At 31.9% G+C, this 72,089-nt stretch overlaps 2 protein-coding genes across 2 annotated transcripts; one reads left to right on the plus strand and one right to left on the minus strand.

Annotated features, from left to right (window-relative positions):
- Positions 1 to 653: 653 nt before the first annotated feature.
- LOC139877799 (putative germin-like protein 2-1) lies at positions 654 to 1,469 on the minus strand. Its single transcript, XM_071865218.1, has 2 exons — positions 1,314 to 1,469; positions 654 to 1,204 (listed from the first exon to the last, which is right to left on the minus strand). The coding sequence occupies exons 1-2, from the start codon at positions 1,426 to 1,428 to the stop codon at positions 669 to 671; spliced, it is 651 nt and encodes a 216-aa protein (XP_071721319.1). The 5' UTR covers positions 1,429 to 1,469; the 3' UTR covers positions 654 to 668.
- Positions 1,470 to 6,587: 5,118 nt separating this feature from the next.
- Positions 6,588 to 8,140, plus strand: LOC139874648 (uncharacterized). Its single transcript, XM_071862052.1, has 3 exons — positions 6,588 to 6,677; positions 6,798 to 7,241; positions 7,556 to 8,140. Exons 1-3 carry the CDS (start codon positions 6,588 to 6,590, stop codon positions 8,138 to 8,140), a joined length of 1,119 nt encoding a protein of 372 aa, XP_071718153.1.
- The last annotated feature ends 63,949 nt before the right edge of the window (positions 8,141 to 72,089 follow it).

Here is a 72,089-nt window from a genome sequence, read left to right on the forward strand (position 1 = left end):
AATCTTGATGACTTTACATATATGTGGGGCTTATTTTCTGAATTATTATGTTTTTTTGTGTGTGCCTGATATCTACCAATCGGTCTTGATTACGTCTTTGTCGGTCTTGATTGTATAGTAGTTTGTTTTTGTAGGTTAATTAACGAGGCTTGTTTTATAGATATTTTGCGTGTAGATGTTGACTTTTAGGTGCGAGCTTCCCTGTACTCCCGACCCCTCCCCCCACCCCCGTCTTTTTTTAACTTCTGTTTAGGACGTTTTCCTTTGAAAAACGATCTCATTTTATTCGTCATTTTCGAAAAAAAGTCTACCAATCATATTAAAGTTTGATGTCACAAGTTGTAACATTTGAATTAAATCTTTAGATGTTGCAACTACGGGATCCAATGTGGCTAGCTTAAAGTTTTACCCTGTTATACTCTATTCATTCATAAAGTAATATTGGTTGGTAGTTTACACTCAGACACTCGATATTAATCATAAAGCAATGAAAATGAAAAACATAAGCAAAAATAGCATACAACTTTTATTCACTTAAAAGTTTTACAAGATATAACAGACTACAGACTACAGACTTATTAGTAATAAATTAACAAAATTATAAGTTACTTATAACTTAACACGTGAAAGAACTCAACTTTAGATAATTAGATGATCACATAACTTTTTTAGAACTTTGACTGAATTCGATGAATGGTCTTGATGTCCACCCTTAAATAATTTGCAAGAATATCTGCCGGGATACGAGGGTTTGATCCAAACACATCATTTGCAAGGCTAACGACTCCCGGATTTTCACTACTCAATGCTGCAATCGCATACGCATACCCATGTCCGACGTTTTTCAAGTAATGAACGAGTCCTTCTGGGATCACGAAAACATCACCCTTATGAAGTACTGTCGTGAACAGACGTTCTAAAGGGTTTGCAGTCACAAAACCGGCTTCAAGACTGCCTTCTATGACAATCATCATTTGAGTGGCTCGTGGGACCGTGTGTGGAGGAATAATACTTCCGGGAGCAAAGTCAACACGGGCCATTGCGATACCCAAAGTATGGAGTCCCGGCATTTGGTGTACAGTCACCCCCGTCACATAATATCCAAGCACATTTGACGCGTTTAACCTATTGTTTAGACCTCTGTAAACAAAATCTTCTACCGTTACAACTTTCGGATCTTTGCAAACGAAACCGTTCACTCGTACTACAAAAAAAAAAAAAAAGAAAAAAAAAAAAAGGAAAATAATAGTATAAGTTTATTTTATCATTTTTAAATCATGTTTAACATTTCACAAGATGGGAGTAATATTTACCTTTGCTATTTAGATCAGCCACACAATAGTCTTGTAGGGGACTAGGATCATAAGCGAATGCAAGTGAACATGTTGCTAGTAACAGACCGAATAAAAAAAGAAATCGAGACGTCATTAGCGAGATCAACTAGAAAAATTAGTTTGATCTTCAATGAATTCAACTTTGATAGCTCTATAAATTTGTGTGATGAAGTATGTAGCTTGGCACTACTTTTTATAAGGAAATAATAATTGGAACATAAAGCTAATACTCATCATGGTCCATTGCTAGTCATGAACATAAAGTGACGATAGTACATGTGCTATGTTTGTATATTGTCATCTAGTTCTACCAACAAAAGTATTGATTAACACCAACAAACAACTTTCTGACTTAAATAGAGTAAAGCTGTTGATTGCACATATAATTTACTAATAACTTTGTTGTTGCTTGGAAAAGAAAATGGGAAATATAATATGTTTACACTCAACATTAATTCAACATTATTAATAGACGGGTAGCAACCATCACTAAGGCCACGCCCACTCGTATCGGTTGTGTCGTTGATCCGCCATTCGAGCCGCTGTTGAAGGGCGCCGACAGGGGCGGATCCAGGATTTTAGTTTACTGGTGTCACAAAATAATAGCAAAACATATCAAATTAAAATTTTTAATTTGAATACGTAAAGATCAAGTTACTTTTAACACAAATATCTCTTATGATATTTTTTTTACTAAAACCCATCCATAATTGTTTCATCTATAACACTAACAAGTGCTTCATTTTTATGTTAACGTAAACATAAACGTTAAGAAATTGATTATTCATTCGACTACATACTAAGAAAGAAAAAAATTAAGCGATCACTAATCAAACACAAACAAAAACGTATATATCAGCACAAAAGAAATTAAATATCTTTAGAAATAGTTACTTACGAAAATCTATACCCTAAAAGTTTTAAACATCTAAATATTACTGGCACTTCAACGGAGTAATATGTACAGAAAGTTCTTGACTTATCTGTAGTAGGGGTTTATGTTGGTATAGTAATAAAATTGAGGGATTTAAGTTGGTATAGTAATCAAACAGAGGTCTCTAAATGTTTATTTGTATAACAATGAAGGATAACAAAACAAACATTTTAGAAAGATCAAACAAAAGTCTAGAAAACCGGGCCTTCTTCCTCACAAGTCACAACACAGGGACCCCATACCTCAAGCTTAAATGTCTATACAAGTTAATTTCCAAGTTCTTTACAATGACTGATGCCCTCTATGCTTATTGCACTGAAGAGTTGAGTGGTGGCACAGGCCACCCCTACTCAACATGTGGCTCCGCCCCTGGGCGCCGGTATTAGCAACCCGTCAGTTAACCGCCGTTGAGTGACCGTGATCGAAATAGTCGTTGTATGACATTTTGCTTCACGGATTCTTTAACTCAAACCGCTCTTCTTCTTTTTTTGTGTTTTATTCAAACAACTATTTTTTTTCTTCATCTACCCTCTTATTTATATACACACAACATCTATCTCTTTTTCATCAACATTTAACTCTCATTTATCATCAACTTCATCTCAACTTCATCATCTCCATCAACTTCATCACCATGTCATCCAACAAAAAAATCAAAAACAAAAACAACAACATACTACCGTCGATGAAGATATGTGGAAAGAGTCAAAAGAGTTCTTGTTCGTCGGATGCGGCATCTCGTTGTTCTTCGGAGGATGCTAGAGCATCTATATATGGAAGTGCAACTGCTACACGTGAGACCATGAGGGCGATAAACGAGTAGGCTGAAAAATGACAAGAAAGTTGGAGGAGCAAGTCGACACTCATGTGATGTTGGAAAGTTTGAAGCTTCTATCGCAACCGTGTCTTCCGACATTCCACCCGAGCAATACGACTTGTTGATGCGAGCAAGGAGTAATATACCGAAGAAGTATGCGAGCAAGTTTACCGAAGAAGATTAATGTTTATTGTTTTTAACTTTGATGTAATCGTTTTTATATTTTCATGTCTTGTATTGCCGTCTTTTTTAATTCAATAAAATGTTCACTTTGTGATGACCCGAAAATTTCTGACCAAATTTAAACTTAATCTTTATATGTTTCCGACACGATAAGCAAAGTCTGTAATATTGAGTCTCAAAAATTTTAAACTGTTTACATGGATTCATTTATACCTTTGATTATTCCTAACGATTCACGAACAATTGTTTGTAAATAAATATATATATGTATATATATATATATATATATATATATATATATATATATATATATATATATATATATATATATATATATATATATATAAATGTAAGTGTATATAATAAATTGAAATTACAAAATATAATTTAAACATTAAAATTAAATATGTAAAATAGGATACAAAATAATTAAGTGTAAATTTAAAATGAATCTATATATATAAATATATATGAATTCTATGTCTAATTATTATTATAAGTATATGGTAATACTTATAAAATTTATAAACAATAAAAAGGTTATCATATATTATATGATTATTAAATATTACATAATTAATAATATATTATTAACAAGTTAAAATATAATTGATATAGTAATATTATTACTACTTTCATTATTATTATTAATACTAATAATAATATTAATAATTAATCTCAGTATTAGTTATATTATTATAGATAGTATATAGATAGAAAATTTGATCCATAAAATTCGAATTCGTTTATAAAATAAAATAAAATTCTTAACAATTACAAATTTTCGAGTCAAAGTTTATAAAATAAAAGTCAATCGATTGCTCTTCATTACAATTCGAATTCGTTTTTGTGTTTCAAGTTAAATTGAAGGTCCAGAAAGTTTCCAGGAACAATTTAAAACCTTTTTCATTCAGGAATCGTGAGCTATAATGTCCAAAAATTTGATTTTGATTATATGTTCTTCGCGTGAAAAAAAGCTGTGCAGTTTATATTTTTTTATTTTTTTTTCTTTCTCCTGTTCTGGTAATCAAACACTCAAAGATAAACGGTTCTGTTTCAAATATAAGTTATAAAATAATCTGGTAACTCAAATTTATGAGTATCGAATTGTTCCTGGTCGAATGGATTTAAGGAAGAATGAGAGAAATACATAAAACGGGTTATATTAATTAAAAGGGGGTTATAAAACAGAAAATGGGCAATAGCCCAACGGTTAAGGGAGTGTGTAACGAGCAGAAGGTCTTGGGTTTGAGTCCTGGCAGTGGTGTTCTTTTTTTTTTAGCTTTTCTTCAAAGGTTGTAACCCTTTATTATTATTATTATTATTATTATTATTATTATTATTATTATTATTATTATTATTATTATTATTATTATTATTATTATTATTATTATTATTATTATTATTATTATTATTATTATTATTATTATCATCATCATCATTTTCATTATTGTTATTATTATTATTATTGTTGTTGTTATTAATATTATTATTGTTATTATTAGTCATTGTTAATACTACTAGTATTATAATTATTATAAGTATTATAATTAGTATTGTTAACATAGTTATAAGTATTATAACCATTATTATTATTATTTTTATTATTATTATTATTATTATTATTATTATTATTATTATTATTATTATTATTATTATTATTATTATTATTATTATTATTATTATTATTATTATTATTATTATTATTATTATTATCAGGATCACGAATTGATGTTATAGCAGCTTTAGTTATTAGTTTAGAAATTAAACATGAAGACTATGATTATGATTAACATAAGTATTGTTATTAATATTGCTTATTATCAAGTATTATGTATTATTATAAAAGTTATTATTTTCAGTATCATTACTAATAAACTTTTCATTTTATTAAAAATTACTGTTATTTTCTTTATTATAAGATTTATTATTAAAACTAACATTAATATTATTATTGAGCATTAATATTACTATAGTAGGAGAAATCATAAGCATCGATCTAATTGAGCAATTTCCAACCCTATGCTCAGCTGAAGGCTTAACCAACTTCAACATTAAATACCTAGGTGGTCTTGAGCTGTGTCTCATCTTTGATAATGAGGAAACGGTCAAAAATATCCTTAACACATCTGACCATGTTCTACACAATTGGCTACAGAACATCAGAAAATTAGAAAATAAATGCATCCAAACCTCAAGACTCTCCTGGATTAGCATTAAGGGTGTACCAATCTCATGTTAGACAGAAGAGAACTTCAAATCTATTGCAGGTTGGTATGGAAAAGTATTCGACTGTTACAATTGCAATCTCAATGGGAATCAAAATTTGGTTGTCGGAAAAGTACTTGTCAAACTCTGGGACACCAATTATTGAATGAAACAGTCGAAGCTAAGGTTGGGGAGAAGCTTTGTTATGTGCAGATAATAGAAGACATAAAGGGGATTGTGGAAATTGAAATGGAATAATTAGAAAACATAGAATCTGGTGATGATACTTTAGATAATAAAAGTTTTACTAAAAATCAATCGGAAATTGATCCATCGAACTCTGAAGCTTCCGATTCTTTAGATGAAATATTCCCAGATCCATCGAAAAAGATGACCGGAAAACCACAGCCACCGGACACGACATAAAAGCCTGGCCACATTAATGATTGCCTCGAAAATAGCCAAACTCCAAACGGTAACGGTATCGATCCTAACGTTAATGATAATATGGCCTCGGTCAATGCAAAAGACGCCACACCTGATAATAACATTAATTTTGACAACGAATTTGTTTCCTCCAATGCAAACCCCCTTAATGAGGAAGATGAAACGATTGATATTAATTCAGGGAACCCTAATTTTGACCCTATCCCGTCACACCTCACTGCCTCAAACCCTTCTACCCCCTCTAGCCCGATACCCGAAACTTTTGTCCAAAATAATAGCACCCAGTCAAGCCCAACTACAAGCCCACTAGCAAAAAACAACCCAACCCATAATATTAATCCATCAAATAATAACAAAATCGACCCAACTTCTATGGATCCCTTAGGATTAGCCAACCAATGTTTTAATTCCATCCTACACAGCCCATCACCACAGCAAACTAACACTCAGCCTTTTCTATTTCAATCCACCTCTACCAAGAAACATAAGAAAATAAAAGTCCTTAATAAAACCCGTAATAGTTCGCCTATGCATTCCTCCACAGAACCTCCCCAACCTGTAAATAAAAAAAGGAAAAAATCTCACAGCAGCTCTACGTCTCTAAATTCGAAAAAGATACTTTGGTCAAATTTAAGAAGGTGGAACACATCTTCTAGGATCCTTAATGTCAAAGCAAAAGCCATGGCTCTCCCAAAAGCCTATCCAAAAGCATCTACTGTCCATCCTTCTGTTTCGACAAGCAGTAAATCAAAAGGTACCTAATCACTCTCTGATATGTTGTTAAACTGTGATGAGATTGGATCAATTCTGGGCCTCACCAGAAAAGTGGACTCCAATTAAACAGGTTCTCCTTTTTTCGTGTTTTTTTGATTAGTTTCCAATGAAGATACAAGCTCTTAACATTAGAGGATTAGATGTAGATGATAAAATCAAAACAAATTGGTTTAAAAAATTGTGCAATCGAGAAAAACCAAATATAATTGCTTTACAGGAAACAAAATGCAGAAAATTCCAGGAAAATTGGATTGAAAAAATATGGGGAAATAATGATTATAAATTTGCTGTAAAGGACTCTAAGGGATACTCGGGTGGAATTATAACGGTTTGGGATACAAATTTGTTTACCCCTAACCTTTTTATTGAACGTGATTCCTTCATTGCGGTGAAAGGAGAGTGGAAAAATGCAGGTAAGGATCTGATTTTAATCAATGTATATGGCCCTCAAACTGATGAAGATAAAAAGAAAATGTGGTTGGAATTAAGTGAAATTATGGACCGAGATGATGCTATGTGGATTATGTGTGGCGATTTCAATGAGGTGAGTTTTAGCTCGGAAAGAAAAAATACGGATTTCATCGAGAGTAGAACAAACATGTTCAATGATTTCATAAAGAAGAATGATCTAATCGATGTCCCTCTCGGAGGGAGACTCTACACCCGGATTAGCGACAACGATCTAAAATTTAACAAGATAGATAGATTTCTCATCTCAGAGAATTGTTTACAACTTTGGCCAAACATCAATGCGTTAATCCTTGACAAAAAACACTCGGATCACTGCCCGATCATCCTAAAAAACGGGAACACCGATTTTGGACCTAAACCGATAAAGTGTTCGATGAATGGCTAAAGCATAAAGAAGCATATGATGTGGTTAAGAAAGCTTGGGATTCAAAGGTAAGTAGCTATAAACCGGATTGTATCTTCCGAGACAAGCTCAAATCCGTTAAACAAGAACTCGGAAAATGTTTCTCTACTTCTCAATGCAAGCTAAAAAGTGAAATTGAAGAACTTGAAAAAGCCTTGAATGATTGGGAAATTAGGGCAGAAACAACAAATCCGGATGAATTGTCTAGACAAAAATGGCTAGAGGATCATGAAGCGTTAATGCAAAAAGAAAAAACTCAAAGTGAAATGATGAAGCAAAAATCGCGTTTTAAGTGGTCTTTAGAAGGTGATGAAAATAGTAGTTTCTTTCACTCCGTCATCCGCCGAAGACAACACAAAAACAACATTCACGGTGTAAACATAACGGGTATTTGGTCTACATCACCTTCTGACATTAAAAGGAAGCACGAGATCATTTTGCATCACAGTTTAGAAAGTCTGATTCGATTAAATATAAACTTTCGGGTTGGAATGGGCCGAGACTTGAAGCTACTGCTGTTGAACAACTTGAAACTAGATTCAGTGAAGAAGAAACTTTGGAAGCCTTAAAAAGTTGCGGAAAAAATAAAGCGTCAGGACTGGATGGTTTCAACATTCTTTTCTATACCAAATTCTGGGACATCATTAAAGTGGATCTTTTAAATGCTCTAAACTGGTTTTAGGAAACAGGTAACATCTCCAATGGCTGTAATGCATCCTTCATCACACTCATCCCTAAGGTAAATGACCCTTTAAATTTTGCGCATTATCGTGTAACAACCCAACCCAATATACAATCGAATGCGCATAAGAAATTGTTTTTTTTTATTATTACAGGGGAGTGAGCCACGCGCACACCTCAGGATGCGCGGCGCGCACAGGCCCACATTCAGTTCTGTCCGATTTCGTCAATTTTCAATTAAAGATCTCCCACTTCCCGACATATTTAGAAGAAACGCTTTTCACAATATGTTATAATGGTTAAAACTCACACGATTCAATAATAAAATGAGTTTTACAAAACGGGGCCCACATCGGCCATTTTACGAGTTTCATACAAAAGTTCGAGTTTCGACCGCACTAGTTTAAATTCCAAACGACACTAAGAGCATGGTGTTTGGGGTTAAACTACCCATATCTCGGTCAAACTCCAAAAGCTATCACGTCCCAAAAGCGTCCCCTAACAATAAGGCGGGATCTCTAATCCAAACGAATGCTCTTACCCTTGTCCACGCCGGAACCTATAAAATGGTAAACAACGAGAGAGTAAGCAATGCTTAGTGAATGCAATAATTATGCATGCATATATATAACCCATCTATTTTCAATCACAAATACCAAATACCTCGTACGAACATGTAACTCACATAGCAAGTCAATCATACCCGAAATACCAACAAGTCGTACATTGACACAAAATCTCATTAGCATATACTCAACACACAATATATATATATATATATATATATATATATATATATATATATATATATATATATATATATATATATATATATATATATATATATATATTGCTAAACGATCACAACACAATATGGTTAACCATAACGCTATGGTGCTACCGGCACGTGGTTCACACCATACGCATTTGAGTCTCACTCTTTTATAGTGCTACTGGCACATGGTACACACTTTGACGCTACCGGCACGTGGTTCACGCCTCATTTTATAGTGCTACCGGCATGTGGTTCACACTTGATGCTACCGGCACGTGGTTCACATCCTATATCCGTCACATACATGTTATGGCACTACCGGCACATGGTTCATACCATAACATTCACAAATAAACACGCCATATACATGAACGTATAGTTATTCCACTCACCTTAATGATTTGATGACGGTCTTACACTTCCACAAGCTTCAATGCAAAGTACCTAATATAATAAGTACTCAATCAAACACACAAACTAGTTGGGCTAAATACCAACTCTTCACCTATGTGCATTTAGTGACTTAAATGCATTAAATGCCCCATTTTCACTAACAACGCCTCTTTAAGGTCAAGACCATCATAAACCACTAAAAGCTAGTGATTAAGGTCCAACAATGATTACTAAAACATAATTAGGGTAATTCATACCCACATTTTCTAACTAGGTCAATTATTAACACTTTGACCATTTTTAAACCAACACACCCATTTTGAGTCATCCTCAAATCCAAACAACACCCATTTGCTAAATAACTAGGTGTGCTTGAAATTAACTACCCAATTAGGACTTATTAACATCCATTAATACTTTGAAATCCTAGGTTAGTTACCATTTAGTCTTTATAACTCAATTTTACCCAAGAACACCCAAAATTACCAAATATGGGTTTTGTGTTCATCATTTACTCAAACCCTAACCCTTACACAAAATCAAAGTAAGGAAATCAAAGTTAGAACATACCACTAGAACCAAAACGTAGCTAGAGAGGATATGAACAACTTTAATACTTGAACTTTAACCCGAAACAAGCTCCTTCCTCTTGGATTTAAGCTTTCTCACTCAAAAATTCAAACTCTCTCTCTATAATTAAAGTGGAAAGGATAAGGTGGATGAAATGGAGTAAATGAGGCTCCACAATCTGACCAAACTGCCTGTAACTCGTCCACAAGTGCAATTACCAAAATGCCCATCAAAATATCTGAATAAAAGGAAGAAATCCGGCTACAGTAGGGAGTGCGTGGCGTGCTCCCTTTGGTGTGCGCGACGCGCACTAAGCCCAGATCGCTCTCTGACTTCTGTTTAACTGCACAATCATTCCCACACTTTATGTACTATATATACTCTGCTGTACAATGAAGATTGGGGTCTTACAACTCTCCCCCACTTGAATCGGAGCGCATCCTCGTGATCCAAGCCGCATGACAAGAGGGAAGATAAACCAACACGAATTCTTCGGGCTCCCAAGTAAACTCGGAACCCTTACTACGACGCCATTGAACTTTAAAAGTCCTAACCTCTTTATGTCTCAACCTTTTGACCTTCTCATCGAGTATGGCAATCGGCTCCTCTATATATTCTAACCTATTGTTTAGCTCAATCTCGTCTAACGGTATCCATGATGAATCATCCGCAAGACACTTGCGGAGATGGGAAACATGAAATGTATTATGGATCCCCGCAAGCTCTTCGGGTAATTCCAAACGATACGCGACTTCACCAACACGAGCTAAAACCTTAAATGGTCCAATAAACCGAGGAGCTAACTTTCCCCGCTTTCGAAACCGAATAATACCCTTCCATGGCGAAACCTTAAGCATCACCATGTCACCTTCTTGAAATTCGATCATTCGCCTACGTTTGTCGGCATACGACTTTTGTCTATCTTGAGACTTTTTCAAATGAGCCCGAATCATATCAATCTTGCTATTCGTCTCTAAAACCAAATCGGTACTCCCGATTTCCTTTTGACCAATTTCACCCCAACAAATCGGAGTTCGACATCTACGCCCATAAAGCATCTCATATGGCAGCATCCCGATACTAGTATGATAACTATTATTGTACGAGAATTCCACCAAAGGCAAGTGCTCATCCCAACTACCACCGAAATCAATAATACACGCCCGCAACATATCCTCCAATGTTTGATTCGTACGTTCGGTTTGACCGTCCATTTGAGGATGATACGCCGTGCTCAATTTCAATTGTGTACCCATATCTTCATGAAACTTTTCCCAAAACCGAGATGTAAAACGAGTATCTCGATCCTAAATAATAGATATAGGAACCCCATGTCGAGCGACTACCTCTTTGATAAATAATTTAGCCAAAGTCTTCGATGATATCGCTTCTCGAATGGGAAGAAACAAAACACTTTTCGTCAACCGATCAACTATCACCCAAATCGAATCAAATTGGGTTCTCGCCGTCTTTGGTAATTTTGTAATGAAATCCATGGTAATGTGCTCCCATTTCCATTTCGGGATTTCTAACGGTTGCAACTTACCATACGGCTTTTGGTGTTCTGCCTTAACTTGCAAACACGTGACGCATTGCTCAACATACTTTACAACATCACGTTTCATGCCCGGCCACCAATAATCTTTCCTTAAATCAAGATACATTTTCGTCGCGCCCGGATGAATGGAATACTTTGACTTATGTGCTTCATCAAGTAGCACTTGTCGATAATCCCCCATCTTAGGCACCCACACCCTTCCTTGAAAAGACAACAAACTACGCGAACCCATAGTCATTGCCCCACAATTCGTTCCGCATGCTTGTTGTGAACGTAAGCTTCAATTTGAATCACACCAAGTTTTTCCAGAAAATCGTTAGTAATAATCATACGTAACAATCCCAATCGTAACGCCGGGTGATGACTCTTTCGACTTAATGCATCCGCGACCACATTCGCCTTGCCCGGATGATAAAGTATTTCACAATCATAATCTTTTACCACATCCATCCATCTACGTTGGCGATAATTCAAATCTCTTTGATCGAAAAGATGTTTCAAACTCTTGTGATCCGAATAAATCGTACACTTGACACCATATAAGTAATGGCGCCAAATTTTCAACGCATGAACAACCACCGCCAACTCAAGATCATGAGTCGGATATCTCGTTTCGTGTTCCTTTAATTGTCGAGAGGCATAAGCGATGAATTTACCCCTTTGCATTAGAACACAACTGAGCCCATTTAAAGAAGCATCACAATAGACCGTCATGTCTTCCATCCCTTCCAGCAAAACTAGCACCGGAGCTAGACACAACTTCTCTTTTAACAATTGAAAAGCAATTTCTTGCTCGTTCTCCCAATTAAATCTCGCATTCTTTCTCGTCAACTTCGTCAATGGAGAAGCGATCTTAGAAAAGTCTTGGATAAACCGACGATAATAACCGGCCAATCCGAGAAAACTTCGGATTTCCGTAGGAGTAGTCGGTCGTCCCCAACTCTTTACCGTCTCAATCTTCCCCGGGTCTACTTGAATACCATTTTCGTTCACAATATGGCCAAGGAATTGAACTTCCCTTAGCCAAAATTCACATTTGGAGAATTTAGCATACAACTTCTCCTTTCGCAACGTCTTTAACACACTCCGCAAATGATGTTCATGTTCATTCAAACTCTTCGAATAGACAAGTATGTCGTCGATGAACACAATTACCGACTTGTCCAACATAGGTTGGCACACTCGGTTCATAAGATCCATGAATGCCGCTGGTGCATTCGTAAGACCAAAAGGCATAACTACGAATTCAAAATGCCCATAACGTATTCGAAAGGCCGTTTTCTCGATGTCTTCCTCACGGACCTGCATTTGGTGATAGCCGGACCGTAGGTCGATTTTAGAGAAATACGTTGCACGTTGGAGTTGGTCGAACAAATCGTCAATCCTAGGCAATGGATAACGATTCTTGATCGTCACTTTGTTCAAATCCCGATAATCGATGCACATCCGCATACTACCATCCTTCTTCTTTACGAATAAAACCGGAGCGCCCCATGGCGAAGCACTCGGTCGAATGAAACCCTTCTCAAGCAACTCTTGGGTTTGATTTAACAACTCTTGCATTTCTGTTGGCGCTAAATGATAAGGAGTTTTAGCAATGGGGGTAGCCCCCGGAACCAACTCAATGCGAAATTCAACTTGTCTTTCCGCCGGAACACCCGGTAACTCGTCCGGAAAAACGTCTTCGAATTCACTAACCACCGGAATTTCACGAATAGGTGGTGGCTCATCACGAGTATCAACAACATGGGCAAGAAAAGCCATGCCACCACTAACAAGAAAACGACGTGCCCGTGCAAAAGAACATATCGGCACAAGTCTTCTTCGTTTATCGCCGTGAATAATTAACTCTCCCCCACTTGGGGTCTTTACGCGGATAAATTTCTCATGGCATGCAATATCGGCTCTATTTCGATCGAGCCAATCCATACCAACAACGATATCAAAATCGCCCAAAGTCATAGGGATGAGATCAATTTTAAAGTTTTCGGCACCAAAAACAACGTCACAATTCTTACACACATCAACCACTAGCACCATCTTGCCGTCCGCTATTTCGACTTCTACCGGACGATTTAACTTAGCTAACGGTCTATCAAGTTTAGGCACAATTTTGGAGACACAAACGACAAATTTGCACCGCTATCAAATAAAATCCTTGCCGGATTAGAGTTAACCATAAAAGTACCTGAGACAACTTCGTTGGATTGCTTAGCTTCATCATTCGTCATCAAATAGTTGCGACCCCTAGCCGTGCCCGCCGCTCTCTCCAATTTCTTAACATGATCATTATTCAACTCGGGACATTCCGGCTTCTTGTGCCCTTCCTTGCCACAATTATAGCAAGTAAATTTGTTCGGTCCATTGGTACAATCACGGGCCATGTGTCCCCTTTGTTTACAATTAAAACACGTGGGCCCGAAACCCCCGGAAGCACCCTTCTTCACACTATTTACGCTTTCGGAGCCTTTCTTGTTCTTTTTATTTGAAAAGTTCGAATGGCTCGAACCTTCAAACTTTCTCTTTGAAAAAGTGAAATCACTCTTCCTCGGAACCTCTGGTTCAAAACCCCGAGCCAACTCGAATAGCTCTTCAAAAGTCTTAGCCATTCCCCGACTAATCTTACCCTTTAACTCATCGTTCAAGGTACGGTAGAAATCTTTCATTAGCTTGTGATCGTCACCAACACATTCTGGGCAAAAACGAGTCTTTGCCAAAAAGGTAGACTTGAGAGTAACCAAGTCCATTGAACCTTGTTGCAAATGATGCAACTCGTCCCGGATTCTATCAAGATTGGAAGAAGTTCGGTATTCTTGGAAAAATTCCTTCTTAAACTCCTCCCATGTCAAGCTCATACATTGCTCTTCACCATATAAATTGATTTTATCGTCCCACCACAACTTACCTTCTTCACGTAACATGCTAGACCCATACCTCGTCTTCTTCTCGGGAGGACATTCCGCGGTACGGAAAGCTCCCTCGATATCGGAAATCCAACAAGTGATTTTCAATGGATCCCTCACCCCATTAAACATCGGAGGTTGAGTATCCTTGAAATTTTTGTAGTGGAAGTCCCGCCTTCCACCCCCACCATTACCTTCACCCCCTTCGCCTCGAGGATAAATGTTTCTAGCTTCCAAAGCCTCCTCTATTACGGCTTTCATTCGTTCATTTATCATTTCAGTCACTTGTCCATCAACCGACTCTTGGAAAACCTTTCGAACATCATCAAGAAAATCCTTTTTTAGCCTTTTAAAGATGGCCTCAACCTTGGTCGTGAGTTCAACATCCTCACTAGTACTTCCTTCATTGGTGTCGTGTCCATTTCTCATCTTCATTCTATAAAACGAAGTAAATTAAGCGACAAAACGAAAGGACTTAACACACACACACATATATATATATATATATATATATATATATATATATATATATATATATATATATATATATATATATACATATATACATATACACCACACTACCCCATCTTGCTCAACAATCGTCGTACATCGCTTGTTCGACACGATTTGAACCCGTAACAATGGTAGCTAATCATTGTTACGCGAGCACGTTGCATTAACTTGCTAGTACAACGTCCATCTCGCTTGATGCTTGCTAAACACAACACAAATCAATTAGCACAAGGTTAGTTCACATAAACCAAAGCACTAACAATTCCCGTTCCGACCCAAAGTCCTACAAGTCCCGCATAAAGCGCATACACAATTAAGTCTAAGTCTAAGCACCTATCTCAAGTCGCCTAAATCCCTTAGACCATGCTCTGATACCACTTGTAACAACCCAACCCAATATACAATCGAACGCGCATAAGAAATTGTTTTTTTTATTACAGGGAGTGCGCCCGCACACGCACACAGGCCCACATTCAGTTCTGTCCGATTTCGTCAATTTTCAATTAAAGTTCTCCCACTTCCTGACATATTTAGACGAAACGCTTTTCATAATATGTTATAATGGTTAAAACTCACACAATTCAATAATAAAATGAGTTTTACAAAACGGGGCCCACATCGGCCGTTTTACGAGTTTCATACAAAAGTTCGAGTTTCGACCGCACTAGTTTAAATTCCAAACGACACTAAGAGCATGGTGTTTGGGGTTAAACTACCCATATCTCGATCAAACTCCAAAAGCTATCACGTCCCAAAAGCGTCCCCTAACAATAAGGCGGGATCTCTAATCCAACGAATGCTCTTACCCTTGTCCACGCCGGAACCTATAAAATGGTAAACAACGAGAGAGTAAGCAATGCTTAGTGAATGCAATAATTATGCATGCATATATATAACCCATCTATTTGCAATCATAAATACCAAATACCTCGTACGAACATGTAACTCACATAGCAAGTCAACCATACCCGAAATACCAACAAGTCGTACATTGACACAAAATCTCATTAGCATATACTCAACACACAATATATATATATATATATATATATATATATATATATATATATATATATATATATATATATATATATATATATATATATATATATTGCTAAACGATCACAACACAATATGGTTAACCATAATGCTATGGTGCTACCGGCACATGGTTCGCACCATACGCATTTGAGTCTCACTCTTTTATAGTGCTACCGGCACATGGTTCACACTTTGACGCTATCGGCATGTGGTTCACGCCTCATTTTATAGTGCTACCGGCACGTGGTTCACACTTGATGCTACCGGCACGTGGTTCACATCCTATATCCGTCACATACATGTTATGGCACTACCGGCACATGGCTCATACCATAACATTCACAAATAAACACGCCATATACATGAACGTATAGTTATTCCACTCACCTTAACGATTTGATGACGGTCTTATACTTCCACAAGCTTCAATGCAAAGTACCTAATATAATAAGTACTCAATCAAACACACAAACTAGTTGGGCTAAATACCAACTCTTCACCTATGTGCATTTAGTGACTTAAATGCATTAAATGCCCCATTTTCACTAACACCGCCTCTTTAAGGTCAAGACCATCATAAACCACTAAAAGCTAGTGATTAAGGTCCAACAATGATTACTAAAACATAATTAGGGTAATTCATACCCACATTTCCCAACTAGGTCAATTATTAACACTTTGACCATTTTTAAACCAACACACCCATTTTGAGTCATCCTCAAATCCAAACAACACTCATTTGCTAAATAACTAGGTGTGCTAGAAATTAACTACTCAATTAGGACTTATTAACATCAATTAATACTTTGAAATCCTAGGTTAGTTACCATTTAGTCTTTATGACTCAATTTTACCCAAGAACACCCAAAATTACCAAATATGGGTTTTGTGTTCATCATTTACTCAAACCCTAACCCTTACACAAAATCAAAGTAAGGAAATCAAAGTTAGGACATACCACTAGAACCAAAACGTAGCTAGAGAGGATATCAACTTTAATACTTGAACTTTAACCCGAAACAAGCTCCTTCCTCTTGGATTTAAGCTTTCTCACTCAAAAATTCAAACTCTCTCTCTATAATTAAATTGGAAAGGATAAGGTGGATGAAATGGAGTAAATGAGGCTCCACAATCTGACCAAACTGCCTGTAACTCGTCCACAAGTGCAATTACCAAAATGCCCATCAAAATATCTGAATAAAAGGAAGAAATCCGGCTACATTAGGGAGTGCGCGGCGCGCTCCCTTTGGTGTGGGCGGCGCGCAATAAGCCCAGATCGCTCTCTGACTTCTGTTTAACTGTACAATCATTCCCACACTTTATGTACTCTATATACTCTGCTGTACAATGAAGATTGGGGCTTACATATCGGCCCATTAGTCTTATCGGAAGTTACTATAAAATCCTTCCAAAAATTCTTTCAAACAGAATCCGAAAAGTAATTCCAAGACTAATTGGGGTTGAACAAAGTGCTTTTATTCGAGACCGAAACATCCTTGATGGCATTCTTATAGCACTTAAAACTCTTGAAGATTTAAAAAGAAAAAAATCAAAAAGCTACATTTTTAAAGTAGATTTCGAAAAAGCTTTTGATTGTATCGATTGGGATTTTCTCACTGACATTATGCGCTTCATGGGTTTCGGGCAAAATGGGTGAAGTGGATTCATTCTTGTCTAACCTCAACCTCCATATCCGTTCTTGTGAATGGATCCCCAACCGATCAGTTCTTCCCTAAAAGGGGTGCAAGACAAGGAGATCCACTCTCCCCCTTCCTCTTTGTCATAGCAAGTGAAGGTTTAAACTACCTCTTAAATGTGGCCTTAAAAGAAAATCTAATAAAAGGGGTTGAAGTGGGTAATAACAAATTGATCGTGTCTCATCTTCAATATGCGGATAACACGATTATCTTTGGTAAATGGAACAAAATGGAAGTCAAAATATTTTAAAGATTCTTAAATGTTTTGAAGATCTCTCGGGTTTGAAAATAAATCTAAACAAAAGTTGTATCTACGGAATTGCTTTATCTAAAATTGATTTAAACTTAATTGCCTCTTGGTTCGGGTGTAAGGACGGTAACTTCCCACTCACCTACTGTAGTGACCCGTCTTAATCCATCTGGATGAATACATTATATTTGGTTACGTCGCGAGGTACTTGACCTCTATATGATACATTTTACAAATATTGCATTCGTTTTTAAAAGATAAAGTTTCATTTCATCAAAAGTTGACGGCATGCATACCATTTCATAATATATCAAACTATAATTGACTTAATAATAATCTTGATGAATTCGACGACTCGAATGCAACGTCTTTTGAAATAAGTCATGAATGACTCCAAGTAATATCTCTAATATGAGCAAATGCACAGCGGAAGATTTCTTTCATACCTGAGAATAAACATGCTTTAAAGTGTCAATCAAAAGGTTGGTGAGTTCATTAGTTTATCATAATTGATCATTTTCATCATTTTAATAGACCACAAGAATTTCATTTCCAGTTCTCATAAATATACGTCCCATGCATAGAGACAAAAATCATTCATATGGATTGAACACTTGGTAACCGACATTAACAAGATGCATATAAGAATATCCCCTATCATTCCGGGAAATCCTTCGGACATGATAAAAATGAATTCGAAGTACTAAAGCATCCGGTACTTTGGATGGCGTTCGTTAGGCCCAATAGATCTATCTTTAAGATTCGCGTCAATTAGGCGTGCACTAATTCTCAAATTTAGTGATGTTCTCTAATTCTTAGGCTACCAAGCAAAACGGGGCATATTCAGCTTCGATCATTCAACCATATAATGTAGTTTCGATTACTTGTGTCTATTTCGTAAAACATTTATAAAAGCGCATGTATTCTCAGTCCCAAAAACATATATTGCAAAAGCATTTAAAAAGGGAGTAATGAAACTCACTCTACAATATTTTGTAGTAAAAATATTCATACGACGATACTGAACAATGCAAGGTTGGCCTTGGATTCACGAACCTATATCATTTATATATATATTAATACATATAATCGTAATCGAACATATATATATATATATATATATATATATATATATATATATATATATATATATTATTAATGATATATATGTTATTTTAATGATTTATGCATTTCATTAATAATTTAGATATATTTATTTTATATATCATACATATTATAAAAATAATAATAGAGTTAGGTTATATATATTTTAAATATACTTTTATGTAACTAATATTTATTTGGTTGAAATAATACTGATAAATGAAAAGTCGTAATAGCTTTATAATAATATCAGTAGTTATGATAATAATATTAATGATTTTACTAATGATAATAATAATAACGGTTTTAATAGTAAAGATAATCTTATTATAAATGATAATTTTAATACAAATGTTAATTTTAATACTTTAATAATAAGAATGGTAATAATAATAATAATAATAATAGTAATAATAATAACTATGATATCTATAAAAAATACTTTTACTAATAATGATATTAATAATGATAATAATAATAATAATAATAGTAATAATAATAATAATAATAATAATAATAATAATAATAATAATAATAATAATAATAATAATAATAATAATAATGATACTTGAGTTATATACATATATTTATATTTTTATCTTTGTCACTTATAACTTAATTATAATTTTTAGTCATTTTTAATATAATATTCGTTTTCATAAAACTATCTTTTACTATACTTATTTTTATTTCATACAATAGATTTAGTCATACTTTTGTTAAATTTACTTTCATATAGTCACAAAGATATATCCCTAATACTTCAATATTTAATTCATAATCATAATCATAGTCAAAATAATAATGTTTAAGGATAATACTAGTATTCTAATAATAATAACAATAATCATAATAACAATAACAACAACAACAACAACAACAACAACAACAACAACAACAACAACAACAACAATAATAATAATAATAATAATAATAATAATAATAATAATAATAATAATAATAATAATAATAATAATAATAATAATAAAACTTTTGGTGTTGAAAACTACCTCTTAAAGCTTAAAAAGAAATAACTCGCTAGAGCCGGGACTCGAACCCGCGACCTCGCGCTTAGCCAACACCCACTCTAACCAACTCACTGCTTGTTACTTCTTTGTATCGCCTCATACACTTAATTACTTTAAACCGAATCTCGGCCCAACATAACACTTTCGGCCCAACAAAACATAACAGCTTTTCGGCCCAACAGAACCTGCTCTCGGCCCAGCAGAAGATGTACTGATTTTGGCCCAATGTTCAAACAGGTACTCTGCAGCATATCATCATTTTTTAGTGGGGTTTTAAAACAGAAAGCACGCTTATCAGGCCCAACATGAATTCAGTTTTAACGTTTTCAAGTTAAAGCCCACTAAGGGTTTTGGTTTTAAAAAAAGAAATCACAGCCGACGGTCAATTTTAAAAAGGAATGATTCGAGAAGTGCAATAATATACACGTACTATCTATATCTTTATAGATCATCCCCACTACGCATAAAATATTCATCCTAACAGTTCATCTTATCTTCACCGTCATAATACTCGTTAACTATCATTATCATTCACTATCACTGGTTTCGTGATTGTTCAAGTAGGAACACGGCAACAAGTTGCAGTTGTAAAGGGGCCATCGTGCAGTAGCATATTGACGGTGGTTTGCAAGGAGGTGGTGTAAAATAGTAAACAAAAACAGTAGCTGTAGCAGATAGCAATTGTCGATGGTTTATAAGGTTGAAGGTGGTGATGTTACGGTGGTTAGTGGTCATTAGAGTGCTCAATTGTGGTTGGGATTCATGGTGACCAGAGATGGTTATTATGGTGTTCCAGTGGTTTCAAATAAATGGAAAAGAAAACAGATAATGATAGCAGTAGCATCGATCAGTGGTATAAGGTATTCGTTTTAGTTATGATTAGAAACAGAAACAAAAGTAATAAACTTACAGCAGCAGTAATAAACCATGACGACGATAAATATGAAGTAAAAATCGTACTATTGCAGATTTATGATAATGTGTTTAGGTGATTTAACACACACAAAAATAGAAAACTATCTCTGTTGTAGCTGCAGTGTATCACGGTGGGGTTTTCGGGTTAAAAAGAATTCAAGTAGCAGGCTATATGGGTTCGATGATTTGGTGATTTCATGGTGGTTGTCGTTGGTTAGGCTAGGGTGATAACCGATGGTTTTAGTATGAAACAGAAAATATAAAAGGGGTGTCGTGAGGTGGGGTGATTATGGTTTTGAGATGGGTTTAAGATGGGTGTGGTGTGAGCTGTAGGGTGGTGGTTTCAGATAGTGTGGGTGATTGTGGTTGTGACTTCCGGTCTGAAACAGTACTAGAGTAGCAGTCACAGTAGGTACAGCTTAATAATAGTTGTTATGGTGATTCAAAGGTTTAATGATGATGGTGACTCTTGTCTGTACAGCAAAACCGAATGGTGGTGTGTTGGGTCACCTTTCAAGTGTAAACAGAAAGTGAGTAGTGGCACAAAAAGGAGACATGTAGATGTAGCAGTTTGAGTATAGTTGTAGATTTTGCAGGTGGCGATATAGGTGGGTGTTGGAGACGGTGGTGCTGGTTGTCGGTTGATGGCTATAGAAGATGAAGAAGATGGTGTTCTTGAGTGTTTGATGGAATTAGAAATAGAAAACCAAGTAGATAGATGGTTCGGTTTTGTGATGGATTATACGTAACCAAGAATAACAGTAGAGATATATTGATGGAGTTTGTTTGGGTGATAATGAGTTATGGTTTTATCATACACGTAATACGTATATCTATTTACTTTGATAAGTAGTAAACATGGAGATGGTTAATCATCAAATGGGGTGTGGGGTATTAAACAACAAAGAAAAAAAAATCACCTTGCAATTGTCCAAATTGAAAAAGGATACCTTATATCTATCTATATCTATGTATGTAAATGAAAAGGATCAATCAAGCATAGTATTAACAATCAAGCACAGTAAATTATGAGAAGAAAAGGACATAGGAGATGGTTTCACAATAACAAATTGAAAAGATAAGAAAGTGGTGTGCATGTATCATGTATTATATGTATATAGGAGTAAACGTGTGAATTTATCCTAGCAGCCATAAATTTGGCATCTTTATTCGTCGACATATATATTAAGGATATTATTTGTACTCAATTCCACGTAAAATGTACGGAGTATTTAAAATTTATCAAAATAGATTCTAAATATATTTTTAATAAAACTATAATTTATATAACTTATTTTTGGATCACCTATTATTTTAAAATCACATAAGTTCGAATTTAACTCGTTTAATATCGACCGACTGATAATGAGTGCTACAATCGATTACTAACTGAATTCAAAACTATATATATATTCAATATACTTTAATTATATATAAAGCTATGTTTTAAATACTAAATATTATATATATTTATTTTACAATATTAATTCTAGCAATTACACCACATAATATTTCAAATTATATTTCTAATTAATATATATTTATATATATTAATACACACAAACCTATTTACAATTATTTGTTCGTGAATCGTCAGAATTTGTCAAATTTACATGAATGTATAAACACAGTTTAAAATTATTGAGATTCAACTTAACAACTTTGCTTATCGTGTCGGAATAATGTAAAGATAAAGTTTAAATTTGGTCGAAAATTTCCGGGTCATCACATGAAGCGACCCGTCCTCATCCATCCGGACGAATATATTACATTTGGTTACATCGCGAGGTACTTGACCTCTATATGATACATTTTACAAACATTGCATTCGTCTTTAAATGACAAACTTTCTTTACATCAAAAATTGAAGACATGCATACCATTTCATAATATAACCAACTATAATTGACTTATTAATAATCTTGATGAACTCAATGACTCAAATGCAACGTCTTTTGAAATATGTCATGAATGACTCCAAGTAATATCTCTAAAATGAGCAAATGTACGACGGAAGATTTCTTTCATACCTGAGAATAAACATGCTTTAAAGTGTCAACCAAAAGGTTGGTGAGTTCATTAGTTTAACATAAATAATCATTTCCATCATTTTAATAGACCACAAGAATTTATTTTTCAGTTTTCATAAATATACGTCCCATGCATAGAGACAAAATAGCATTCATATGGTGAACACCTGGTAACCGACATTAACAAGATGCATATAAGAATATCCCCTATCATTCCGGGAAATCCTTCGGACATGATAAAAATGAATTCGAAGTACTAAAGCATCCGGTACTTTGGATGGGGTTCGTTAGGCCCAATAGATCTATCTTTAGGATTCACGTCAATTAGTAGATCGGTTTACTAATTCTTAGGTTACCAAGCAAAAGGGGCATATTCGGCTTCGATCATTCACCCATATAATGTAGTTTTAATTACTTGTGTCTATTTCATAAAACATTTATAAAAGCGCATGTATTCTCAGTCCCAAAAATATATATTGCAAAAGCATTTAAAAAAGGGAGTAATGAAACTCACTCTACAATATATTGTAGTAAAAATATTTATACGACGATACTTGAACAATGCAGGGTTTGCCTCGGATTCACGAACCTATATCATTTGTATATTTATTAATATATATAATCGCAATTGAACAAATTCATATATTATAACTTATGTTATATATATATATTATATATATATTTAATCTGTGTATACAAAAAATGATTAGTGTTTAGATAGTTATATTAATATATATTCAGTTAGTTTTATATTAAAAGTACCTGATTTGTTATATATGAATATTCGTATAAAATTCGTTAATATGATTAATACGTACTTTTATGTAATATCTCCTATAAATATATTTTTATATACATAACATTTATTTAGTAAAATAATATTAATAATGGTAAATAAAAGTTGTATTTGATTATAATAATAATATATAAAAAAAATAACAAAACTGCTAACAATAATAATTATGGTAATTTACTGTTAATAATAGTTAGGATAATAGTTTTAATAGTAATAATAACGATACTCATAATATTGATAATAATACTAACAACAATAAAAATATTAATACTTAATAACATTAATAATGATAATAATAATAAAAATTTTGGTAATGAAATCTACCTTCCAAAGCTTTTCTAAAAAAAATATGTCCCAAACAGGGTTCGAACCCGAGACCTCTCGCTCACCCGCAAACACACTTAACCATTCCCTCTGTCTTGTTTATCTGATTTATAATATAACCCAAAGTATTTATCTAGTACATGTTTCAACCCACTTCATCTTCTTCACCAAGATGTAATCGATCAAACAACTTCATTCTTAATAGTCAATCATCAAAATGGTTTTAGTACTTTTAAACAAACATGAAACAAAAAAAATAAGTGTTCTTATAATTAAGAAAATTAAAAAAAAAACTGAAAAAAATCCTACTGCTGAAGCTAGTAGCTTCTTAAAAAAAAATGTTCTTCCATTTCGAATACGTTTTGGACAATTCTTACAACACGAATTTAGTTTTAAATCATTCCTAAAAACTATTGGAATCGTCAATTGAACTTGAAACATCAAAACGACCTCTAATTTCTCGATGAAAAAATTGGTTAACTTTTGACAAAATAACTTTGACTCGCAAATTCGAATTCGTTATGAATAATTGGAACTTGAGATTTTACAGGAAGTTTAAGTAAATGATTCCTAACAACTCTGCATTTTTAGTTTTTGAAATTTGTTTCAAATCTACGTCAGTGTATATCACTGTGAAGAACTCAAGAACTCAAAAATTAATTTTTAGATTAAGAGTATTTTAGGTTATGATTACAACATGAATTGTGTTGAAAATCATTCCTATAATCTTTATGGATCATCAAATTAACTGGAGATATCAAAACAAACTCGAATTTGATTCAAGAACACTTAGTTGACTTTGAAAACCAAAACTTTGACTCTCAAATTAGAAATTCATAGAAAGAATTGAGGATTGAAAACTTACAGGTAGTTTAGATAGACGATTCCTAACAAGACTGCATTAATACTTTTTAGAAATTCATTCGAATTCGAATTTAAAAAAAAAATAGAAACAGAGGTTGGTGTAATATTTCCTGAATTTCTTAGTTTTCATTCTATCTCAAATACAGCTGGATATATATATCTCAGGAACATTTTCAGTTCTTACTAGTGATTGAAAGGTACTCGTAATAAATTCTGACAATTACAAAAAAAAAATCGATCAGGAAAGATATTAAGAAGGAAAGAAAAAAAATAAAAAAAATAAAAATAGTAAATGATTGGAATAAGTTGGTACGATTGATTAAGATCTGTAACTAGTTGGAGAACAAAACAAAAAATGGAAACAAGAATGATAGAAATGGGCAACGTATTTGCTTCTCCCTATTTTTATAAAAATTTAATAATAATAATAATAATAATAATAATAATAATAATAATAATTCTAATAATAATAATAATAATAATAATAATAATAATAATACATTTATTAATAAACAAAAAAAATACTTATATTAATAATATCAGAAATAAAAATAATAATAATACTATTAATAGTCAAAATATTACTAGTAAAACAATATTAGGAAATAATACAAATAATTATAAAATTAATTATAAAAGTAATAATGATAAAAATTTTTAAATGAAAATGGTTATTTTTAGTAACCATAATAGTATATCAATTTAATTGTATCAAATTATATATTAATATTAATGATATTCATAATACTCGTATTAATATTAAAATTTATTTTAATAATAATAATTTTAATATAATAACTATATTTTATCGTATAATTATATATATAATACAACTTGTAATTGATAATTATATCATACATTATATGAATACATCTATTGGATATTTAATATATTTTATACGCAGTAATAATTTTTATTAGAAATCTTATATATATAAATATATATATATATATCTATATGGATTCATAATAATATCATATATCTATTATATAAATTCTTCCTAATGATAACTTATTTATCATGTTATTTTACATTTTTAATTCTAATGATACAATAACCTTTTTATTATTTCCAATACTTACATTTATAATTATGTATATATTTATATATATTTAGTTGTTTACAAACAGTTGTTCGTGAATCGTCAGGAGTTGTCAAAGTCAAATGATTTCATGAATATAGTTCACAGCCATTGAGATTCAATTAAATAGACTTTTCTTAACGTGTCGAAACTATATTAAGATTGAGTTTAAATTTGGTCGGAAATTTCCGGGTTGTCACATCACAGTACTTACCCGTTAAAGAAATTTCGTCCCGAAATTTGATTGGGATGGTCATAGCTGACAATAAGTATGTTTTCATGACGTATATGAGTTGATAAATAAAGTTTTATCATTATTGATTAATATATATGAAACGATTCGATTATGTGAAGCGTACGAGTGAAGCTGTCACAAAAGAGTGAAATGAAGAAATTAAAGATTTGTCTTAACTTTTGAAGTAGTTAGGGTTGAATTTAAAAAATAAGGTGCGTCTTAGCTTTTGATGTTGTCTTGGTTGAATTCCGGAATTCAAAGGATTTAAAAGAATATCTTCGAAATCTATAAAAATTGATTCTTCAATAATTTAGGAAATTAAGATTCTCTTTAATTTAATGTGATCATCTCCTCGATCACTACGTCTGATATTTCACTATAAATCCACCCTCTTTGTTTCCTTTATACTTTGGAGTTCCATTTTTTTTTTGACTTTAAGTCAAGTGAAAAATGATACAGAATTTATAGGTATGAAGTTTGGAATGAACATAACTAATGTTCTGAGAGAGGGATTGCAATAGCATGATCTTGATTGGTCAAATTACTAGAATCTAAGAGAAAAGATTATACTATCAAGAAAATACGTTCTTGATATGTTTGGACATTAGATAGAATATAAGAGTTGTGTAACATGGTACATGATGATGTTATGATTCTGTGAATCATCACGTTCTATTAGAAACTCAGCATGACTTACCGCAATATAATCACGTTGATCAAGTGTCATTATATTATACTAACTCATGCATCAATTCCCAACACTACTTCAAAAACATTCATATTTTAAACTCAAAGGTTTCAAAATTTAAAAACTAAAATAGTTTCTTTTATGATGTAATACAGATAGCGCGAAGAGATAAATAATTTTGGATAAGAATAGTTATGAAAATATCTTCAGAAATATCGAAGATATTTATAATGAAAGATACGATGATATCTTAGAATTTATAATATAGATGGATGATGAAGAAAATTTGACCGTAAAGGTTTAGAGTTAGGAGCAAGGTATTCGTTAATGAATTCAGCAGATACTGAATCATTTGGATTCTTTGAAGGAAAATTTAGTCTCTGTGATTTGTCTACAGCCTTCTTCATGGTTTGCTCAATCCGTTTTCCAGTACCAAATTTTCTATCGAGCGTTCCCAACATTCCATTCTTTATTGTCAAACTTTTGGCTGTTTAGACCATCTACAATTTTGCTGTTTCCTCTGCATTTAATGCTACCATATCCGAGTCATCAGTTATCAATCCGAGGTGGTTTCAAGAGAATTGCGTTTTTAGATGATTAAACGCTGATAGTAAAATGGTGGAATATAAAAGGTTCTCCGGTAACAATAAAAGAGCATGCAGATATATCAAGATTATAATAAGGTTGTTTCGAACGAAAAGTCGAAGTTGACTTGCTGGAGCTGTGACAAATCTGGCTATCTTAAACAGGAATTGCAAAGTTATTTTCGGTAATAATAACGCTAAAGGAATTAGCACAGCTACGTATTAAACGTTTACCCAGTTTCCGAGTGTTTTCAGGTGTATAACTATATGCATCAATCTTTTCTTCCGTAGATGAAGTGCGGTTGGTTCATCCTATCGATTGAAGTGTTTTCAGGATTTATGAAAGGTTTAAATCGGAGATTGTAATCGTCAAGATACAAATGAGGTTTAAGATGAAGTCAAGTGACAAACTTGAAGAAATGTTTAGTTTCATATGTTATAATCAATATTTTATTTCATTTTAATTGTCCAATGTTGGCAGTCCGCAGTTAGCAGTCCACAATAGTAATTCAATAATTCATATATAGTTTAATATATAATATTCAAATTAATTAATACGTATTGTGACCCATTGTATACATGTCTCAGACTCGATCACAACTCAAAGTATATATATTATTATAGAATCAACCTCAACCCCGTATAGCTAATTCGATCATTACAGCATATAGAGTGTCTATGGTTATTCCAAATAATATATATAGATGCGTCGATATGATATGTCAAAATTATGTATACGTGTCCCGATATTTAAAATGCGTAAATAACAGTATTTAAATGATGATAAATAAAGCGCGTAATATAAATAACAGAAATTAAATGACGATAAATAAAATTGCGAGAATATAAATTGCGATAAATAAACTACGATAAATAAATTCCGATAATTAAATTGCGATAAATAAATTGCGGTAAAATAAAATGTAATACGGAATTAACAGTTAGCTAGGAACAGTTAGCTAGGATCTTGTTAGCGTGGTTTCTTAATAAAATTTCATATTGTTAATTAGTCTGTTTCTAATCAATTTTTATTGTGTCCATTATTTCTTAATTATGCCACTTGTTGGATTCTGATAGGTCAAAATCAAAATATGAAATTGAATTTGAATGAAAATAGTTATTCTTTGGTGAACGGATACGTATATCGGTGGATGTAAGTAGTACAGTTAATGACGGTTGAATCTGAATTGAAGAATGTACAGTATAACATATTAATGTGAAATCTAAATATTCCTCGGGTATTACCTACCCGTTAAAATATTTTCACCATTAACAGTTTGTACGAAAGAATTTTTAATTACAATCTTTATAAAAATATATATACATATATATTTTCTTCAGATGTAATCATGGATTTAATGAATTAATATGATATTAAACTCATTTGATTTACCGTTAGAACAAGAATATATAATCTCTAAAACATTAGAGATTACATAATCGCCATGTCGAACGAAGATAAATGATGTAGAACGATTCGCAGATTGATGATTATGCTCGAGGTACATAATGAGATGTTGAGGTGGATTGTTGATGGTACTGTTGGTGCCGATGATATTGCTAAAGCTGGTACATTTTGCACCATATTTTCCAAGGCTATAACTCGGGCGCGAAGCTCGTTTACTTCTGCTATTACTCCGAGATGATTGTCGGTTCGGCGAGTGGATGAATAAGGTTTAGAATTTTAGATAGAATATAATCGTGGCGAGATATTCGTGAAATGAGAGAGAAAATGGTGTCTCGAACATGTTCGCCGGTAAGTGCTTTAGGTTCTTCGCCAAGAGGGAAATGTGGTGGATGGAAAGGATCGCCTTCTTCTTGTCTCCAATGATTAAGGAGGCTACAAACCCATCAGATGAATTGGGGATGGCTGATTAATTCTGGTGACGTTGCTTCTGGAGCTTAGGTGAACATCCATGTCGAAATAGCTGTCGGGTTTCGAAGAACTTGAACTAGTGACGAGCTCCATTTCGTACGATTTAGTAAAGGATTTTTCGATAAGAATTAGATTATATGATGTAGATTAGTACCCTGCAATACATAATTTACATATGCATATATAATACTAAAATCCCATAAGTTACGGAGGAATCTACGGAAGCTGTCAGGCAAAGGTAACAATAACAGATATGCTAAGATATGAATTTATCTATACACTGTCTATGCAATAGAGGCAGTAAGATGTGTCTAGACTTTAAGGATGATAAGTAAATAATTTTCGACACTAAATGATAAGCAAAACTTTTAACATGCAGACACGGTCGAAGTCCAGACTCACTAATGTATCCTAATGACTATCAGTTAAACACACTAATGCAGACATGGTTCCCTAAGACCACCGCTCTGATACCACCTGTAGTGACCCGTCCTAATCCATCTGGACGAATACATTACATTTGGTTACATCGCGAGGTACTTGACCTATATATGATACATTTTACAAACATTGCATTCGTTTTTAAAAGATAAACTTTCATTTCATCGAAAGTTGACGGCATGCATACCATTTCATAATATATCCAACTATAATTGACTTAATAATAATCTTGATGAATTCGACGAATCGAATGCAACGTCTTTTGAAATATGTCATGAATGACTCAAAGTAATATCTCTAATATGAGCAAATGCACAGCGGAAGATTTCTTTCATACCTGAGAATAAACATGCTTTAAAGTGTCAACCAAAAGATTGGTGAGTTCATTAGTTTATCATAATCGATCATTTTCATCATTTTAATAGACCACAAGAATTTCATTTCCAGTTCTCATAAATATACGTCACATGCATAGAGACAAAAATCATTCATATGGATTGAACACCTAGTAATCGACATTAACAAGATGCATATAAGAATATCCCCTATCATTTCGGGAAATCCTTCAGTCTTGATAAAAACGAATTCGAAGTACTAAAGCATCTGGTATTTTGGATGGGTTTCGTTAGGCCCAATAGATCTATATTTAGGATTCGCTTCAATTAGGCGTACACTAATTCTCAGGCTACCAAGCAAAAAGGGGCATATTCGGCTTTGATCATTCAACCATATAATGTAGTTTCGATTACTTATGTCTATTTCGCAAAACATTTATAAAAGCGCATGTATTCTTAGTCCCAAAAATATATATTGCAAAAGCATTTAAAAAGGGAGTAATGAAACTCACTCTACAATATTTTGTAGTAAAAATATTCATACGACGATACTGAAAGGGGCATATTCGGCTTTGATCATTCAACCATATAATGTAGTTTCGATTACTTGTGTCTATTTCGTAAAACATTTATAAAAGCGCATGTATTCTTAGTCCCAAAAATATATATTGCAAAAGCATTTAAAAAGGGAGTAATGAAACTCACTCTACAATATTTTGTAGTAAAAATATTCATACGACGATACTGAACAATGCAAGGTTGGCCTTGGATTCACGAACCTATATCATATATATATATATATTAATACATATAATCGTAATCGAACATATATATATATATATATATATATATATATTATTAATGTTATATCTGTTATTTTAATGATTTATGCATTTCATTAATAATTTAGATATATTTATTTTATATATCATACATATTATAAAAATAATAATAGAGTTAGTTTATATATATTTTAAATATACTTTTATGTAACTAATATTTATTTGGTTAAAATAATACTGATAAATGAAAAGTCATAATAGCTTTATAATAATATCAGTAGTTATGATAATAATATTAATGATTTTACTAATGATAATAATAATAATGGTTTTAATAGTAAAGATAATCTTATTATAAATGATAATCTTAATACAAATGTTAATTTTAATAATTTAATAATAAGAATGATAATAATAATAATAATAATATTAATAATAATAACTATGATATCTATAAAAAATACTTTTACTAATAATGATATTAATAATGATAATCATAATAATAATAATAATAATAATAATAATAATAATAATAATAATAATAATAATAATAATAATAATAATAATAATAATGATACTTGAGTTATATACATATATTTAAATTTTTATCTTTGTCACTTATAACTTAATTATAATTTTTAGTCATTTTTAATATAATATTCGTTTTCATAAAACTATCTTTTACTATACTTATTTTTATTTCATACAATAGATTTAGTCATACTTTTGTTAAATTTACTTTCATATAATCACAAAGATATATCCCTAATACTTCAATATTTAATTCATAATCATAATCATAGTCAAAATAATAATGTTTAAGGATAATACTAGTATTCTAATAATAATAACAATAATCATAATAATAATAATAACAACAACAACAACAACAACAACAACAACAACAACAACAACAATAATAATAATAATAATAATAATAATAATAATAATAATAATAATAATAATAATAATAATAATAATGATAATTATAATAATAATAAAACTTTTGGTGTTGAAAACTACCTCTTAAAGCTTAAAAAGAAATAACTCGCCAGAGCCGGGACTCGAACCCGCGACCTCGCGCTTAGCCAACACCCACTCTAACCAACTCACTGCTTGTTACTTCTTTGTATCGCCTCATACACTTAATTACTTTAAACCAAATCTCGGCCCAACATAACACTTTCGGCCCAACAAAACATAACAGCTTTTTGGCCCAACAGAACCTGCTCTCGGCCCAGTAGAAGATGTACTGATTTCGGCCCAATGTTCAAACAGGTACTCCGCAGCATATCATCATTTTTGAGTGGGGTTTTAATACAGAAAGCAGGCTTATCAGGCCCAACATGAATTCAGTTTTAATGTTTTCAAGTTAAAGCCCACTAAGGGTTTTGGTTTTAAAAAAAGAAATCACAGCCGACGGTCAATTTTAAAAAGCAATGATTCGAGAAGAGCAATAATATACACGTACTATCTATATCTTTACAGATCATCCCCACTACGCATAAAATATTCATCCTAACAGTTCATCTTATCTTCACCATCATAATACTCGTTAACTATCATTATCATTCACTATCACTGGTTTCGTGATTGTTCAAGTAGGAACACGGCAGCAAGTTGCAGTTGTAAAGGGGCCATCGTGCAGTAGAAGATTGACGGTGGTTTGCAAGGAGGTGGTGTGAAACAGTAAACAAAAACAGTAGCTGTAGCAGATAGCAATTGTCGATGGTTTATAAGGTTGAATGTGGTGATGATACGGTGGTTAGTGGTCATTAGGGTGCTCAATTGTGGTTGGGATTCATGGTGATCAGAGATGGTTATTATGGTGTTCCAGTGATTTCAAATAAATGAAAAAGAAAACAGGTAATGATAGCAGTAGCATCGATCAGTGGTACAAGGTATTCGTTTTAGTTATGATTAGAAACAGAAACAAAAGTAATAAACTTACAGCAGCAGTAATAAACCATGACGACGATAAATATGAAGTAAAAATCGTACTATTACAGATTTATGATAGTGTGTTTAGGTGATTTAACACACACAGAAATAGAAATCTATCTCTGTTGTAGCTGCAGTGTATCACAGTGGGGTTTTCGGGTTAAAAAGAATTCATGTAGCAGACTATATGGGTTCGATGATTTGGTGATTTCATGGTGGTTGTCGTTGGTTAGGCTAGGGCGATAACCGGTGGTTTTTGTGACAACCCGTAAATTTCCGACAAAATTTAAACAAAAATCTTTATATGATTTCATTTAACCTCGACTAATTCCGACGATTCACGAATAATTATTTGTAAATAATTACGCATTAATCTGATATATTAATATTATTATTATTATTATCCTTTTTAAACAAGATATCAAAAATTAATATCTTTATTATCAGTATTGTTATTATGAATAAAAAAAATATTGACAAATATTCTTGGAAAAGTAGTAAATCAATTTGTGTATTTAAAAAAAATATAAAAAAATCCTTAAAATAAATGATTTTTTTAATAAAATAAATAAATAAATAAATAAATTACTTTTTAATTAAAAATTATAATGAAAAACTACTTTTATTATTTTATTTTGTGCATTATTCCATGACCTAACATTTAATACTTTTGAATTTTAAAATCCCATTAAAAATTAAAATATTTCTTTTTCTTTTAATTATTTTATTCTTTTTATCTAATTTTTTCAAGTATAAATACCCCTCATTTCTCATTCAAACTCACACCAAAATTTCTCTCATTCTCTCTTTGAAGAATTACTACTAGTAAGTATTATTTTCTTACTTTTTACTTTTTACTATTTACTTCGGTTTATTATTTTTTTACCGAAACATGTAAATAATGTTATAAATTATATGCAATTAAAATTAAAATAAATAACATGTTATAATTAGTAATATATGTTACTAAAAATTATAAAAGTATTTTTATGAATTAATATATAGGAGTTATAATTAAAATCAAATTAATGAATATATATGTATATACGCACCTAACGTGAAGGTTATAATTAAAGATAGCGTACAAATACTACAAACATCACCGCTACTTGTGGCCTAGGGTGATCCTTGTTACCATTATGGGACGTTTGTGGATCTCAAATGCCAAGACTTAGATTCTGGTCAAGAGATCCTGGGCCTCTCGGTAACAATAGATCATTCGAGTGACTTGCATGTTAGCGACGAAGTTTGGGCGAGATTGTACAACATCTTTGTTAAGAATTATAACCCGAACATTCTTAAACTAGAAGCTTACTATAAGTGAAATTTTTTCATAAATAGTAGGTTTTCAAAAATAGAAACTTTTGAGAAATAGGAACTTTTCTCGAAAACCGTCACTGTCAATATAGTTGCTATATTAATAAACATACTTTATGTCAAGTTAGACATTAACTAATCAAACGTTATACCTCAAGGTTGATATCCAGATCACTTACTTGTTTACTTTCCTTCTTGCGTGGAATACTTCAACTGCTATTTAAGGTGAGTTTTCATATGCTCCCTTTTACTCTTTACATTTTTGGGCTGAGAAAACATGCGCTACTTTTATAACTGTTTTTATGAAATGAATACAAATACTAAAACTGATTTTTCGTGAGTTCATCTGCTCCCTTTTTATATATTTTTGGGCTGAGAATACATGCGCAACTTTTATAACTGTTTTACACGTATCAAATATTAAACTGTGATATGTTGGGCTATGACCAGCAAGTCCCCAACCGACAAGTATAAACAATAACTTGTACGGGGCAAACTTGAAAGTCTAGTCTAAATATCAGTACCAACTATTAAACTGTGATATGTTGGGCTATGACCAGCAAGTCCCCAACCGACAAGTATAAACGATAACTTGTACGGGGTAAACTTGAAAGTCTAGTCTAAATATCAGTACCAACTGTTAAACTATGCTATACCCGGCTATGTCCGACTAAGTCCCTACAGTGATATTTTTAATTGCTGCGGCATTCTTAATTATTGGGGATAGGCCTATCGGGAGTAACGTCCCCGATACATTTGACTAAGTCTTTGTATTACTTGATAATGAAATTAAAACGACAAGGACAGAACAACTTGTCACGGGGCAAACAACGTTTAGTCTAAATATCACGCACTGGCATAACTTTTTGATCCTGCGGGAGATCAACTTGACTGGATCTGAGTGATCTACTTTTGAAAACAAATCTTGTGGTCTAATACTATTACTGAAATCATTATTTATGACAAACCTATGAACTCACTCAACCTCGTGTTGACTTTTTAAGCATGTTTATTCTCAGGTACTTAATATTGCTTCCGCTGTATATCTGCTGCTTTGATGATGATTGCTTGCCATGCTTGGAGTCTTCATGCATTACTTACCAATTCATTTAAAAACATTTAATGTAATCTATTTATCTTCCGCTGCAAAATTCAATAAATCGTCTCATATAGAGTCGTTCTCGTTTATACAACTGTAATTTGATATAATTAGTCACAAATACCCCAAGCCCTATTTGGGGGTGTGACAGATTGGTATCAGAGCAGGTTGTTGTAGAGAACCAGGATTGCATTTTATGTGTGCCTTATACAATTAGGTACCTTAGCAATGTAGGACTACAACTTTCCTTGACCATAATGCCTTTACTTGTTGCCTTTAACTGTTAAATGTTACACTATACTTTAGAAACTTTACTTATCTTAGAATGCCGAGCCAACCTAAGAACTCCGCTTACTTTTTTAAGTATTATCCAATTACGCCACCGCATTTAAATGTGACACCATGATTTCTGAAATTCTTGACATTCCTATGTCATCTATCATGGTTTTATGTATTACATATGTATTACATGAAATATTATCCATGATTTTTGAAACTCCTATAATTGTTACTATTCATACTCAAACGTATATAACTCCCTGTTATATCATGTACCTATATGCCTTATACCTTTATGCATCGGTTTGCGAATCGGAAAATGTCATTGGGTTATCACAGTATACGAATTGAAAGTCTTTAATCGAAAGATTATTAGATTACATACTTATCATTTTATAATCTCGACACGTCATACTGCTATTATTGCATACGTGGAGTATATTTTATCATATCTAACTCAATAGACTTTGTCTAACACTTTTCCTAAATTTCTTCCGTAAATGACGGAAATCTTTTTGTTATATATACTATTCGAGGAGACGAAGATATCATTCAATATTCAATACCCATTTCATATCAAACCCTATTCCAAACACATAATATGAATTTCTCGAACTCCTCGAGCTCCAACGGTAGCGTAACCGGAACAAACGAACCAATCAGCCATCATCTATTCTGGATGAATTGGGGATGGGTTCGTAGCCGACTCAATCAATGGAGGCAAGAAGAAGGTGATCCCTTCCACCAACCGAATTCACCTCTTGGCGAAGAACCTGAAGCACTTACCGGCGAACCAGTCCGAAACACCATTTTCTCTCTTCTTTCCAGGGTATCCCGTCACGAATATATAATATTAAAGATTTTAGATCTTATTCACCCCCTTGTTCCAACCGCCAATCATCCCGAAATAGTAGAAGTCAACGAGCTTCGCGCTCGAGTGGTGGCATTGGAGAATACGGTGCGATATCTACAAGCATCAGCAGCACCAGCAGCATAACCAGTATCATCAGCATCACAACCAACATCATCAGCTTCATCAATAACAACATCCGCATCTCACTCAGTACCTCGGATATCAACATCATACGTCCCATAGATACCAAGGAATATTAATGAGTTAAGATGTATTGACTCATTCTTCGTGAAGAATTATATATGTATACTTTATATATATATATATATATATATATATATATATATATATATATATATATATATATATATATATGATTTGGAACAATAATAAATCTTGTCGTACTAAGCAATTACGTGAGAATCTCAACTAGTATGTACTACTTGGTTAATTCATATCACTAATATGCTATGATGTAATCCCTTCGTTAAGGACTTAACAATTGTTAATCACTGCTTCAACACAATAAACTCCATTTCATAATAAATCAAGTGTAACGATGAATGTATTGATTCATAACTTCATTAGCGAAATATTTCGCGACAATTATGAAATCTCTAAGGTTTTGGAGATTATTTACTCTCGTTCCAAACTGCAAATCAGAAGAGTTTAATATATATTAACTCATTAAATCCATGATTATATCTGAAGAATACATATATGAACGTATATCTTCATAAAGATTGTAAATTCTGTTGTACAAACTGTTAATTGTGAAAATATTTTAACGAGTCGGTAATACCCGAGAAATATTTACATCTCACATTAATACATTGTACATTCTTCAATTTCGATTCATAAATCATTAATTATACGCACTACCTTCACAATGATACACAATCATCTTCATACAAAATCAATTACACATTCTGAAATTAACATATCGGAATTCAAGTAAAGCTTTAGCAGGTGTTATCTTCCTAAAGATTACTACATTCATGAATTATATTCATTCGTATTCTATGATGAATTATCACATCAAACTACCGAAATTATCATTCATTACTTTTGAAATCAACAACACCTATTCGTCAACCATTAGATCCGTTGACGATTACAGTCAGCGTTTAATCATCTAAAAATAAAATTTCTTGAAACCATTGATAACTGATGATTCAAATATAGATGCATTAAATGCAGAGGAAACATTGTAGAAGGTCTTAAGGGCCACAAGTTTGATGATAAAGAATGGTATAAGCTCATATTTGGGACTGGAAAATGGATTGAGCAAAGTATGAAGGAGGCTGTGGATAAATCACAAAGATTAAACCTGCCTTCAAAGAATCCAAATGATTCAGTATCTGCTGAGGTCATTAACGAATACCATGCTCCTGACTCTAAACCTTTACGGACAAATCTTCTTTATCATCCTTCGATCTTAGAAATTCTAAGATATCACTGTATCTTTCGTTATAAATATCCTCTATATTTCTGAAGATATCTTTATAACGATTCTTATCCGCAATTAATTATCTCTTTGCAATAACTTTATTACATCATAAAGGAAACTGTATTAGTTTCTATATTCTAAAAAAATTCAAGTTTAAAATGTTTTGAAGAAGTGTTGAGAATTGAAGCATGAGTTAGTATAATATAATGACGTCAGGCCAACATGATTATATTACAGTAAGTCATGCTAAATTTTTAATGGAAGATGATGATTCATAGACTTTATAATCATCATTTGCCATGTTACAGGACTCTTACATTCTATATAATCTCTAAACATATCAAGAACATATATTCTTGATAGTTTTATCTGGTAATTTGACAAATCAAGATCGTGCTATTGCTTTCTTAGAACATTAAATATGTTCATTTGAAACTTCATACCTACAAATTCTGGACCATTACTCGCTTTACTTAGAGTCGAGAGGAGAATAAAAAGACAAAGAGCTCCGACATATAAGGGAAAATATAAAGCCCGATAACAACACTGAAATTACAAACCTTGTATATCAATGCGTATAGCAATATAAAGACACGGGAGAACTAAAAACACAATAATTCCTAGAGCATAATAGAAGTAAACAGACTCCTCTGGTGGGAGTTGGAAAAGAAGGAAGATTGTGGCGATAACCAATATAAGGTCAAGAACAAGAACTGGATTGAGCATATTAACAAATCTTTTGGAAATATGAATTGAGGAAAGAAAGTATAGAAGTGATGAAGATAATGAAACGGAAGAAGCTAATTTATAGCGAAATTCCAGACACAGCAATAGAGGCAATTCACCGCATTTAATTAAAGAAAATCCTAATTTCCTTAATTACCGGAGAATCAAATCCTATAGACTACGAAGATTTCCTCTAATTCCTTGAATCCTGGAAATCAATCGTGACTACGTCAAAAGTTAAAGCGAACATTTAATTTCCTCATTTCAATCTTTTGCGATAGCTTCGTTTATACTCTTTCTATAATCGAATCGTTTTATCCACATTATTCAAAGGTGATAAAACTCTATTTTTCAACTCATATTCATCATTACAATATCCATGTTGTAAACAATGATGATCTCTATCAAATTTCATGATTATGATTTTCATGAACTCCTCTCTATTTTGTCTACCCTAATATTATGGCATAAACGCTCAAGGTTTAAATAAGCTCACTATTATTCATTTCATGTGTATTGAAATGCCTACATAGTGTCATCATCTCCTTCTGAGGAAACCTAATCAATGACACTCTTGTTAAATCCTTTAGATAACCTCCGCATTAATAATAAAATGCACTTCGTAGAATTTACGGATCGTAAGATTTAAACGCTAGAAACAAAACAATATCCTATTAGTTGGAATTCACGAAAGGCCCCGAGCATACCTGGGAACGTGAAGACCAAATAAAAAGAAAATATCCTCACCTGTTTACAAACAACGCCGACTGATGGCAACAACTAAATTTCGGGACGAAATTTCTATTAACAGGGGGATACTGTGACAACCCGTAAATTTTCGACAAAATTTAAACAAAAATCTTTATATAATTTCATTTAACCTCGACTAATTCCGACGATTCACGAATAATTATTTGTAAATAACTACGCATTAATTTGATATATTAATATTATTATTATTAATATCCTTTTTAAACAAGATATCAATAATTAATATCTTTATTATCAGTATTGTTATTATGAATAAAAAAAAATATTGACAAATATTCTTGGAAAAGTAGTAAATCAATTTGTGTATTTAAAAAAAAATATAAAAAAAATCCTTAAAATAAATGATTTTTTTAATAAAATAAATAAATAAATAAATAAATTACTTTTTAATAAAAAATTATAATAGAAAACTACTTTTATTATTTTATTTTGTGCATTATTCCATGACCTAACATTTAATACTTTTGAATTTTAAAATCCTATTAAAAATTAAAATATTTCTTTTTCTTTTAATTATTTTATTCTTTTTACCTAATTTTTTCAAGTATAAATACCCCTCATTTCTCATTCAAACTCACACCAAAATTTCTCTCATTCTCTCTTTGAAGAATTACTACTAGTAAGTATTCTTTTCTTACTTTTTACTTTTTACTTTTTACTTTTTACTTTTTACTATTTACTTCGGTTTATTATTTTTTTACCGAAACATGTAAATAATGTTATAAATTATATGCAATTAAAATTAAAATAAATAACATGTTATAATTAGTAATATATGTTACTAAAAATTATAAAAGTATTTTTATGAATTAATATATAGGAGTTATAATTAAAATCGAATTAATGAATATATATGTATATACGCACCTAACGTGAAGGTTATAATTAAAGATAGCGTACAATTACTACAAACATCACCGCTACTTGTGGCCCAGGGTGATCCTTGTTACCATTATGGGACGTTTGTGGATCTCAAATGCCAAGACTTAGATTCTGGTCAAGAGATCCTGGGCCTCTCGGTAACAATAGATCATTCGAGTGACTTGCATGTTAGCGACGAAGTTTGAGCGAGATTGTACAACATCTTTGTTAAGAATTATAACCCGAACATTCTTAAACTAGAAGCTTACTATAAGTGGAAATTTTTCATAAATAGTAGGTTTTCAAAAATAGAAACTTTTGAGAAATAGGAACTTTTCTCGAAAACCGTCACTGTCAATATAGTTGCTATATTAATAAACATACTTTATGTCAAGTTAGACATTAACTAATCAAACGTTATACCTCAAGGTTGATATCCAGATCACTTACTTGTTTACTTTCCTTCTTGCGTGGAATACTTCAACTGCTATTTAAGGTGAGTTTTCATATGCTCCCTTTTACTCTTTACATTTTTGGGCTGAGAATACATGCGCTACTTTTATAACTGTTTTTATGAAATGAATACAAATACTAAAACTGATTTTTCGTGAGTTCATCTGCTCCCTTTTTATATATTTTTGGGCTGAGAATACATGCGCAACTTTTATAACTGTTTTACACGTATCAAATATTAAACTGTGATATGTTGGGCTATGACCAGCAAGTCCCCAACCGACAAGTATAAACAATAACTTGTACGGGGCAAACTTGAAAGTCTAGTCTAAATATCAGTACCAACTATTAAACTGTGATATGTTGGGCTATGACCAGCAAGTCCCCAACCGATAAGTATAAACGATAACTTGTACGGGGTAAACTTGAAAGTCTAGTCTAAATATCAGTACCAACTGTTAAACTATGCTATACCCGACTATGTTCGACTAAGTCCCTACAGTGATATTTTTAATTGCTGCGGCATTCTTAATTATTGGGGATAGGCCTATCGGGAGTAACGTCCCCGATACATTTGACTAAGTCTTTGTATTACTTGATAATGAAATTAAAACGACAAGGACAGAACAACTTGTCACGGGGCAAACAACGTTTAGTCTAAATATCACGCACTGGCATAACTTTTTGATCCTGCGGGAGATCAACTTGACTGGATCTGAGTGATCTACTTTTGAAAACAAATCTTGTGGTCTAATACTATTACTGAAATCATTATTTATGACAAACCTATGAACTCACTCAACCTCATGTTGACTTTTTAAGCATGTTTATTCTCAGGTACTTAAATATTGCTTCCGCTGTAAATCTGTTGCTTTGATGATGATTGCTTGCCATGCTTGGAGTCTTCATGCATTACTTACCAATTCATTTAAAAACATTTAATGTAATCTATTTATCTTCCGCTGCAAAACTTAATAAATCGTCTCATATAGAGTCGTTCTCGTTTATACAACTGTAATTTGATATAATTAGTCACAAATACCCCAGGCCCTATTTGGGGGTGTGACAGTTTTAGTATGAAACAGAAAATATAAAAGGGGTGTCGTGAGGTGGGGTGATTATGGTTTTGAGATGGGTTTAAGATGGGTGTGGTGTGAGCCGTATGGTGGTGGTTTCGGATGGTGTGGGTGATTGTGGTTGTGGCTTCCGGTCTGAAACAGTACTAGAGTAGCAGTCACAGTAGTTACAGCTTAATAATAGTTGATATGGTGATTCAAAGGTTTAATGATGATGGTGACTCTTGTCTGTACAGCAAAACCGAATGGTGGTGTGTTGGGTCACCTTTCAAGTGTAAACAGAAAGTGAGTAGTGGCACAAAAAGGAGACGCGCAGCTGTAGCAGTTCGAGTATAGTAGCAGATTTTGCAGGTGGAGATATAGGTGGGTGTTGGAGACGGTGGTGCTGGTTGTCGGTTGATGGCTATCGAAGATGAAGAAGATGGTGTTCTTGAGTGTTTGATGGAATTAGAAACAGAAAATAAAGTAGATAGATGGTTCGGTTTTGTGATGGATTATACGTAACCAAGAATAATAGTAGAGATATATTGATGGAGTTTGTTTGGGTGATAATGAGTTATGGTTTTATCATACATGTAATACATATATCTATTTACTTTGAAAAGTAGTAAACATGGAGATGGTTAATCATCAAATGGGGTGTGGGGTATTAAACAACAAAGAAAAAAATCACCTTGCAATTGTCCAAATTGAAAAAGGATACCTTATATCTATCTATATCTATGTATGTAAATGAAAAGGATCAATCAAGCATAGTATTAACAATCAAGCACAGTATATTGTGAGAAGAAAAGGACATAGGAGATGGTTTCACAATAACAAATTGAAAAGATAAGAAAGTGGTGTGTATGTATCATGTATTATATGTATATAGGAGTAAACGTGTGAATTTATCCTAGCAGCCATAAATTTGGCATCTTTATTCGTCGACATATATATTAAGGATATTATTTGTATTCAATTCCACGTAAAATGTACGGAGTATTTAAAATTTATCAAAATAGATTCTAAATATATTTTTAATAAAACTATAATTTATATAACTTATTTTCGGATCACCTATTATTTTAAAATCACATAAGTTCAAATTTAACTCGTTTAATATCGATCGACTGATAATGAGTGCTACAATCGATTACTAACTGAATTCAAAACTATATATATTAATTATATATAAAGCTATGTTTTAAAAACTAAATATTATATATATTTATTTTACAATTTTAATTCTAGCAATTTCACCACATAATATTTCAAATTATATTTCTAATTAATATATATTTATATATATAAATACACACAAATCTATTTACAATTATTTGTTCGTGAATCGTCGGAATTGGTCGAATTTACATGAATGTATAAACACAGTTTAAAATTATTGAGATTCAACTTAACAACTTTGCTTATCGTGTCGGAATAATGTAAAGATAAAGTTTAAATTTGGTCAGAAATTTCTGGGTCGTCACCCCACCTTGGTCTTCCAATCGGAGCAAACCTAAAATTACATCATAATTGGAATCCCATTTTTGATAAATTCAATAAGCATTTGTCAAATTGGAAAGTAAAAGCTATTTCTTTTGGTGGAAGACTTACTCTAATCAAGTCGGTACTAAGTAGTCTCCCTTTATACTACTTCTCGCTTTTCAAAGCCCCGGTAAGTGTGATTAATGAACTTGAAAGCATACGTCGGGATTTCTTTTGGGGCGGGTCTTCTGAAAACCGAAAAATGGCTTGGGTAAAATGGTCCCAAATTTTATTACCTTATGATTCGGGGGGTCTTGAAGTGGGCTCGCTAAAGTTTAAAAACCTTGCAGTTCTTATTAAGTGGTAGTGGAAATTTTTGAATAACAAACATGCTTTATGGGTTCGGGTTATAAAAAGTATTTACGGGGAAAACGGGGGATTAAGTTGCATTTCCACTATCCTCGAAAACTCCTTGAAAAAACATTCGGGTAGAACTTGGTTTAACATTATCAATATTGAACACACCCTAAGAAAATTAGGGTGTGATATCTCTAATGCTTTTTTTAAAGTGATAGGTAAAGGTTTCGAAACAAGCTTTTGGTATGATAAATGGTATGGAGATAATCCCTTAAAAGATAAGTGCCCAAGATTATTTCGGCTTGAAACTTACAAATCAACCTTTGTCGCGGACAGGCTAAATTGGAATGGTGATACTCCTGGATAGGCCGAATCCTTTAATTGGGCCTGGGCCTCAGAGCCCAAGTGGAGGGCAGCCGATGACCTGCTACTTCTTTGCGACGAACTCAAATCCATCTTCTGTACAGGAAAAGCTACGGATGAATGGGTGTGGAGGTTTTGTCAGAGCAACAATTTCTCTCCAAAATACTTGGTTACCATGTTATCTCAGCTCTAATGTTCCAGCCTCCCCGCGGTTACTCCAACAGTGATTAACAAACTCATTCCCCAAAAAATTGGGATCTTGGTGTGGCGTGCTTCTCTAAACAAACTTCTGGTCAGAGCGGAACTTGATGCTAGAGGCATTGACCTTCACTCATTAAGATGCCCGATATGTGACGAAGACATTGAAACCCTCCATCACACCTTAATAAATTGCAACACCGCGAAAGATATTTGGGAAAGAATCCGGAAATGGTGGAAACTTGACCAAATACAATTCTCAAACCATTCGGATTTCGCAAAAGCTTATAACTCAGATTTTACCACTCACACCGGTGCTAGTATCTGGCAAGCCATCGTCTGGATTACATGTTATTACATTTGGAAAAACTGAAATGAAATTGCATTTGGTAGAGCCAATTCGAGTTGCCCAAAAATCATCTCGGACATCCAAGGAAAAAACTTTGAACAGCTAAACTGTCGAGGAAAAAACATTATACTTGAATGGCTAAATTGGGTATACAATCCGTTGATATATGATGCAAACCCTTCCGAAAAAATGGGAATCGGTTAATTACAGGTTTTTTTGCCCGAATGCTTAGTCGCTCTTTGATGGAGATAAAATGAGATGCCTCGATGTACTTTGTCGCTGTGTAAATAGCACTGTATGTAGTTGCCATCACAGCTTGTTTTCTCAAGTAACGTTCGCCATCTAAGAGTTGATGAAGCTTCTAGGGTGTTTTCCTGTTTTATCGACCCTTCATTGTGTTCCTCATTGTATAGTTTCATCGAGTCTTTAGTTTATCGTTACTAGGTGTAGCCTACATGTGTTCGAGTCTGTATCTAGGCCATGGCCTCTCAGATTGTATATTGTTTTATTCTTTAATAATAGTTGATCTTTCAAAAAAAAAACATTAATATTATTATTAATAGAATCATTAATATTATTATTAATACTAGTATTATCATTATTATTATTTTAATCACTATCACTACTAATATTATTTTGGTATTATTATAATTACTATTTTAACAAACAAATGAAATATATATATATATATATATATATATATATATATATATATATATATATATATATATATATATATATATAATATTTAATACATATAACATAACAAAACTAATATTTTTATATACAAAATGAAAATATAAAACACACACACAAGCACACACATACACACACACACACACACACACACACACACATATATATATATATATATATATATATATATATATATATATATATTCAATATAAAAATAATATAACTAATAAAGTTATATGTAGTGACCCGAACTTTTCCATGTTTATATATATTAAATGAAATTGTTATTTACATGATTAAGTGTTTCCAACATGTTAAGCAATCAAACGTGTTAAGACTTGATTAATTGAAATAGGTTTCATATAGACAATTGACCACCCAAGTTGACCGGTGATTCAAGAACGTTAAAACTTGTAAAAACTATGTGATGGCATATATATGATTATATATATAGTTAACATGATATTATGATAAGTAAGTATCTCATTAGGTATTTTAACAATGAGTTATATACATAAAATTGAGTTTATTGAATTAAGAAACTCGAAACGATATATATAACGATTATCGTTATAACAACGTCTTACTAAATACATATGAATCATATTAAGATATTGATACACTATGTTTAATCATGATAAATGATAAGTAAACATGTCATTAAGTGTATTAACAATGAACTACATAGGTAAAAACAAGACTACTAACTTAATGATTTCGAAACGAGACATATATGTAACGATTATCGTTGTAACAACATTTAACTGTATATATATCATACTAAGATATATTAATATATCATAATTTCATGATTATGTAATAATTTAACATCTCTTTAGATATAATTAACAATGGGTTAATAACATTTAACAATATCGTTAACCTAAAGGTTTCAAAACAACATTTACATGTAACGACTAATGATGACTTAACGACTCAGTTAGAATGTATATACATGTAGTGTTTTAATATGTATTCATACACTTTTGAAAGACTTCAATACACTTATCAAAATACTTCTACTTAACAAAAATGCTTACAATTACATCCTCGTTCAGTTTCATCAACAATTCTACTCGTATGCACCCGTATTCGTACTCGTACAATACACAGCTTTTAGATGTATGTACTATCGGTATATACACTCCAATGATTAGCTCTTAGCAGCCCATGTGAATCACCTAACACATGTAGGAACCATCATTTGGCAACTAGCATGAAATATCTCATAAAATTACAAAAATATTAGTAATCATTCATGACTTATTTACATGTAAACAAAATTACACATCCTTTATATCTAATCCATATACCAATGACCAAAAACACCTAAAAAAACTTTCATTCTTCAATTTTCTTCATCTAATTGATCTCTCTCAAATTTTATCTTCAAGTTCTAAGTGTTCTTCATAAATTCTATAAGTTCTAGTTTCATAAAATCAAGAATACTTCCAAGTTTGCTAGCTTACTTCCAATCTTGTAAAATGATCATCCAACCTCAAGAAATCTTTCTTATTTATAGTAATATATCTTTCTAATACAAGTTAATACTCATATTCAAACTTTAATTCAATTTCTATAACTATAACAATCTTATTTCGAGTGGAAATCTTACTTGAACTTGTTTTCGTGTCATGATTCTGCTTCAAGAACTTTCAAGCCATCCAAGGATCCTTTGAAGCTAGATCTATTTTTTTTATTTCCAGTAGGTTTATACACAAAACCTGAGGTAGTAATGATGTTCATAACATCATTCAATTCTTATATATAAAACTACCTTATTCGAAGGTTTAAACTTGAAATCTCTAGAACATAGTTTAGTTAATTCTAAACTTGTTCACAAACAAAAGTTAATCCTTCTAACTTGACTTTTAAAATCAACTAAATACATGTTATATATCTATATAATATGCTAACTTAATGATTTAAAATCCTGAAACACGAAAAATACCGTAAAACCGGATATACGCCGTCGTAGTAACACCGCGGGCTGTTTTGGGTTAGTTAATTAAAAACTATGATAAACTTTGATTTAAAAGTTGTTCTTCTGGGAAAATAATTTTTCTTATGAACATGAAACTATATCCAAAAATCATGGTTAAACTCAAAGTGGAAGTATGTTTTCCAAAATGGTCATCTAGACGTCGTTCTTTCGACTGAAATGACTACCTTTACAAAAATGACTTATAACCTGTATTTCTGACTATAAAAATATACTTTTTATGTTTATATTCATAAACTTAAGTTTAATATGAAACCATAGCAACTTGAAACACTCAAAACGGATTTAAAACCAATAAGTTATGGGTAAAACAAGATTGGATATTTTTGCTTGTTGTAGCTACGTGAAAATTGGTAACAAATTTATATTAATCATATCTTAGCTAACTTATATTGTATTATACATGTATTCTAATATATTATGTAATCTTGGGATACCATAGACACGTATGCAAATGTTTTGACATATCATATCGACCCATCTATATATATTATTTGGAACAACCATAGACACTCTATATGCAGTAATGTTGGAGTTAGCTATACAGGGTTGAGGTTGATTCCAAAAATATATATACTTTGAGTTGTGATCTAGCCTGAGATGTGTATACACTGGGTCATGGATTGATTCAAGATAATATATATCGATTTATTTCTGTACATCTAATTGTGGACAACTAGTTGTAGGTTACTAACGAGGACAGCTGACTTAATAAACTTAAAACATTAAAACGTATTAAAAATGTTGTAAATATATTTTGAACATACTTTGATATATATGTACATATTTGTTATAGGTTCGTGAATCGACCAGTGGCCAAGTCTTACTTCCCGACGAAGTAAAAATCTGTGAAAGTGAGTTATAGTCCCACTTTTAAAATCTAATATTTTGGGATGAGAATACATGCAGTTTTATAAATGTTTACGAAATAGACACAAGTAATTGAAACTACATTATATGGGTGAATGATCGAAGCCGAATATGCGCCTTTTGCTTGGTAACCTAAGAATTAGTAAACCGATCTACTAATTGACGCGAATCCTAAAGATAGATCTATTGGGCCTAACGAACCCCATCCAAAGTACCGGATGCTTTAGTACTTCGAATTCATTTTTATCATGTCCGAAGGATTTCCCGAAATGATAGGGGATATTCTTATATGCATCTTGTTAATGTCGGTTACCAGGTGTTCACCATATGAATGAATTTTATCTCTATGTATGGGATGTATATTGAAATATGAAATCTTGTGGTCTATTATTATGATTTGATAATATATAGGTTAAACCTATAACTCACCAATATTTTTGTTGACATTTTAAGCATGTTTATTCTCAGGTGATTATTAAGAGCTTCCGCTGTTGCATACTAAAATAAGGACAAGATTTGGAGTCCATGCTTGTATGATATTATGTAAAAACTGCATTCAAGAAACTTATTTTTGATATAATATATTCTTATTGTAAACCATTATGTAATGGTCGTGTGTAAATGGTATATTTTAGATTATCATTATTTGTTAATCTACGTAATGCTTTTTAAACCTTTATCGATAAAATAAAGGTTATGGTTGTTTTAAAAATGAATGCAGTCTTTGAAAAACGTCTTATATTGAGGTCAAAACCTCGCGACGAAATCAATTAATATGGAATGCTTATAATCAATATGAACGGGACATTTCATTATATATATATATATATATATATATATATATATATATATATATATATATATATATATATATAAATTTGATCGATTACGATTATGTATATTAATAAATATACAAATGATATAGGTTCGTGAATCCAAGGCCAACCCTGCATTGTTCAGTTTCGTCATATGTATTTTTACTACAAAATACAGTATTGTGAGTCCATTTGATTCCCTTTTACTCTTTACATTTTTGGGACTGAGAATACATGCGCTGTTTTTATAACCGTTTTATTAAATGCTTTTGTAATCTATATTTTTGGACTGAGAATACATAAATGCTTTTATAAATGTTTAACGAGATAGACACAAGCAAAACATTCCTCGAATGAATTATTATACAGACAGAAGTTCTGTTGATTATTATTGAATTAGTTTGACATTATAATTGCCACTAATTGATGTGAATATTTCCCCTTGATTATTATAGCTTGGTAACCTAAGAATTAGGAAACGGGTATGGCCCCTAATTCACGCGAATCCTAAAGGTAGCTACCGAGTTTAACACCCCCACTCAGAATGTTCACTAGACAGAAGAGCTAGTGGGCATGGTGTTTAGTACTTTGAGGTTTAAATATTATACAGATGAGATGTTCTGTTTTGGGGATATTATTGATGCGCATTATATGTTAAGGTCGGTTACCAAGCCAAGCAATGAAAGCAAAGTGAATGTTATGTATCGAGAGAATGATTTTTATACACAGGTTATGTGTATGATATTTTGTACACGAGATATGTGTACGGTTACTAAGATTTATGAAAATGGTTTTGTACACGAGAAAGGTGTACTGTATTTAAAATATATCGCATGTACATTACAGGTGGGTATAGGATTCGGGCCCATTTGTACCATGCACATTTAAATCTTGTGGTCTATCAAAATGATGAATTTTATTGTTTATGATAAACCTATGAACTCACCAACATTTTGGTTGACACTTTTAAGCATGTTTATTCTCAGGTATGAAAGAAATCTTCCGCTGTGCATTTGCTCATTTTAAAGATATTACTTGGAGTCATTCATGGCATATTTCAAAAGACGTTGCATTCGAGTCGTTGAGTTTATCAAGATTATTATTAAGTCAATTATAGCTGGATATATTATGAAATGGTATGCATGCCGTCAACTTTCGATGTAATGGAAGTTTATCTTTTAAAAACGAATGCAATGTTTGTAAAATGAATCATCTAGAGGTCAAATACCTCGCAATGAAATCAACTATTGTGAATTGTTTATAATCGGTATGAACGGGGCATTTCAGTTGGTATCAGAGCGATGGTCTTATTTAACCAGGTCTTGCATTAGTGTGTCTAACAGATAGTCATTAGGATACATTAGTGAGTATGGACTTCGACCATGTCTGCATGTCAAAAAGTTTTGCTTATCATTTTTTGTTGAAAATTATCTGCTTATCATTCTTAGGGAATCATTTCCTTATCATTCTTAATCTAGACATATCTTACTGCCTGGATTGCATGAATAGTGTACAGAAAAAAATTCATATCTTAGCGTATCTACTAATCCATATCTTAGCGTATCTGATGCCATAAACTTTGCCTGATATATTTCGTAAATTCCTCCGTAATCTAAGAAATCTTTTGTTCTATATATATAGATATTCTTTGTAATTAGAATACCATCCAATATTCGAAAATCATTTCATACTGAAAAACCCTTTACTCAATCGTACGAAATGGAACTCGCCACTAGTTCAAGTTCTTCGAAATCCGACAGCTATTCTGACATAGATGTTCACCTAAGCTCTGAAAGCAGTGTGACTGAAATGGATCAACCAATTAGCCATCATCTATTCTGGATGAATTGGGGATGAGTTCGTACTCTACTTAATCATTGGAGACGCGAAGAAGGCGATCCCTTCCACCAACCGAATTCACCTCTTGGTGAAGAACCTGAAGTACTTACCGGTGAACCTGTTCGAAACACCATATTCACCCTCATTGCTAGGATATCTCACAATGATTATATGACATCCCAAATTCTGAACCTTATTCATCCGCTTGTTCCAACCGCTAATCATCCCGGAATAATCGAAGAAGTCAACAAGCTTCGCGCTCGAATAGTGACTTTGGAAAATATGATGCACAACTTGCAGGCATCACAACACCACCATCCATACAGCAGCACTACCAGCACCAGTAGTATCACCAACAACAACATCCGCATCACACACCTCAACATCATAATCTATACCTTAAACATAATCCTCGTTCTACATATCGTTCTACGTACTGTTCTACACCATCTAGCTTGTTCTACATATCTCTCTACATCAATACGCCTCATGGAATATTCACAACAATAACCGATGAAGTATTGATTTATAACTTCATTGGAGAAATATTTGGCGGTGATTATGTAATCTATAAAGTTTTAGAGATTATTTATTCTAGTTCCAACCAAAAAGCAAATGAGATTAATATCATATTAACTCATTAAATCCATGATTACATCTGAAGAAAATATATATGTATATATGTTTTCATAAAAATTGTACTTAAAAATTCTTTTGTACAAACTGTTAATGGTGAAAATATTTCAACGGGTAGGTAATACCCGAGGGATATTTAGATTTCACATTAATAAGTTACACTGTACATTCTTCGAATCTGATTCAACAGTCATTTACTATCCTACTTACATCCACAGATATACGAATCCGTTCTCCACAGAATAACAATTTTCATTCAATTTCATATTTGGATTTTGACCTATCAGAATCCAACAAGTGGCATAATGAAGAAAATATTGGACAAAATAAAATTTGTTAGAAACAAACAAATTAATTATGAGAAATTCTGTTAAGAATCCACGCTAACAAAATCCTAGCTAACTGTTCCTAGCTAACTGTTAATTCCTTATTACATTTATTTATCACAATTTTAGTTCTCGCAATTTTATTTATCGTCATTTAATTTCTAATATTTATTTTTCGCACTTTAAATATCGTCGGATAAATCGGGACACATATACAATGTTTTGACATATCATATCGACGTCATATATATATATTATTTGAAATAACCGTAAGTCACTCTATATAGCGGTAATGCTCGAGTTAGCATATATAGGGTCGAGGTTGATTCTAAAATAATATATATACTTTGAGTTGTGATCGAGTCTGAGACATGTATACAATGGGTCACGATGAAATGTCCCGTTCATATTGATTATAAACGTTCCATATTAATTGATTTCGTTGCGAGGTTTTGACCTCTATATGAGACGTTTTTCAAAGACTGCATTCATTTTTAAAAAACAACCATAACCTTTATTTTATCAATAATGGTTTCAAAAGCATTACGTAGATTATCAAATAATGATAATCTAAAATATACTGTTTACACACGACCATTACATAATGGTTTACAATAGAAATATATTACATCGACATATGTTTGTTGAATGCAGTTTTTACATAATATCATACAAACATGGACTCCAAATCTTGTCCTTATTTTAGTATGCAACAGCGGAAGCTCTTAGTATTCACCTGAGAATAAACATGCTTTAAACGTCAACAAAAATGTTAGTGAGTTATAGGTTTAACCTATATATATCAAATCGTTACAATAGACCACAAGATTTCATATTTCAATATACATCCCATACATAGAGATAAAAATCATTCATATGGTGAACACCTGGTAACCGACATTAACAAGATGCATATATAAGAATATCCCCATCATTCCGGGACACCCTTCGGATATGATATAAATTTCGAAGTACTAAAGCATAAGGTACTTTGGATGGGGTTTGTTAGGCCCAATAGATCTATCTTTAGGATTCGCGTCAATTAGGTTGTCTGTTCCCTAATTCTTAGATTACCAGACTTAATAAAAAGGGGCATATTCGATTTCGATAATTCAACCATAGAATGTAGTTTCACGTACTTGTGTCTATTTTGTAAATCATTTATAAAACCTGCATGTATTCTCATCCCAAAAATATTAGATTTTAAAAGTGGGACTATAACTCACTTTCACAGATTTTTTACTTCGTCGGGAAGTAAGACTTGGCCACTGGTCGATTCACGAACCTATAACAAATATGTACATATATATCAAAGTATGTTCAAAATATATTTACATCACTTTTAATACATTTTGATGTTTTAAGTTCATTAAGTCAGCTGTCCTCGTTAGTAACCTACAACTAGTTGTCCAACGTTAGATGTACAGAAAAAAATTGATATATATTATCTTGAATCAATCCACGACCCAGTGTATACACGTCTCAGTATTGATCACAACTCAAACTATATATATTTTGGAATCAACCTCAACCCTGTATAGCTAACTCCAACATTCACATATAGAGTGTCTATGGTTGTTCCGAAATACATATAGATGTGTCGACATGATAGGTCGAAACATTGTATACATGTCTATGGTATCTCAAGATTACATAATATACAATATAAGTTGATTAAGTTATGGTTGGAATAGATTTGTTACCAATTTTCACGTAGCTAAAATGAGAAAAAATTATCCAAATCTTGTTTTACCCATAACTTCTTCATTTTAAATCCGTTTTGAGTGAATCAAATTGCTATGGTTTCATATTGAACTCTAATTTAAGAATCTAAACAGAAAAGTATAGGTTTATAGTCGGAAAATTAAGTTACATGTCAATTACTAAAGAGGTAGTCATTTCCGTAGAAAAACGACATCTTGATGACCATTTTGGAAAACATACTTTCACTTTGAGTTTAACCATGATTTTTTGGATATAGTTTCATGTTCATAAGAAAAATCATTCTCGAAGAAGAACAACTTTTAAATCAAAGTTTATCATAGTTTTTAATTAACTAACCCAAAACAGCCCGCGGTGTTACTACGACGGTGTATGTCCGGTTTTACGGTGTTCTTCGTGTTTCCAGATTTTAAATCATTAAGTTAGCATATCATATAGATATAGAACATGTGTTTAGTTGATTTTAAAAGTCATGTTAGAAGGATTAACTTTTGTTTGTGAACAAGTTTAGAATTAACTAAACTATGTTCTAGTGATTACAAGTTTATAACGTTGAATAAGACAGCTTTTTATGTAAGAATAGAATGATGTTATGAACATCATTACTACCTCAAGTTCCTTGGATAAACCTACTGGAAATGAGAAAAATGGATCTAGCTTCAAAGGATCCTTGGATGGCTTGAAAGTTCTTGAAGCAGAATCATGACACGAAAACAATTTCAAGTAAGATTTCCACTCGAAATAAGATTGTTATAGTTATAGAAATTGAATCAAAGTTTGAATATGATTATTACCTTGTATTAGAAAGATAACCTACTGTAAGTAACAAAGGTTTCTTGATCTTGGATGATTACTTGGAATGGATTTAGAAAACTTGGAAGTAAACTTGCAATCTTGGAAGTATTCTTGATTTTATGAAACTAGAACTTTTAGAATTTATGAAGAACACTTAGAACTTGAAGATAGAACTTGAGAGAGATCAATTAGATGAAGAAAATTGAAGAATTAAAGTGTTTGTAGGTGTTTTTGGTCGTTGGTGTATGGATTAGATATAAAGGATATGTAATTTTGTTTTCATGTAAATAAGTCATGAATGATTACTCATATTTTTGTAATTTTATGAGATATTTCATGCTAGTTGCCAAATGATGGTTCCCACATGTGTTAGGTGACTCACATGGGCTAGTAAGATCTGATCATTGGAGTGTATATACCAATAGTACATACATCTAAAAGCTGTGTATTGTACGAGTACGAATACGGGTGCATACGAGTAGAATTGTTGATGAAACTGAACGAGGATGTAATTGTAAGCATTTTTGTTAAGTAGAAGTATTTTGATAAGTGTCTTGAAGTCTTTCAAAAGTGTATGAATACATATTAAAACACTACATGTATATACATTTTAACTGAGTCATTAAGTCATCGTTAGTCGTTACATGTAAGTGTTGTTTTGAAACCTTTAGGTTAACGATCTTGTTAAATGTTGTTAACCCAATGTTTATAATATCAAATGAGATTTTAAATTATTATATTATCATGATATTATGATGTATGAATATCTCTTAATATGATGTATATACGTTAAATGTCGTTACAACGATAATCGTTACATATATGTCTCGTTTCAAAATCATTAAGTTAGTAGTCTTGTTTTTACATATGTAGTGAAAGGACCCGTTCATATACATTATAAACGATTCACAATAGTTGATTACATTGCGAGGTATTTGACCTCTATATGATACATTTTACAAACATTGCATTCGTTTTTAAAAGACAAAATTTCTTTACATCGAAAATTGACAGGCATGCATACCATTTCATAATATCCACTATCCAACTATAAATTGATTTAATAATAATCTTTGATGAACTCAATGACTCGAATGCAACGTTCTTCGAAATATGCTATGAAAGACTCCAAGTAATATCTTTAAAATGAGCAAATGCACAGCGGAAGATTTCTTTAACACCTGAGAATAAACATGCTTTAAAGTGTCAACCAAAAGGTTGGTGAGTTCATTAGTTTATCATAATCATTTATTTCCATCATTTTAATAGACCACAAGAATTTCATTTCCAGTTCTCATAAATATACTTCCCATGCATAGAGACAAAAATAATCATTCATATGGTGAACACCTGGTAACCGACATTAACTAGATACATATAAGAATATCCCTTATCATTCCGGGATCCTCCTTCGGACATGATATAAATTTCGAAGTACTAAAGCATCCGGTACTTTGGATGGGGTTTGTTAGGCCCAATAGATCTATCTTTAGGATTCGCGTCAATTAGGGTGTCTGTTCCCTAATTCTTAGATTACCAGACTTTAATAAAAAGGGGCATATTCGATTTCGATAATTCAACCATAGAATGTAGTTTCAATTACTTGTGTCTATTTCGTCAAACATTTATAAAAGCGCATGTATTCTCAGTCCCAAAAATATAAAGGGTAAAAAGGCAAATGAAACTCACCATACTGTATTTCGTAGTAAAAATACATATAACGTCATTGAACAAGTGCAAGGTTGGCCTCGGATTCACGAACCTAAATTAATTATATATAATTATGTGTTGGTCAATATTTGTCTAACAAATTAGGCCAAGTCATAGTGTACCACAATCCTAATGCTCGAGACTAATATGCAAAAGTCAACAAAAGTAAATTTGACTCAAAATAATTTTCAAAAATCTATACATGATTAATATATAGTTTAAATATCGTCGTTTTATATTTTTAAATATTTTTAAAAGATTTATTAGAGTAAATAATATAATTTATTTATTAATAAATAAAATTTTATATTAAATTTATATAATATAATATACTTTTATATATATTAAGTAATAAAATTTATAGGGTTCATTTAATATCATAAAGATAATATGATAGGTATTATTAAAGTAAGTTATTACACGTAGTAAAATATGTTTGTATCACATATTTATTTGATAAAATAATATCTATAATGATAGTAAGTAAAAGTTGTATTATTTTGTAATAATAATAATTATTATAAAAATATCAATATTTATAATTACTAAGATGACATTATGATAAAACGATAATTCTAATTATGATAACTTTAATATTTACGATAATTTTTAATATTATCTTTAAAATAATAATTCTATTTAAAATAATAATAATAATAATGATATTTTATAGTAACAATGACATTTCTATTAAAATGATAATTTTTGTTAAAATGATAGTTTTAATACTAACGATATTTTTAATAATAATAGTAATGATAAAAATAATAAGAACGATAATTTTATCTAAATCAATATCTTATAATATTTTAATTTCATCATGATACTCTTACTCATTATTTCCTAATTGTTTCATTTAATAGCTTTTAATCGTCTTTTATATCGTGTTCATAATAATGATAATAATAGTAATCAAAATAATTAGGTGTTACAAATATTTGTTTTAATTACACTAATATTAATAATGATAGTTACTATAATATTTTTAACGATAATACTAATAATTATCTTAATGATAATATAGTAATAATAATAATAACAATGACAATATCCATTTTTAAATAATGATATATATATTAATAATGATAATAATAATAATAATACTAATAATAATAATAATAATAATAATAATAATAATAATAATAATAATAATAATAATAATAATAATAATAATAATTGGATAATAATAATAATAATACTAATTATAACTTTAACAATAATAACGATAGTAATAAAAAAAAATAACAATTTTTAATGATAAATCCATTTTATTGATAAAGATAATAATAATGATAATAATAAGATAAAACTAGAACGACGATAAAAACGACGATAATAATAATCATTTTTAATAAAAATATAGAAAATTCAATTGATTATAACTTCTAATCCGTTCATCGAAACCATTCGATATCTAAAGGAAAAGTCCTTAATTTTTCGCTAGCTTTCCAAGGACATGCATATCTTATACCTTATCTCAACCGCAAGTGTAACTAATTCAATATTCAACCTAACCTGTCTAAGGGCAATATCAAAAGTACAAGCATGTATAACCTAAATACTCGAGCACTAGTCAGGGATACACTATTAGTATGTAAAAGTTAAATTATGAGTACTCACATATCAATATTGAGATTCAATATTGCAGGAAAGGTACGTAGACGCAACGGAAATGATAAACACTATATTGACCTCACGAGCATACCCATGAACCATACTCAATCACCTCCATAGCTATAACCCATAATTTCCTTAATCCTATCCTACTCGAAAAACAATTTCGAAATCACTCGGACAGCACTCCGTCGTAATATTTTATGTATACTAATAATATCTTGAAATAATATGGAGTAAATATATATATGTAAATCGATTGAGAGAGTTTAGAGAAAAATATTTTCAAGTTTCTATGAAATAATGAAACCTATTGAATTCTATTTATAATAGATTTTTAAATTATTAAAGTGAATTATTAAAGTATGAATTATTAAAGTGAATTATTAAAGTATGAATTATTAAAGTGAATTATTAAAGTATGAATTATTAAAGTGAATTATTAAAGTATGAATTATTAAAGTGAATTATTAAAGTATGAATTATTAAAGTGAATTATTAAAGTTAAAGTAAAGTAAAAATAAAGTAAATGTAAAGTTTAAGTATAGTAAAAGTATAAAACTATGTACGTATAATACGCGTATAAATATATATAATATTAATTTAAATCGTTATATATATTTAATAAAATAAAATATAAATATCGTTATCTTTATCATACTAGTTAAGTAATGAGTTGTCAAAAGTGGTTCTAGATATTTATAAAAGTTATATACGTTTTAATAATAAAGTTCTTTTTAAACTGAAAACGTTTTTGTACGTTTGAAACTAAATAGATCAATCGAGTCTTTATGAGATTCAATCTTCCACTATCCTTTGTCTAGTTCTCAATGATTGACAATTTGTTCTTATTTATAAATCACTTTACCATTTTTCGAATATTGTTAAAACGGAAAGATTTCTCAAATCAACGTGGGCCTTTTAACAGAGACTTGTAATCATAAATCAATATATCTGATAATTCAATCATTTGATCTTATCTTCTAATTCCATTGATAAATATTTTGAAACAGATACAATCATATAAAGTATTTAATCTAATATTTTGTTTACGTTTCAAGTTATAATATATATACACATATACATATATAATCATATTCGTTTAATGGTTCGTGAATCGTTGGAACATGGTCGAGGTTGAATGAATGTATGAACATAGTTTAAAATTCTTGCAATTTAACTTAACAAATATTGCTTATCATGTCGGAAACATATAAAGATTAAAGTTTAAATTTGGTTGAAAATTTCCGGGTTGTCACAGTACCTACCCGTTAAAGAAATTTCGTCCCGAAATTTGAGTGGAAAGGTCGTGAATGATAATAAGTATGTTTTCATGATGCATACGGGCTGAAAATTAGAGTTTTATCATCAGCGAATAATTTGGATAAACAATCCATTTATATGAAGAGTACGAATGAAGCTAACATAGAAGAGTGAAATGAGTAAGTGTAGATTCATCTTATCATTTAACGTAGATATGATTGATTCCCAAATTTCAAGGGATTTGAAGAAAATCTTCTTAATAAGATTTGACTCTCCGGTAATCAAGGGAATTAGGATCCGCTTTAAATGTGATCGTCCATTTTAATTGTTCTGTAGGAGATTTTCTTATAAATTCACCTCCTTCGTTTCCTTACAACTCACACCTTCTGTTGATGCATTTTATGCAAGTTCCTAGACATCTACCCGCGTCCATTGCAGGTACAACAGTTTACAGGCCACCATGATTGCTCGTTATTATCCTATCCGTGTTTGTATGTCGTTACAGGAACTGCAGGAACGAGATTTAGATGTTTAACTATGTTAGACTTAGTCAGACGTACGAGTGAAGCCTCACTAGTACAGCTGACAGGCTCATACGCACGGTTGATGCTGAGCTAAGTCACAATTACAACCTAAATGAGAAGACACGAGTGAGTGATCACCCGTACGACTGATGAAGCCAACTCGTACGTGTGATGAATGAATCGTATAGGTGAGTCAACAGCAGGGGTATATAAAGTCTTATGTTCTTCATTTTAGGTTAAGCCTCTCATTTGTTACACACACTCAGATCTAGTGAGCTCCTCCGATTCTCTCTCAGTCCAAATCACCCAGGTGGTGAATAATAGCTCTAGGTGTTGATCTAATCACACTTGATTTAGTTGTGGTTTGACTAAATTAATCAAAAAAAAACTTAACCTATTCACTAGAGGGTTTGATTCACTTATTCCGCCATTGTGTGATTTAAATCTGTTGATTTCTAAGTTCCTAGTCATGTTTCATCACCTTCTATTCTTTCCCCCTCAACTCATATTTTAAAGTATTCATCAATATGCTCCATCCAGTTCTGATTCTCGATATACTTCTAACTTTCGTATCGGTCATTCTTCTTTTTCATCTACCGCCGAAAGAATCTATTTACTTCTACTATACTCTTGGTTTTATAGTGTTTTTAGTTCTCCCGTGTCTTTATGTTGCTATATGCATTGATATATACGGTTTGTGATTTCTGGGTTGTTGTTGGGTTTTATATCTTCCCTTATATTTCAAAGTCCTTGCTTCTTCTATAATCCTTGTCATCCACAGTTAATGCTCTCTTCTATTTGCTATGATTTATACTCCCATTTCTAGTTCGGAGCTTTGTCCTTCCGTTTCTTCTTCTTGCGATTAAGCACCGCTTGTAATGGTCCAGAATTCGTAGATATAAATTTCGGAATGAACATTGTTAATGTTCTAGGAAGGAAATTGTAATGACACGATCTTGACTTGTCAAATTACCAGAATACCTCGGAAAAGGCCGAATCATCAAGAAATATTTTCTTGATATTTAGAGATCAAAGAGAATACAAGAGTCGTGTAACATAGCACATGATGACGTTATGATCTGTGAATCATTATGTTTCATTTAGAAACTCAGCATGAATTACTGTAATATAATCACGTTGATCAAGTGTCATTATATTATACTAACTCATGCTTCAGTTTCCAACACTACTTCAAAAACATTCATATTTTAAACTCAAAGGTTTACAGAGTATAGGAACTAAACAGTTTCCTTTTTGATGTAATACATATAGCGCAAAGAGATAAATGATTCCAGATAAGAATAGTTATGGAAATATCTTCAGAAATATGGAGGATATTTATAATGAAAGATACGATGATATCTTAGAATTTCTAATATCAGAGGATGATGAAGAATATTGTCTGTAAGGGTTTAGTGTCAGGAGCAAGGTATTCGTTAATGACTTCAGCAGACACTGAATCATTTGGATTCTTTGAAGGCAGGTTCAGTCTTTGTGATTTGTCCACAGCCTCCTTCATACTTTGCTCAATCCGTTTTCCAGTTCCAAAACTTCTCTATTTCTGAGCTTTGTTAATACACTAATCTTTATCATCAAACTTTTTACTGCTAAGGTCGTTTACAGTTTTTGTTGCTTCATCAGCATTTCGAGAACTAGTTCTCGGTTCAGAGTGTTTTTCAGAAACTTCACATTTGAAGTATATAAGCCTTGGAAATAGACGTTATGTATAACTGTTGGCGTCAACATGCTGTGAGATTTCAAAATACTGATTGCTAATTCCCAATGATTCGTATGGCAATTCTCGTTACAAGAGGCAGATGAGTAAATGATGAGGTTTCGATAAATATAAAGATTCTTCGGAATGCCCAAGATCAGTGAAGTTGTTGGTAAGTTTATTGCTAATGTGGTGGAATATGAAAGGTTCTCCGGTAACAAAAGGGTAATCACATATATCAAAATTATGATAAGGCTACCCCGAATAATAAAATCGAAGTTGTCTTGCTGGAGCTGTGATATAATTTGCTACTTTGCAAAGGAATTGCAAGGTTATTTTTTGCTAATAAATGCCAAAAGATCTGACACAGATATGTGTTGAATTATGACTTTGGTTTCGAGAACTTTTTAAGTACATAACTGTGGGTAATATGTGGTTGGATCATCATCTCGATTGCTCATTATTTGAAGTGTCTTCAGAGATTTTCGAAGGGTTTGAACACAGATTGTAATTGTTTGTATACGTTTGATGTTCTAACACACTTTTGAAGTCAAAGTATAGCTTTGAAAGATGTAGGAATCTAAAAGTGATGGTACCGGTTATATCTCGAATTGAATTCTGAGATTTTAAAATCAGAATATGTAATTGGGTTTGAATGAGTATGGTTGTTTTGATTTCTGTGAAAGAATGTATATTATTGTGAAAGTAGGAAGTATAATTGATAATTTGCTTGATCTGATTCGATGAATGTAACATATTAATTGTGAATTTATATATATCTCTCGGGTATTACCTACCCGTTAAAAAATTTTCACAATTAATATTTTGTACATAAGAATTTTATTACAGTCTTTATGAAAATATATATATATATATATTCTCCTCAGATGTAACATAGATTTTAATGAGTTAATACTAAATTAAACTCATTCGATTTACGGTTGGAACTAGAATTGAATAATTCCTTAAAGGCTTTAGAGGTTACATAAGTATTTCTTCAATAATATTGAAATTATGAATCAATACTTCGTTATTTGTTGAGATGTGATGTTGGTTTTCGTTAAATTCTTGTGAACTTCTCAAAGTACGAATGATGTTATCTGAAAAGTTTCGGTTACATCAATGATGAAGTGTAAAATCAAATATATACTTGATTTATTAGGAATTGGAATTTGTTGAATTGAGACAGAGATTGTAGTTAACGATGGTTAAGTCGCGAGCGAGGGACGTACATTATTGCATATTTGTAATATGAATTAACCGAGTAGTTAAGATTCACACACAATAGCTTAGCACGGAAAGATTTATTTTTTATTTCAAAATATATATATATATATATAAAATATATATATAATTTCTTCAGAGGGAATGAGTTAATTCTTCATAACTTGTTGATACAATATACACGTTATTGATTCGTAATGATGTCCACAGTGATTCTTGAACTGACGGAGTTTGTGATATTATAGGTGTTGTTGATTCTGATGTTGACTGTACTGACGATGCTGGTGACGTTGACGGTACTGTTGATGCTGTTGGTAAAACAAGTTTAACTTGTTAATCACACACCATTTTTGTCAGGGTTTCTACTCTTCCTTCTATCATTTTGGTTCGCTTAACTGATTTATGGTTAGTGCTAGATTAGATAATCTCTAAGACTTTAGAGATTATATAATCGCCGCGGAATGTTTCTCCAATGAAGTTATGAATTATTGCTTCGTCAGTTATTGTTGTTGGTACTCCTTGGTATCTATGGTGCGTATGACATTGATGCTAGTGGGACAGATTGTGAAGTTGAGGTTTACAACGCGGTTGTGGTTGGAGGTGGTAATGGTACTATTGGCATTGATGATGGTGGTACTGGTTATGCTGCTGGTGTTTGTAATCTCTGCACCATATTCTCCAAAGCCACTACCCGAGCGCGAAGTTCGTTGACTTCTTCTATTATTCCAGGATGATTGTCGGTCGGAACGAGAGGATAAATAAAATCTAGAATTTGATGTAGTATATAATCGTGACGAGATACCCTGGAAATGAGAGAGAAAATGGTGTCTCGAACAGGTTCGCCGGTAAGTGCTTCAGGTTCTTCGCCAAGAGGGCAATGTGGTGGATGGAAAGGATCGCCTTCTTCTTGTTTCCAATGATTGAGGAGGCTAAGAACCCATCCCCAATTCATCCAGAATAGGTGATGACTGATTGGTTGATCCATTCCGGTCACACTGCTTTCGGAGCTTGAGTGAGATTCAATTTCAGAATCCGAGTGACTTGAACTGATGACAAATTCCATTTCGTACGATTGGATAAAGGATTTTCGATATAAAATGATTTTTCGACTATCGGGTGGTATTCTATTTACATAGGATATCTATATATAGAGATCAAAAGATTTCATAGATTACGGAGGAATTTGCGGGGTATGTCAGGCAAAGTTTAAAGTAACAGATACGATAAGATATGATTTAGCAGATGATTTCCGACTAGAAATGATAAGCAAAACTTTTGACATGCAGACACGGTCGAAGTCCAGACTCACTAATGCATCCTAACGACTTATCAGTTAGACACACTAATGCAGACCTGGTTCACTAAGACCACCGCTCTGATACCAACTGAAAGGACCCGTTCATATACATTATAAACGATTCACAATAGTTGATTACATTGCGAGGTATTTGACCTCTATATGATACATTTTACAAACATTGCATTCGTTTTTAAAAGACAAAATTTCTTTACATCGAAAATTGACAGGCATGCATACCATTTCATAATATCCACTATCCAACTATAAATTGATTTAATAATAATCTTTGATGAACTCAATGACTCGAATGCAACGTTCTTCGAAATATGCTATGAAAGACTCCAAGTAATATCTTTAAAATGAGCAAATGCACAGCGGAAGATTTCTTTAACACCTGAGAATAAACATGCTTTAAAGTGTCAACCAAAAGGTTGGTGAGTTCATTAGTTTATCATAATCATTTATTTCCATCATTTTAATAGACCACAAGAATTTCATTTCCAGTTCTCATAAATATACTTCCCATGCATAGAGACAAAAATAATCATTCATATGGTGAACACCTGGTAACCGACATTAACTAGATACATATAAGAATATCCCTTATCATTCCGGGATCCTCCTTCGGACATGATATAAATTTCGAAGTACTAAAGCATCCGGTACTTTGGATGGGGTTTGTTAGGCCCAATAGATCTATCTTTAGGATTCGCGTCAATTAGGGTGTCTGTTCCCTAATTCTTAGATTACCAGACTTTAATAAAAAGGGGTATATTCTATTTCGATAATTCAACCATAGAATGTAGTTTCAATTACTTGTGTCTATTTCGTCAAACATTTATAAAAGCGCATGTATTCTCAGTCCCAAAAATATAAAGGGTAAAAAGGCAAATGAAACTCACCATACTGTATTTCGTAGTAAAAATACATATAACGTCATTGAACAAGTGCAAGGTTGGCCTCGGATTCACGAACCTAAATTAATTATATATAATTATGTGTTGGTCAATATTTGTCTAACAAATTAGGCCAAGTCATAGTGTACCACAATCCTAATGCTCGAGACTAATATGCAAAAGTCAACAAAAGTAAATTTGACTCAAAATAATTTCCAAAAATCTATACATGATTAATATATAGTTTAAATATCGTCGTTTTATATTTTTAAATATTTTTAAAAGATTTATTAGAGTAAATAATATAATTTATTTATTAATAAATAAAATTTTATATTAAATTTATATAATATAATATACTTTTATATATATTAAGTAATAAAATTTATAGGGTTCATTTAATATCATAAAGATAATATGATAGGTATTATTAAAGTAAGTTATTACACGTAGTAAAATATGTTTGTATCACATATTTATTTGATAAAATAATATCTATAATGATAGTAAGTAAAAGTTGTATTATTTTGTAATAATAATAATTATTATAAAAATATCAATATTTATAATTACTAAGATGACATTATGATAAAACGATAATTCTAATTATGATAACTTTAATATTTACGATAATTTTTAATATTATCTTTAAAATAATAATTCTATTTAAAATAATAATAATAATAATGATATTTTATAGTAACAATGACATTTCTATTAAAATGATAATTTTTGTTAAAATGATAGTTTTAATACTAACGATATTTTTAATAATAATAGTAATGATAAAAATAATAAGAACGATAATTTTATCTAAATCAATATCTTATAATATTTTAATTTCATCATGATACTCTTACTCATTATTTCCTAATTGTTTCATTTAATAGCTTTTAATCGTCTTTTATATCGTGTTCATAATAATGATAATAATAGTAATCAAAATAATTAGGTGTTACAAATATTTGTTTTAATTACACTAATATTAATAATGATAGTTACTATAATATTTTTAACGATAATACTAATAATTATCTTAATGATAATATAGTAATAATAATAATAACAATGACAATATCCATTTTTAAATAATGATATATATATTAATAATGATAATAATAATAATAATACTAATAATAATAATAATAATAATAATAATAATAATAATAATAATAATAATAATAATAATAATAATAATAATAATAATAATAATAATAATAATTGGATAATAATAATAATAATACTAATTATAACTTTAACAATAATAACGATAGTAATAAAAAAAAATAACAATTTTTAATGATAAATCCATTTTATTGATAAAGATAATAATAATGATAATAATAAGATAAAACTAGAACGACGATAAAAACGACGATAATAATAATCATTTTTAATAAAAATATAGAAAATTCAATTGATTATAACTTCTAATCCGTTCATCGAAACCATTCGATATCTAAAGGAAAAGTCCTTAATTTTTCGCTAGCTTTCCAAGGACATGCATATCTTATACCTTATCTCAACCGCAAGTGTAACTAATTCAATATTCAACCTAACCTGTCTAAGGGCAATATCAAAAGTACAAGCATGTATAACCTAAATACTCGAGCACTAGTCAGGGATACACTATTAGTATGTAAAAGTTAAATTATGAGTACTCACATATCAATATTGAGATTCAATATTGCAGGAAAGGTACGTAGACGCAACGGAAATGATAAACACTATATTGACCTCACGAGCATACCCATGAACCATACTCAATCACCTCCATAGCTATAACCCATAATTTCCTTAATCCTATCCTACTCGAAAAACAATTTCGAAATCACTCGGACAGCACTCCGTCGTAATATTTTATGTATACTAATAATATCTTGAAATAATACGGAGTAAATATATATATGTAAATCGATTGAGAGAGTTTAGAGAAAAATATTTTCAAGTTTCTATGAAATAATGAAACCTATTGAATTCTATTTATAATAGATTTTTGAATTATTAAAGTGAATTATTAAAGTATGAATTATTAAAGTGAATTATTAAAGTATGAATTATTAAAGTGAATTATTAAAGTATGAATTATTAAAGTGAATTATTAAAGTATGAATTATTAAAGTGAATTATTAAAGTATGAATTATTAAAGTGAATTATTAAAGTTAAAGTAAAGTAAAAATAAAGTAAATGTAAAGTTTAAGTATAGTAAAAGTATAAAACTATGTACGTATAATACGCGTATAAATATATATAATATTAATTTAAATCGTTATATATATTTAATAAAATAAAATATAAATATCGTTATCTTTATCATACTAGTTAAGTAATGAGTTGTCAAAAGTGGTTCTAGATATTTATAAAAGTTATATACGTTTTAATAATAAAGTTCTTTTTAAACTGAAAACGTTTTTGTACGTTTGAAACTAAATAGATCAATCGAGTCTTTATGAGATTCAATCTTCCACTATCCTTTGTCTAGTTCTCAATGATTGACAATTTGTTCTTATTTATAAATCACTTTACCATTTTTCGAATATTGTTAAAACGGAAAGATTTCTCAAATCAACGTGGGCCTTTCAACAGAGACTTGTAATCATAAATCAATATATCTGATAATTCAATCATTTGATCTTATCTTCTAATTCCATTGATAAATATTTTGAAACAGATACAATCATATAAAGTATTTAATCTAATATTTTGTTTACGTTTCAAGTTATAATATATATACACATATACATATATAATCATATTCGTTTAATGGTTCGTGAATCGTTGGAACATGGTCGAGGTTGAATGAATGTATGAACATAGTTTAAAATTCTTGCAATTTAACTTAACAAATATTGCTTATCGTGTCGGAAACATATAAAGATTAAAGTTTAAATTTGGTTGAAAATTTCCGGGTTGTCACATGTAGTTCATTGTTAATATACTTAATGATATGTTTACTTATCATAATATCATGTTAACTATATATATAACCATATATATGTCAGCATATAGTTTTTACAAGTTTTAACGTTCGTGAATCACCGGTCAACTTGGGTGGTCAATTGTCTATATGAAACCTATTTCAATTAATCAAGTCTTAACAATTTTGATTGCTTAACATGTTGGAAACACTTAATCATGTAGCGACCCGACCAAATCGTCATTGACGGCGCCGTCTACTTAGGTCCCGTTACGTGGTCATAAGTCTTTAAAACAACGTTTGACCAAAAAATATGTCGCATACATTTCAAATGTAAAGGTTGTTCAAGTTTTACAAGAATAGTTCCACCACAAGTTACGATACAAAGTTTTAAGTACAAATGAAACTTATGCGACACAATTTAAAAGTATCCAAAAGACGCTCCATGTATGCATGTATACTCGACATCCAATGCAAGTATCAAAATAATGAGCGGAAGCATGTATCACATATCGTGCAAGACCTGAGAAAAACATAGAAATCTGTCAACGAAAAACGTTGGTGAAATCATAGGTTTAGTAAGTAAATTGTATTGAACCACAAGGTTCTTTAAGAATTGCTCAACCAGAATCATTCACATTCCAAAATAGTATTTGTATCACGAGCACCCAATTATCAAGGCTTAACCGAATCTTCCCTCTGAATTTTGAATTTAGTGTTAGAACTTACACTATACTTTGTTGAAATTATATTTCATTCACTAACGGTAGCGAACCGTCTGAATGAGGGTTTGTTAAACCCGTATGGCCACACAACATAATTACACGCTTACACTTACACCCTGCAAGTGGAACTAATGATAATTGGATTGAGGACTTTTGTTCAAACTCGTATGCATCTTTGTATTCGTATTTGTTCACAATGTAAAAGCATGAAAAGTAAATAAGTATGAAATGTATGTGTTTCTCAGCCCACGATGTAAAGAATAAAAGTGATTGAAAAAGTGGGACTATGATCTCACCTTGAGTGCAAGAGTTAATAAAGTACTTTGACAAGTAAACGCGTGCAAAGACAAAGCTAGGCTTGACCTAAACAAATAGGTTGTATCAATAACGATAGTCACGAAGGGTAAAGATGTTCAATTAGTCCTATGGCTCAATACGACTCGATTATGTAGCATGTGCAATCAAATTGTCAAGTTTCATGCAAGGTACAAGTATATAAACAAGTTAGGAGGGTTGCATAATTAATTGGTTAAGTTTGACAAAAAGTCAAACTTTGGTCGGTCAAAGTCAACGAAAGTCAACACGTTCGGGTCGGGTCCCGAACTATTTTTCTAAGCTTAGAAGTCATATATGAGCATGTTGGCCAAGTTACATGTTAATCGGAGGTGCGTAGCATAGCAAACATTTTTCGAAATTTGACAAAGTAGGTCAGAACCCAAACACGGCTATTGCCGCGCCGCGGCCATAGGTGTCGCGCCGCGACCTAACACGTGGTCTGGCACCTGGTCAGTTTCAAGGTTCAAGTCTTGGTCAAAACTTCAAACAACCACAAAACGCAAACCGTAAACAACTAGAGGACGTATCTTATACCGTTGGAAAGCTCTTTTGACAAGGAACACAACTAAGCACTTATCATCAAATGACAACATCATTTACAATAGCCGAAAACTCATCAAGTGATCATTAAACGTTCATTTCAAAGTTTCAAGTTCATCAAATGCAATTTGAGTTTCGGGAAACCAATTCACACATATGATATGCCGTTTTGAAGGTAATGGAGCATACATTACTACTAAACACTAACAATTAACATTCCATGACATTCAAGCATCCAAAAATTCATGTCAAGAACTATCAAACCCTAGTCAAACATCTCAAAATCAATAATCATGTTTTTGAAGTTTTCTTAATCATCCTCCACATCAAATTGAAGCTAATGATGCTAGTAACACATTTAATACATGAACTTTAACAATTAAACAACTTTTAATCATCCAAAATCAAAGATTTAGCAAGCAATTTTCATAATGAACTAGTTACACCAAATACAACAAATCAAGCATACAAATTACATACACGATATCACAATGAGCCATAGACACTAACTAACACCATTTTAAGTCAAAAACACGAATTTAGAGAAATCTAGAGTTTTAGAAATGTTACCCAAAATCGATGAAGTTAGTATCAAATCGTAGAGAATGACGAGAGGATTAAGAATATGTAGTCGGATTTGTTGTGAGCTTCCAAGATTGAATTTAGATGATGAATGAATGGAATGGGTTTGTGTGTGTGTTCTTGAGATGGAGAGAAAAGAGATGAGGGAGATGATGGAATGAAAAATGGGTTGACTAGTTGACCTAGTCAACTAGTTTGCCCATTTGGCAACTCCGGTCCCTCGAGTTTCAAAGCGGGTGCGGGATTTAACCGATCGAATATTTTTAAAACGCAAGTTAACGAGAGATGTTGTAATCGAATAACGGGGTTATCAAGAACATTAGTTAACGAAGTGTACGAGTATAGGTAAGGAGAGATGTCATTTAAAAAAAAAGACGGCGTTAAAATAAATTTAACGAAAAACGCGGGATGTTACATTATCCACACCTCAAAAGAAATTTCGTCCCGAAATTTAGTTGGAAGTAATAGTCGATGTCTCTTACTCGAGACTTAGTGTAGTAACTCTACGAATGATTGAAGGTACTTTCTTGGACATTCCACGAATCCGGATAGTCGGGGTGTTACGTTGTATTGAGGTTCGATTTCACGATCCATGATTTCAACCAGTTTTCCCATGAAGAGGAGTTTGTCATCAATAGTTGGTGCATCTAGAAGGATTGCACATTCCTGTTCCGCATGACACATTTGTAAGTTTGTTACACGAAATGTAGGATAAACGGAAACTTAATTGAGTCGGAAGTTCTAAACGATAGGAAGCGGTTCCAATACGCCCCAAGGTTTCAAAAGGTTCGATATTGCGGATATAGCCTTTCTCGATTTTCCAAAATGGATTACACCTTTCCAAGGTGCGGTTTCTCAATATTACGCGGTTACACACTGGGATTTGTGAGGTTCTCATCTAAGTTTGGTATGACTCTTTTGGGTGACTACGGGTCGTCTCGAGCCCTTCTCGGACTTGGATTATCTCAATTGCTGTTTCTTGATGGAGTCCAGATTTCGGTGGTTGATGCTTTGGTTAAATGAACAGGGGTATGACATTAGCGGTCATATAGGGTTTCGGAAAGTGCTGCGTTAATATACGAGTGATAGCTGTCATTGTAAGAGGAACTACTAAAGGTGACAATACCAGTCTGTAACATGTCTTTCCAAGATTGAATCGTACGTTTGCTCGGTTCGTCGGTTGTGGGAGATACGCGGTACATGTGTCTAAGCGGGTTCCCAAGGTTTCTTGTAACACTAGAAGTGAAACGAGTATTTCGATACAGGATAAATGACGAAGATACACCGTGTTGGAATAGAATCTCTTAAGATACGTTTGAACAAGTTAGTTAGGGTTCGAAAAATGTTCGTTAGGACTATTCACCCTCGTGGCGAATACTTATGTAATATGAGGAGTTTCTCTATCCATGGAGAAATGTTACAAGGAGTTTCTTTAAACGGAAATGCGAACGGTAAAGATAGTAGTGAAATGAGGACTTAGAGTAGGATGAGTTTACATCTCGAGGTTGCCATAACGTGCCTCTAGTTGTCAAAAGTTGAAGTCTGAAATAGAAACGAGGTAGTACACGTAGTTGTATAGTTCGGGGTTGAATAATAGTTGACCGATTATCAGAAACACAAGGGCGTTAAGTCAAAGAAAAGTGAAGTATCGTTGGATTGTGTGTTATCTTAAATTCCAGTAATATCAGACAGTAACGGTGAAATAACAGAGGTATGTGTGTGGTACGTGATGACGAGAAAGTTGATCGGATCCACAATTTAGTATTCGAATTCTTCGTGTAAAATAACGAATTTCAGTTCCGTTGATTTCGAGTCGAGAGAGTATGCCTTTCGGGCGTTTAAGTAGAATTATTTCCATGTTTGAGTTCCATCTGTTGCTATACGATTTTAACTAGAAATGTTGGTGTGAAGAATCACGCTCAAGGTTCGAACACGGAGAGGTTTAAAGTTTTCCCTTAGTGAGTTAACGAGTGTAAAAGTCGGGTAACACGAGAAAAGTCAGAAATGAATCTTCGGTGATAACAGGCGAGATCTAAGATTTTACGAATACAAGTCTGAGTTGGGAGAGTTTCCTGATTACATGTGGCTTGATTTCGAGATTGATTGTAATGCCTTGACCATTAACATCATGGTCCAGAAAATTGGACTTCGTTCAACAGAAATTCTCACTCGGAGAATTTGGTATAAAGTTGCTCTTTTCTCAAAAGTTCGAGCGTAAGATGGTGATGTTGTTCGTTTTCCTTCTTTACTTAAATAAGTTAAGATGTCATCTATAAATACGATAACAGATTAGTCTATATGAATTTGCATACGCGGTTCAAGAGGTTTATGGATACGGGCGAGCCCTAAATAAATCAAACGGTACTAAGAGAGTTTTACAACTAACGTTGCGAGTTCGGAAAGTGGCTTAGGAGACATCGTCTCACTTAACCCCCAATTGATGATA

Source organism: Rutidosis leptorrhynchoides, chromosome 11 (assembly GCF_046630445.1).
Source record: "Rutidosis leptorrhynchoides isolate AG116_Rl617_1_P2 chromosome 11, CSIRO_AGI_Rlap_v1, whole genome shotgun sequence".
NCBI classification, from domain to species: domain Eukaryota; kingdom Viridiplantae; phylum Streptophyta; class Magnoliopsida; order Asterales; family Asteraceae; genus Rutidosis; species Rutidosis leptorrhynchoides.

What these genes read in the sequence shown, in the direction of transcription:
- LOC139874648 (XM_071862052.1), top strand. Translation starts at nt 6,588, where the DNA reads ATGTCAAAGCAAAAGCCATGGCTCTCCCAAAAGCCTATCCAAAAGCAT. An exon ending in GACAAGCAGTAAATCAAAAG is followed by an intron (nt 6,678 to 6,797) that starts GTACCTAATCAC and finishes TTTTTTGATTAG; the next exon opens with TTTCCAATGAAGATACAAGC. An exon ending in TGTGTGGCGATTTCAATGAG is followed by an intron (nt 7,242 to 7,555) that starts GTGAGTTTTAGC and finishes GAATGGCTAAAG; the next exon opens with CATAAAGAAGCATATGATGT.
- LOC139877799 (XM_071865218.1), bottom strand. Translation starts at nt 1,428, where the DNA reads ATGACGTCTCGATTTCTTTTTTTATTCGGTCTGTTACTAGCAACATGT. An exon ending in GGCTGATCTAAATAGCAAAG is followed by an intron (nt 1,205 to 1,313) that starts GTAAATATTACT and finishes TTTTTTTTGTAG; the next exon opens with TACGAGTGAACGGTTTCGTT.